This window comes from Gossypium hirsutum, chromosome A08, assembly GCF_007990345.1.
Source record: "Gossypium hirsutum isolate 1008001.06 chromosome A08, Gossypium_hirsutum_v2.1, whole genome shotgun sequence".
NCBI classification, from domain to species: domain Eukaryota; kingdom Viridiplantae; phylum Streptophyta; class Magnoliopsida; order Malvales; family Malvaceae; genus Gossypium; species Gossypium hirsutum.
Genome location: NC_053431.1, coordinates 102,804,928 through 102,877,016, shown reverse-complemented (window position 1 = coordinate 102,877,016; position 72,089 = coordinate 102,804,928). Strand labels below are relative to the sequence as shown.

Sequence of the window (72,089 nt, the reverse complement as noted above, 5' to 3'; positions counted from 1 at the left end):
CGACCATTTATCTCTCTTATGAAAACTCCAATTTTCCAATATTTCACAACATTAATATCTATTTTACAAACTTTACAAAATGGTCCTATTAGGGTTTTCATGAGAAGTCCCTTCACAAAAGTTGTTTATTTCACAACCATGATTCATTTTCTTCCATAAAATTTCAGAAAACAAAATAGTCCCCTTGTTAGAAAGCTCATGCTACAAGGGTTCTAAAAATGTAAAAATTTTCAAGAAAAGCCATTAAAGTTACTTACTTGCAAGAGTAGAGAGTGACTAAAATTTTTGAAGCTCTAAAACCCCTACAATGGCTGATTTTTTGGTGGAGAAGGAGATAGGGAAAAGGATGATATCTTTTCTCTTTATTTTATTTCATTTTGGTCAAATAAATTACCAAATTTCCACCTAATCTTGATTTTCTCTATCTTTTGTCTCCTATGGCTGGCCATCACTTATCCAAGGGTCTATTTGCTCATTAAAGGCCCCCAATTTTGGTTCTCTAGCTATTTAACACCCTTAGCTATCAAAATAGGACTTTTGCACTTTATGCGATTTAGTCCTTTTTCACAATTAAGCATGAAATCGCTAAAATTAGTTCACTAAAATTTTCATACTCTCATATAATCATGCCACAACACATAAAATAATATTAAAAATAATTTCTCTAACATCGGATTAGTGGTCCCGAAACTACTATTCCAACTGGGCCCGAAATCGAGTCGTTACAGTGATGATGTCTCTCGACGGTAATGGTATGGTTTACTTTTCTTCTTTCTTTTTTTTTTACATGAAATTTTCAATTTTTTCTTGGAATTGTCAGGGCTGTGCTAGTTCCAGATTTCCTCACGTATTCTGAGAGTATAATTTGGAGTACAAGCCATATATCATTAGTTTTCTTGAAACCAAAGTAAGTGGGATTAAAGCACATAAAATTATTGCGAAGTTGGGTTTTCAATAATCGCATCGTGTGGAGGCTATTGGTTACTCTGGGGGTATTTGGATTGGTTGGAAAAATTATGTTTGGGTTGAGGTGGTTCGTAATCACTTTCAATTTATTTTAACCCGGGTTTGGTCTAGTTCTTCTTCGATGCCGGTTGCTTTTCTTTTGTGTATGGGAGCCCAAATCGTCAGAAGCGCAATGACCTTTGGAAGGAACTAAGTTCATCACTTCCTGTAGGGCAAATTTCACGGGCAACTATTGGTGATTTCAATGTAATCCTGTAGGGCAAAATTATTTGAATAATTTTGATAATCATTTTGTAACTTTTCATAATTAGATAATTAAAAAGAAAATTTAATAATAATACAGTAACCATTTTGTAATTTCTTATAATTAGTTACTAGTTGGATAATTAGTAGTGTAGTTTAGCCTAAATCATTTTATATTTTCCAAATAAATGAAAAAATAATTTCATATTAATGTGGGGTTAACGTAGGAGCAGCAAAATTAGGAAGTATGAAACATCATTGATGCGATGATGGGTAAGAAATTAGCATCATAGAGAAATGATTATGGCGGTGGGTGGATATGATGGAATATATTTTCCTTTTCCATCCAGCTGGAATTGTTTTTTTTTTTTCTTTTTCAGAAAATATGAAAAAGAATCTCTCCACATATCCAATATCTTGGAGTGGAACTATCACATTATTACTGATGTCAACTACATAATGTGTAATTGTGGATTGGGTATTATTATAACTTACCACTCAATTTTGTTATTTCTATTAACTAATAGGATGATTGTTATGTTTATTTTTTTTTATTTGAGATATTAACATTTTATATTATATAAGTTTTATAATATTAATATTTTAATGGATTTACAGAAGATAGAAAATTAATTACTGACTTCATTCTAGTAAGAAATAAAAATATATAATATATATTAAAGCAAAATCCTTAAATAAGAAAACCTTGTTGATGTAGCATTGTTAAAGTAATACCAACTGTTACCATTCAATAAATCAATTTTAATTTTTTAATTAGGAGGTCTATTTAAATTAAAATTGTTCTGATTGTGCGTTTAACTTCTTTTCATTATATTATATTTAATATATGTATAGTTAATTCGTTTAAACATTGGAAAGTCTGAATTTAGCAAGAAAAAAATTAAATTTGAAATAACATAATTTATATTATATTAATTCCAAATATTTTATTAATATATATTAATACTGAAACTTCTAAAAGGATAACTCCATAATATTAAAAAAGCCCAAATTCTTCTATAAAAGGACTACTCAATTAGTTGGATCTCTGCTCTGACTAGACGAATCAAAAATTGCTACAACATAAAGAGTTTTACGTGGTTAAACACATTCCAAAGAAAACTAATCGTGTTGCTGATGGGATTGCTAAGATGGTCTCTGTGGATGTGGTGGGAGTTAATGTGATGACAATAACTCTTGTGGAATTATCACATGATATTGTTAGGGTTAAATTTAATGGTGTCTTTGTTATCGTTAGACTAATTTAATTGCTTATGTTTTCTATTTTACAAAAAAAATAAAATAAAATCTTAGTTGACATGATTATTTGAAATTTTTTAATTAATTATAATCAAATTATTCTATATTGAAAAATTAGTATTTAAAGTCAATTGAGTTTTAACTCGATTGACATGAATATTATTACCAATATAATAGAACATAAGTTCGAGTGTGTTGAAGTGCATTATGAAAACCCTTTAATTCTTTCTCCCTACCATGGTGATATTTCAAATTGAAATCCCTAAATTTTTTTTGTACAAAAATATTAAGTAGTAGAAGCATTTTTAATATCATAATTTTAATGATGGACACACCCTACATTTATCAGATTAAGGACGAATATTTTTTTGATAAATAAAAAAACTAAACTTAAAAAGATTATACTACACTGATATAATCAAAAGTAGTATTAGTTTTGTCACTTTTAAGAACTACTAGAAGATTTGTAGGAGCATATGTCCTTCGATCTTGGCAGATATCATCTTAACAATTCAATTTATGACTAAATTGACTTTCTTTAAAATATGTGTGATCTCCCAATGCTCGAAACTTCAAATTAAGTATGAATATTGATTTTATTGAAGGGTAGAAATAATTTAAGGAATATTTGCTTTGTTTATTTATTTGTTCTCAAAAATAAATTAACCTGCAAAAACAAATGTTTAATATTATTGTATACTTTTAATAAGTTTAAATATGATATAAAATAAAGTTTTAAAATAAACCCTATATCTATCGAATTATTTCCTTATTCATACATAATATATAAGTATAGGAACTAAATTTTAAAATTCATATAAATATAAGGATTATTAGCACATTTTAATCAAATATTTAAAATATTTTATATTTTAATTTTATTAATAGTAAAAGTTGATTTTTAAGATATTAAAAAATGTATTTAGGCCATTAGACGTCTAATTTTGTCGATGTACAACAAACTAAAATGATTTTTTGTTTATATTTTATGATAAATACTTTAAAAGAAGAAGAAGCAATTACACCACATAAACAATAAGCTCCAATAAAATACCAAAGTTAAAGTATTGTGGACTTCTCTAATAAGTTATTAACTTGAGAATTAATGATATAATCATATTATATCATATATTAATATAAAAATATAGTAAATACTGTATAAAATTTTTAAAAAATATGAATTTATAAACAATTATAAAATATTTTAATGTATTTTAATTGATTTATATAATTAATCTGTACGATGCACGCATGAGATAAAAACCTAGTTATAGAACTAAAAAAGAAACTAGATCTAAAGTATTTACGGGAAGGTTAGGCTCTTGGCTCCTCTCATGGGGGAGGTTTTTTTGCAAATTGGTGAGAGCTTGTGTTTTTTTAGTCATTGGTGACTTGATTTTCTTGAGTCTAAAGTGAATCGGTTTCTCTATTTTAAGTTGACTTATTTTTATTTACTCCTAATATGAAAGATTTAAGATTTTATAAGTTATTGAATTCAAAGTATTAATTATATAATCCATTTTAATTATTGAATACTCGATGGAATTTTGAATATGTGAAACTTCTATTTTTTCTAATTGCTTTGACTTAAATTTTTTTTATTCATACAGTATATGAAATTTGGGGAAGTATAGAATAGTGGCTCATAATATACAAAACACATTCATGAACTCAATGGAGATTTACATTTTAGTTTACTATATCTAGACCAGGAAGATAAGCAATCATGGCTACAATTACTTGCAACAAGCTTATCATACATTATATGGTACTTCTTATATAATATTGTTTAAGACCTCCCATGATTTCTTTATGCTTGCTCAGTGATCCAACTCAAGTTTTTATGCATTGAAAATGATTTCAAGCTTTCCTCGAAGATATGAAAGTCCATGGCCCGAAGCAGCTAAGATCCCATCTAGAAGTTCACCAGATCGGGCAGCTTTGACCTGCTAGGATAGGGTGTTGCACAAGTTTATTCCCAATTTGGATTACTATTTTACTGATGAATTTACTATAATTTCTTAACATTACATTACTTTTCAATTAACGAAAATGGAACTTTTGGGTCGCTCCAACTTGTGCCTGAATGGGTTTTTGGCAAAGGATATTAAAATTTTGGGTTATAAGGCTCCACACGAGTAATGGGGCACCTCTAAACCTTGTTGAAAATTTCATATAAATTTTGGTTGAAATAAAAGAAGGTTGCTTTGATTTTTAAGTGTTTGAGTTCACCTATTCTCTTTACTCTGGCCTAGGACATGGGTTTTTTTATTCTACCCAAATCCTAATTATTCAAAATAATTCGAACTCAATTTATATTTAATTTATCAAATACATTTTATATAAATTATATAAAAACTTACTTATTAAATACAAATTTTGGTGAGAAAATAAATAGATTAATTGTATAGAATGATAATTATATTAAATTTGAATTATTACACTTACATTTTTATATTAAATAAAAATGATAACGTAAATGCTTATTTCGTTACCTTGCAAATACGATATTAAAAAGATCATACAAAGTGAATATAAAATTTTAAAAATCATTAAAACAAAAAGAGAACTGTAAAATTAATATTGTAACATGGAATAAATAAAAAGATTATAATGTAACTAAAAAAGCGATGGCATCATTGTCTTGCTTTCATTCCCTACAATTTGTAAAATATAAATATTATTTATAATATTAAATTTAATATTCATATTTTATTAATTTATGAACATAACTTACATCTAGATAGAGTTGTCCATGGTCGGGATACCTGACAAAAATATAGGCCACAAAAATGGGCTTGAGCAAAAAATAAGACCCGTTTAAAAAATGGGCCGAGCCTCGAGTAACATTTTTTTACTCAAAGTTGGCCCGACAAGAATTTGCAATAAAAAAACCCTATTATTTTGCTGCTGTTTTTCCATAGTTTGCTATTGTTTTCCTACTTTTTATCATTGTTTTGCTACCATTTCACTATTATGTTCCTACTATTTTGTTGTTAATGTTTGGATATTGTATAACACTTATTTTATTGCTAATTTTGCGACTATTTTAGAAGTATCTGCTTATTAAGTTGCACTTATCTTAATGGTATTTAAGCATAAATATTTTTTTTTCAATTTGTTGGGAAACATTTTTTTAATATTTTTAACATATTTGGTGTATTATATTTTTTAAAAAAATTATATAAAATTAAAATTTTAAAAAATTAATGCGGGTGGGCCGAGTCAAGCCAAGCCCGGTTTTTAGCATTTTTATCTTAGTCGAGCTTAGAAAAAAATTTAGGCCCATTTTTCGGGTCGGAGCCAAGCCTATCAATTGGGTCTAAAATTTTGTTAAGGCTCGGCCAGGCCCAACCCATAGACAACTTTACATTTAGATCTATTCTTAGGTTAAGTTATCCGCCCAATCTCAAAGGTTTGCTTGAAATTTAGGAGGTTTCGACAAAAATATTAAGCCCAAAAAATAGGGTTGGGAAAAAATTAGACTCATTTAAAATATATTAAAATATAGGTCGAGCTCAGGCTCGAACATTCAAGCCCTAAGTCTGACACAACCCATTTTTTATGTTTTTATATTATATTATATTATTTTACTTTATATAATATATGATTTATAACACATAAACTAAATCTACAATAATGTATAATATTATAGTTGTAACACCTCTTACCCGACCCGATCGCCGGGGCTGAGCTACAAGATGCCTCAACCATTGCCGGAGCAACTATCATCAAATATACACTAATTATATCATTCAAACATATATTCATATCTTAAACAGATTCATAATATGATACAAAAATAAATCCAAGTCTTAATTGAGCTTACGAAAGATCTTTTGTTGACCCGAGCACGAAATAGGGCCAAATTGTAAAGTTTTTAAATTTTAGGGCTGACGTCGTGACCTCACCTCCTCCACGTTGTGAGGTTGCCAAATAGTTTGTCATGTTGCAATGCCCAGCCTCTCAATGCGACGTCAAAATAGGGCTTAAAGCTTTAACATATTCGATCCCTCAAATTGGTAAGATTTCAAGTCCTTTTCTTATAATTTTTATGCTTTTAGGTCGTAGGAGCTTGATTTAGCTAGCCTATGTACCAATTTGTAAAACTATTAAAGTGTTCAAAAGGTTTCATTGATGAATACTTGAAGAAATTAGTGTTAATTTGTTAGATTTTAAGCTTAGAAGTGAAAAATGACTAGTTTGTAAAATATAGCTGCTAGTTTTTGAACATAGGGATTAATGTGTATAAATTTTGAAATTGATGTTAAATTTCTATAATTATAGATAATATAGGGTTATAGAAAGATGTAATTTGGATTGGTTTCGAAATTGAAGCTTAAATTTAAAAGTTATGGCAATTTCGATTTTAGGAACTAAATTGAATAAAATGCAACAATTTAGGAGGCATTCAAATAATGAAATTGAATTGATATATGCATATTATAGGATGTTATAAAAGGGCTGGAATTTATAAATCGAATTGAATTATTATATAGATCACGAATTGAATCAAATTGAAGATAATCAGGGAAAAGGTAAAATTGTATGTTAGTCCTCAAAGATTCAATTGCTTGTTGTTTTGTCAGGTAAGTTCATATGGAAAGTACTTTTTTATTCATGTTATGAATTAATTGTATTTGATTTTATTTTTGGTATGCTTAAATGTGAATTGATTGATTTTAGCATCAATAGGAATAAATTGCAAGAATGAGAAATTAGGGTTATTAATAAATGATATAAAGTATTGAAGTGGATATGGAATGTTATGTGAAATGTGTAAATTGTGTATACTACTACGAGGTTTGAAATGATATGATAACGATAATGGTATGTTATGTGAAATGTGTAAATTGTGTATGCTACTACGGGGTTTGAAATGATATGATAACGGTAACGGTGCCCGTATGAACTTAGTAAACGATTAGAATACAAATGACATGTCATTAGGGTAAAAAAAGGAATGGGTTTGATCAGTGACTTTTATGATGGTTTGAGATCCAACATGTGTTGTGGATTATCTAAAGCTTGTGTGAGCATAAATCGAACTAAGCTTCTTTGAGCAACCCTGATCTGAAGCTTGAGTGAGCAACCCAAATACGAAGGCTTGTGTGAAAAATTTCATAAGCAAAAGCTTGTGTGAGCAACCCTGATATGAAGCTTGTGTGAGCAACCCAAATACAAAGGCTTGTGTGAGTCATTCATAAACAAAAGCTTATGTAAGCAAAATAGTCCCGAGTATCTGAGTTCAATTTACTAAAGATTTTTTTAGTGAGAAAATGGTAATTTAACGAGAAAATGAAATAGTTGAAATGATTGTACATGAATGGAAATATATATATGCTTGCATATGGTTTACAATTTGATTAGTACATGTTTAAAATGAATTGTTATATATGTATATGATTATGTTATAAGTTCATGCCTTGTAAATGAACTAACCTTTGAATGTATTTGTTGATATGCATATGAAAGTATAAGGATGCCTAAGGATTGTCATGCTTTATTCCAATATGCTTTAATTGCTTAATTATTGAATTGTGAAGGTAAGTTAAGTACATTTTCATATGGACTTACTAAGCATTCATTATGCTTACCCTTTGCCTCCATTTTTTCCTTGTAGATTGATGTGTTGGTGGAATCTGTGAAAAGTTTACACTATCCCGTGTTCGATTCGGTAGTCTTTTGATGTTTTAAAGTTCGATTATATGGCATGTACATAAGTGTTGTTATATTAAACTAAAATGTAGTTTTAGTTGAACCAGTGTTTGATCTTTGAAAGTTAATACCTATAAGTATGTGTTTGTTTTAACAACATTTTGTGACATTTTGAATGGCATTTAAATGGCATATTTAAACATGAAATGGAATGCTAGAAGGTTGGTTTTGAATAGCTAAAAGGCATGATTGTATATGTTGAATTTGATTAGATTGAATTGACATGTTTGGGTGCCAAATTATGACATATTAGGTTGAATGATTTGAAATGGTAAAATGCGATGTTTTGGTAAGTGATTTGGTATGTTTTGTGTAGGAAAAGTTTGGCAAATATGCACCAAAGGTGCAATTGATTAGGTTGTGTTTTTGGCAAAAACAAGAGAATTAGTGGACTATTTTTGGTATTGTGATACCACACCCTGAATATCACAATACCCATTTGTTGTATATTTTGAAAACTTTTCAATTTGATCTTCAGGTTGGGAAATCTGGTTATTGCCTTCGAGATCACAATATCAAGCACTGGTTATCGCGATACACACCTGATATATTTTGAAGTTTGGATACTGTCTTTGGTATCGCGATGCCTTCTTCTCACATTTTGAGTCTTTTTAGTTTAATATTGTTTTATGCTCGGGTCAACAAAAGAGCTTTCGTAGGCTCAATTGAGATTTGAAATTTATTGTGTATTATAATATGAATGTGTTTATGATAGGAATGTATGTTTGAATGATATAATTATAATATATTTGACAGTAACTGCTCCGACAACGAATGTGGCATCCTATAACTTGGACCCAATGATCGAGTCGAGTAAGGGGTGTTACATTCACATTTATTCATAAGGGAGCTCCTACTTTCTATTCCTACCAAAATTTTATAACAGTTTTGTATTTTATTCAATTTAATCCCTAATACATGAAACTAACTATTAAACTAACGATTAAACTTTACAATTTAATTCTTTTCATTAACTAAGTTTAATTTTTATCAATTTCACACCTAATTCTTCAAGAAATAAAAAATGACGACTTTCTAAAACTTCAACATTTTTACAAATTGGTACATGGGCTAGCTAAATAAAGCTCTCATGACCTCAAATATATAAAAATTACATGAAAAAGGCTTAAATTACCTTTGATTTTAGCTTGGCCGAATGTAAACTTCAACCTTTTTTTCTTTCTAATTTCCTCCTTTGTTATTTTATATATAAAATTAAAATTTTATTAATAAATTTAATTATGTTTTATTATAACATTTTATCTTTTAATTAAACCTAAATGAATTCCATTATTATCATCCACTAGTTATTATTTATTATTGGTTTATTTATTATTTTAGTCCATTGGATAATTGTTATCTAGGTCCCCAAGCCTTTTTCTAATTAAAAATCTATAGCGATTGAACTTTTATAATTTAATCCCTAATCCTTAATTAATTATTAATTCGACAAAATTGCTCAGTCAATTTTCAGAGACTGAGAGGAGATTCTTAGCTAAGAGTGATAAATAATATAACTGGTATAGGTTTATTAGCTTAGTTAGTGATTAACAAATCAATCCACTATCATTTTAATCATTTACATTATCTAAAATAGTAGGTACAAAGTTTAGCTTAATTTGTTTAATTGATAATTAAAATATAGTTTATAAATAATTTGCTGGAAAAAATAGATTTATTTTGGAAGCTTTGAGGCATATTCTCGATTAGTAAAGGTGGAGATTTGAATAATAAAATTATATTTTTATATTTTACCCCATGAGACCTTTATAACGGTATACCAGATGCTCAAAACGGTTGAGTGATGAATGATAAATTGATGCTCCAAGTAAGCCACTTGTGAATTATGTTGAGAAAAATGGAAAGCTTAGTTCCAAATTGGTTAGATATCAAGTGTTAAATATGTTTATATATATGAACCAACTTGGTGGTTATTGAATGACTAAACTAATGCTCTTCCTCACGCACTGTAGTAGCCTATTTTAGGGTCAAACCGGAACAGTGGTTTCGAAACCAAAATCTGAAGTAGAAATGCTAATTTTATTACTTCTTTAAGGTCTACAACATGATTGAATAATTGTATGAAAATTTTGTTAAGAAATTTTATCGATAGAGTGTCCAATTTGACTAATAGGACTAAATTGCAATTAGTGCAAAATGTTTGTTATAGATGCTAGAGGTGTCTAATTGAAATGAAATTTTAAATAGGAGGTCCTTAAATGGTACAGTTGGACAAAAATGGACATGGCTAGGTAAACTTTCAAAGTTTGGCATTAAGGGTATTTTGGTAAAACGGTAAATAAAGACAAATAAAATAAACAAAAATGTAAAAATCATTAAAAACAGGATAAAACGGACTTACAATCGAGCTTGGAAGCTTGGCCAAAACCCTAGCTATGATGACTCTTCAAATTCAGCACAAGGGACTAAATTGGAGAAGATGACATCTTTTTATTTGTTTTATTTGTCTTTATTTACCATTTTACCAAAATACCTTTAATGCCAAACTTTGAAATTTTACCTAGCCATGTCCATTTTTGTCCAACTATATAATGGTCTAATTACCATTTAAGGACCTCCAATTTAAAATTTCATTTCAATTAGACACCTCTAGCATCTAGAACAAACATTTATGAAAATTTCGTTAAGAAATTTTATCGATAGAGTGTCCAATTTGACTAATAGGACTAAATTGCAATAGTGCAAAATGTTTGCTCTAGATGCTAGAGGTGTCTAATTGAAATGAAATTTTAAATTGGAGGTCCTTAAATGGTAATTAGACCATTATACAGTTGGACAAAAATGGACATGGCTAGGTAAAATTTCAAAGTTTGGCATTAAGGGTATTTTGGTAAAATGGTAAATAAAGAAAAATAAAACAAATAAAAAGATGTCATCTTCTTCAATTTAGTCCCCTTGTGCCGAATTTGAAGAGTCACCATAGCTAGGGTTTTGGCCAAGCTTCCAAGCTCGATTGTAAGTCCGTTTTTGTCTTGTTTTTAATGATTTTTACGTTTTTGTGAATGATGTGACTTGATTTAGCTATTTCAAAGACTAATTTAAAAGAAAATTAAATTCTAAAATTTTACCAATGTTGAAAATTTGTGTATTTTGATGTTTAATGGTAGAAAATGTATGTTTGATGATAGATAAACAACATTTACCAAGTGATTTTTATGAAAATGTCAAATAGGGACCTATTTGTTAAATATGTAAAATGTGTGTAAAAATGTGAATAAATGAAAATTTTGGGATGTTATGAGCAAGAAATATGTTTGGCTAGGCTTGGGTGTGATGAAATTGAATGAAAATTATTTTACGAGCCCAGGGACTAAAATGTAAAAATTTGAAAAGTTAGAGGCAAAAATGTAATTTTTTCCATAAGGTTTTTTTGGGATTAAAATGAATAATGTGATAATTGAATGAGTTAAATTTGATATTATAGATCAAGAAAGATGAGGTTTTGACCTAGACCGGGGAAAGAACAAGGTTGTGAACTAAATCGAACAATTATCCATTTTGTACCGAGGTAAGTTCATATGTTAAAAATAAGCTTTAATATGATTGTATTTTATTGCTTTAATATTGCATGAATTGCATGTTTGATAAATGTGGATAAGCTTAATCCTATGAATGAGTCCGAAGACGAATTGACAAGCAGAAATCCCGTTTGAACCTTAAGAATAGGGTAGGATACAAGTGACATGTCACTAGGGTCATTATGTGTTATGTGATTGTGTGATCCAGGTGCTGGTCTTGTACGTTCTACCGGTGGCTGAGTATACCAGTATATGTTGCGGATACTTGACAACTTGTGTGAGCAGCACCGTATAGCTACGTTTTGATTGACAGCTTGTGTGAGCAGGCCCGTCGATAGCTCGGGAGTGAGCGATTATGTGATATGAGGATATGAGACTTAGGTAGCTTTGGCTACATAAATGGCACTTAGTGTGCAAATTTTCCCAAGTATCCGACATTATTATTCCGAGTGGTTCACGGGTATGTCAAAGATGAGAATATGTCTAAATTCATTTTGAGATGGCTTAGGTATGTACATAAAGCTCATGCTTATTAAATGTGTGACATGGTGAATATGAGGTAAGTTTTGTGATGGAATAAATTATGATCATGAAATATTTGTAGGTTTACGTTAATTATGTTATATTATTTAAATGTTATGTGCATGGTAAGGATTTCTTATTTCTTCCATACTAGCTTACTAAGCTATATAGCTTACTCCGTTTATTTTCCATGTTTTTATAGTGTTTCCAAGCTAACTTGAAATCGGAGATCGTCGGAGATTCGGATCACACTATCAGACTTTCATTTTGGGTATTAATGGTCTTAGCATATTGAATGTGTGGCATGTATAGGGACTTGGTCATTTTGTTATATGTGTCATTTGATTTTGCCAAATGTATTGGCTCATATTTGTTTAAGTTGATTTAGTATTTAGCCATGTAATTGGCTTATTTTGGCTCAAATGGTTGTAAGCCCATTTATTTATGTATATGTGCTAATGACTTTGGTGTTATGGTCATGGCATGCTTGGTGTATGATGGAGTGTGATTTTTAGCATGAATGTGAAATGTTTGGAAATGTGCTTTATTGGTGAGATGATAATCTTATGCACAAATAGGTGTTATGAAAGTAGTTTAATGATACCTTATATCTGTGAAATTAGCATGGTTAATTTGGGACATGATAAATGCTGTGAGTATGATATTGGATGGTATTGTATTGGTATGATTTAGTGATGATTGTGAATGTTTGGTTGTCTAAGTAAGCCATGTTTTGTGCTTTTGAATTGGTGTAAGTGCATGTGTGAATAACGGTGGCAAATGGATTGGTAAATAGCCTTTATTTTGTCCACATGGGTAGACACATGGGCTGTGTGACACACGATCTGCCTGTAACGCCCCTTACCCGTGTCTGTCGCTAGGACAAGGTATGAGGTATTACCGGACTAAAACATACACATATATGCAAAAACCAGGCCATAAAATTTCTTTTAATTCAAAACTTTTTAAACACATGCATGTCATCCCTTATTTGGGTCTACGAAGCCAAAAACACACATCGTGTAACAGCCTAAAATTTCAGTGATGTCGAAACAGTGATTCGAGATCACTAAATCCGACGACTGGGATTAGGAAATAAAAATAAAATAATATTTAGAAGTGAGAGAGATGTTAGAAATATTTTAAATAGGTGAAATTAAAATTTAAAGAGAAATTATTAAATAAATTAAGTTGAAAATGAGGTATCGAGACCTCAATCTCGTAAACCGAGTCGAAAATATTTTTATAAATATTTATGGAGGCTAACTGAAGCACATCGTTTGGGTGGTTAATTAAATAAAAAGGACTAAATTGTAAAGGTGTAAAACTTGTGAAAGTGATTAAATAGCTTAAATGTCTAATGACGAAGGACCTAAAGAGAAAATTTTCCCAAGTGAGATATTTTGGACGACAATAGCTGAGGAAAAGTCAGGAAATTAATGAAATAAGGGCAAAATTGGAATATTGCCAAGATTAACTAAATAAAGTTAGGACTAAATTGGAATTATCTAGGTTTTTCTTCATTTTTCTTCTTTCTCATCAGCTAAAAATGCCATAGGAGGCCTAGAATAAGCTGGTATTTCATATTTTTGAATCATGTGAGTTTAATTCTTGCTTTTTCTTTAAAATTTGTGTTTTTAAGACTTTCACAACTAGGTCCTACTATTAAATTCATTTATTTTTTATTCTATGAGTGAAATTGAAAGTTTCCATGAATAAGTTCTGTAATTTTATGATGATTTAGCATGGATTTGAAGTTTTAATCTTATTATATGATGATTTTATTAAGCAATTTTAGTGGAAATTGATTTTTAGGACCTAATTGTGAAAAAGTACTTGAATAAGTCCCTATTCATTTATAATACATGATTTAGGCCTCGAGGGTTCATGAAAGAGACTTAATGATTTAATTTTAATATGTTTGTTGTTTATTCATGAATTGCTTGTAAATTAACCAATATGTTCGGTAATGCCTTGTAACCCTATTTCGGCGATGGTTTGGGGTTAGGAGGTGTTACATTTATTAGTATCAGAGCTTCGGTTTAGCCAATTTTCAAAATGGACGTGCTGTGTAAAATATTTAGAAATACATGCCATATAAATCTATGATAGTGTGATGTGTATGATCCGATTTAACCCTTATTTTTTTTAATAGATTGTAAAGATGTCGGATAGACCTGAACATGCTGAACAGGAAGAAGCAAATAGTAGAGTACAGACATCTGAATAAGGGACAAGTAGTGATGTTCCAATTTCCTTGATACGAGAACAAGAACTTAGAAACATGATTATTGGAGTATTGAATCAATGGTATAATGAGAGAATGCAAGAAAGAATCAAACCCAGCAACCTTCTCCCTCTACAGTACTACCAGTAGTACCCTCGGTTGCTCCTCCACCTCCTCCTCCGATAACTGAATCAAGTAAGAAAACTCCAGTAGAAAAACTCAAAAAATTTGGGCTTGAAGAATTTTTGGGCAGGTCAGATGATAACCTAGTAAAAGCTGAGTATTGGTTGCAGAGCACGATAAGAGTTTTTAAAGAAATGGCTTGTTCTCCAGATGATTATTTAAGATGTGTTGTTTCCTTGTTAAAATAAGAAGCATATCACTGGTGGGGGACAATAAAAGCTGTGGTATCAGCCGAGAAACTTACTTGGGAATTTTTCCAGGCTGAGTTTAAAAAGAAATATGTTGGTAAAAGATATTTAGACAAGAAAAAGAGAGAATTTCTTGATCTTCGATAGGGAAATCGGACAGTAGCTGAGTATGAGAGGGAGTTTGTATACCTTAGCAGATATGCTCAAGAGATTGTTCCTACAGGAGAAGACATGCGTGTCCGATTTGAAGAAGGGTTGAATGATGAAATCAGAATGATGATAGGTGGTACGGAGATTCGAGAATTTGTGGTTTTATCAGATCAAGCTCAAAGGATGGAAGAAGTGTACAACAGAAAGATGCAACGGGAAAGAAGAAACAAAGAATCTTATAAGAGAAGCTTTTCCAAATCATTTTCAGCATTTTCGATTAAAAAGTTTAAGGAGGATTCTATTCGAGCTACATCGGTACCTGAACGATCGAAGACTAGAGTAACTCAACCTGATCGTGGAATATCAATTAGACCAGTTGCTAGTGAAACCAGTGTACAAAATACTCCCAGGTCTAAATGTCAACACTGTGGAAAATACCACTTGGGTGAATGCAGAGGTAAAGCAGGAGCTTGCTACAAATGTGGAGCCACTGATCATTTTATCTGGAATTGTCCTCTGTTACAAAAAGATAAAGAAGAACAGGAGGAGAAACAGATGGCTACTTCTCAGAGAAGTAAATGTGTAAGGCAAAGCAGTGCTGCAGGAGCTAGTCGTTTGAGTGCAAAAGATTCTGTTGCTCGATCAGAGGTTAGAGCACCAGCACGTACATACGCCATCTGAGCTAGAGAAGAAGCCACGACTCCAGACGTTATTGCTGGTACTTTCTATCTCTTTGATGTTATTGTATATGCATTAATTGACCCAGGGCCTACACATTCTTATATTTGTACAGTATTAGCATCAGAAAAGAAATTGTCTATTGAACCGACTGAATATGATGTTCAAGTTACTAATTCGTTAGGACAAAGTGTGATAGTAAATTTAGTTTGTCGAAATTGTCCGCAAAAAATAAAAGGCTGTGAGTTCCCTGCTGATTTAATGTTGCTACCCTTTCAGGAATTTGATGTTATACTGGGAATGGATTGGTTGACAAAACATGATGCTGTGGTAAATTGTCATAAAAAGCGGATCAGTCTGAAATGTCAGACAGGTGATATACTTTCTGTTGAGCCTGAGAATTCAAATGATGTTGTCAAAATTATTTCAGCTTTTTCGGCTTAGAGGTTAATGCGGAAGGGTAATGAGGTATTTCTATCTTACATCCTTGATACTCGAGGATCTGAACCAAAACTAGAACAGTTGTCAGTTGTTAATGAATTTCCTAATGTATTTCCTGAAGAATTACCGGGTTTACCACCAGATCGGGAAGTTAAATTTGTGATTGATGTAGTACTGGGGACAGCTCCTATATCAGTGACACCATACCATATAGCACTAGCTAAGTTAAAAGAGCTGAAGACACAGTTGCAGGAATTACTAGACAAAAGCTTTATTAGACCGAGTATGTTACCTTAAGGTGCACCAGTCTTGTTCCTGAAAAAGAAACATGGATCTCTAAAGCTGTGCATAGACTACAGGCAACTAAACAGAGTTACAATTAAAAATAAATATCCTTTGCCTCGCATTGATGATTTGTTTGATCAGTTGAAAGGTGTTGCTGTGTTTTCAAAGATAGATCTTCGATCCGGATATTATCAACTGAAAGTTAAAGAATGTGATGTGCCAAAAACTGCCTTCAGAACTCGGTATGGTCATTACGAGTTTCTGGTAATGCCTTTTGGTTCAACTAATGCTCCTGCTGCATTTATGGACTTAATGAATCAGATTTTTCAGCCTTATTTGGATAGATTTGTAGTTGTGTTTATTGATGATATACTGATCTATTCAAAGATAGAACCCGAGAATGCTTAACATTTAAGGATAGAGCTACAAACTTTGTGAGAAAAGCAATTATATGCAAAATTCAGCAAATGTGAATTTTGGCTTCATGAGGTTGGATTTCTGGGTCACCTTGTTTCAGCTGAAGGGATTCGAGTAGATCCGAGTAAAGTATCTACAGTGGTAAATTGGAAAAGTCCAAAGAATGTAATGGAAGTGCGAAGTTTCATAGGTTTAGTTGGATATTATCGCCGTTTTGTTAAAAATTTCTCAATGATTGCTTCGCCTATGACACGATTGCTACAGAAGAATGTTGAGTTTGTGTGGTCTGACGAATGCCAGCAAAGTTTTGATCAGTTGAAGAAGATGTTGACAAAAGCTCTAGTGTTGTCTCAACCAGAATCAGGTGTGCCATATGTTGTATACAGTGATGCATCTTTGAATGGTTTAGGTTATGTGTTGATGCATTCGGGAAAAGTGGTGGCCTATGCTTCTCGACAGTTAAAATCACACGAGAAGAATTATACTACGCATGATTTTGAGTTGGCTGCAATTGTTTTTGCTTTGAAAATTTGGAGACATTGTTTATATGGTGAAAATTTTTATGTGTATACAGATCATAAAAGTTTGAAGTATTTGATGATGCAGAAAGAGTTGAATTTGAGACAGAGAAGATGGCTTGAGTTATTAAAATATTATGACCTTGTTATTGATTACCATCCAGGGAAGGCTAATATAGTTGCTGACGCACTCAGTCGGAAATCATCTTTGTTTGCACTCAGGTCAATGAATGCCCATTTGTCTGTTAGTGAAGATGGATCTGTAATAGCGGAATTGAAAGCCAAGCCTGTATTTCTCCAACAAATTCGGGAGTTGCAAGATGAAGATTTGAAGTTGGTATTAAAGAAACAAATAGCTCGAAACAAGTAGGATTCAGAGTATAGTATTGATGAAAATGGTATGTTATACTATCATAAAAGAATTTGTGTTCGAAATAATTCAGACTTGAAAAACGATATTCTTTCTGAAGCTCACAGTAGCAGGTATTCTATTCACTCTGGAAGTACAAAAATGTATTGTGATTTGAAATAGATGTATTGGTGGTCTGGTATGAAAAGGAAAATTTGTGAGTTTGTAGCAAAGTGTCTAATATGTCAACAAGTGAAAGCAGAACATCAGGTACCAAAGGGGTTGTTACAACCTATTATGATTCCAGAGTGAAAGTGGGAATATGTTACAATGGATTTTGTATTCGAGTTACCTGTGACCCCAAAGAAGAAAGATTCAATCTGGGTAATTTCAATAGATTGACAAAATCAGCACATTTTATTCTAGTCAGAACAGATTTTCCACTGGAGAAGTTAGCAGAACTGTATATCTCTAAGATTGTGAGATTACATGGGGTTCCAACATCCATTATTTCGGATCGAGATCCAAGGTTTACATCGAGGTTTTGGAGCAAACTACAGGAAGCTTTAGGCACAAAGCTAAGTTTTAGTATCGTTTTTCATCCTCAGACTGATGGGCAATCAGAGCGGGTAATTCAGATTTTGGAAGACATGTTGAGATGCTGTATACTTGAGTCTGGTGGTAGTTGGGAAAAGTATTTACCACTGACCGAATTTTCTTACAACAACAACTATCAATCTAGCATAAAGATGGCGCCATTTGAAGCTTTATACGGAAGAAAATGTAAGACTCCATTACATTGGTTAGAATTGAGTGAATCCAAGTTAATGGGGGTCGATTTAATTCAGGAAACTGAAGAAAAGGTTTGGATTATCCAAGGTTGTCTGAAAGCTGCTTCGAATCATCAGAAATCATATGCTGACTTGAAAAGAAGAGAAATAGAGTTTAATGTAGGTGATCAAGTGCAGGTGTCGCCGTGGAAAAAAATATTACGATTTGGCAGAAAAGGAAAACTAAGTCCAAGATTTATTGGACCGTACGAGATTATTGAAAGAGTCGATCCTATAGCATATCGGTTAGCTTTACCTCCAGAGCTTGAGAAGATTCACAATGTGTTCCATGTGTCTATGCTGAGACGTTATAGATCAGACCCTTCACATGTGATTCCGCATACAGAAATTGAGCTTCAGTCAGATATGACTTATTTAGAAGAACCAGTGAAGATTTTGGCTCGTGAAATTAAAGAACTAGGGAATAAAAAGGTACCATTAGTTAAAGTGTTATGGCATCGACATGGTTTGGAGGAAGCAACCTGGGAAACAGAAGAGTCAATGAGAACACAGTGTCCAAATCTATTCTCAGGTAAAAAATTTCGAGGACGAAATTTCCTAAAGGGGGGAGAGTTGTAAAAGCCTAAATTTCAGTGGTGTTGGAACAGTGATTCGAGATCACTAAATCCGACGACTGGGATTAGGAAATTAAAATAAAATAATATTTAGAAGTGAGAGAGATGTGAGAAATATTTTAAATAGGTGAAATTAAAATTTAAAGAGAAATTATTAAATAAATTAAGTTGAAAATGAGGTATCGAGATCTCGATCTTGTAAAACCGAGTCAAAAATATTTTTATAAATATTTATGGAGTGTTAGTAATATGATGGTAAAATTTTGTCATAAAATTATATCGTTTGGGTGGTTAATTAAATAAAAGGACTAAATTGTAAAGGTGTAAAACTTGTGAAAGTGATTAAATAGCTTAAGTGTCTAATGAGGAAGGACCTAAAGAAAAAAATTTCCCAAGTGAGATATTTTGGACAGCAATAGCTGAGAAAAAGTCAGGAAATTAATGAAATAAGGGCAAAATTGGAATATTGCCAAGATTAACTAAATAAAGTTGGGACTAAATTGGAATTATCTAGGTTTTTCTTCATTTTTCTTCTTTCTCATCAGCTAAAAACACCATAGGAGGCCTGGAATAATCTGGTTTTTCATATTTTTGCATCATGTGATTTTAATTCTTGCTTTTTCTTTATAATTTTTGTGTTTTTAAGATTTTGACAACTAGGTCCTACTATTAAATTCATTTGTTTTTGAATCTATGAGTGAAATTGAAAGTTTCCATGAATAAGTTCTGTAATTTTATGATGATTTAGCATGGATTTGAAGTTTCAATCTTATTATATGATGATTTTATTAAGCAATTTTAGTGGAAATTGATTTTTAGGACCTAATTGTGAAAAAGTTTGGAATTAAGGTCTAATGCTGAAATGATGATTTAAAAAGGTTATGAAGTAGATTAAAGTAATAGAATAAAGTGTTAATTGAGAAAAATTAGTTCAATTGGAGGGTTAATTGAGTAGAGACTAAATTGTAAAAATTGTAAAATTTGGGGTAAAAGTGCAATTTTGAAAATTAAAGTGCATAAGCTGTAAATTAGAGTAGAATTTGAATAAATGCTAATGAATAAATGGAAAAATTTTATATTATAGATCAAGAAATCGAGGATAAACGAAGAAAAGAGAAAATTCCGGAATAGTTCCAGAAATCTCTACAACTACTGCAAATTGTTCCGAGTAAGTTCGTACGGTTAAATTATTAAATTTCAATATTATTTTATGAATGGTGATTAATATTTATGTATGTTAATTGTTGAAAATAAGTAAATTATGTACAAAAGTTACGAAATTGAACTGAGTATTTCGGAAGAACGGAACGCAGGAAATGAGTACGATTGTTCAGTGAAAAGGATGAATTGACGGTAAATTACCCAAGTAAACTGAGATTCAACATTTGTTGTGAATTCTCGTGCTTGCTTTCTGTTTAGCTCTTACGAGCTTCCGTTAACTCATATGAGTTTCAGTTAACCCTTTGGGGGTTTCAATTCAACTCTGATGAGCTTCAGTTAGCCTTCGGGCTTCCGTTTAGCAGTTGTGTGCTTCAGTTAGCCTTCGGGCTTCCGTTTAGCACTTGTGTGCTTCAGCTAGACTTCAGGCTTCAGATCACGATGTACTCAAATCCGTAAGTCATTCCTTGAATGGACAAGTTGGTAAGCCATAAATGTAACGTGTGGAAAAAGAAATGTAAGTAATGTTATCATTATTATTATTGAGCTCAATTGAATAAAATTTTTTTAAATGAAATTATGACTTACAGGATGAAAGTAACTTACTTAAAATGTTCATATGATTTGAATTTTGGAAAACTAATATTTGGTAAGATTTATAGTTAAAGCCGACGAACTTACTAAGCTATAGTCAGCTTACTTGTAATGTTTATTGCTCTTTATAGATTAACGGGAGGGTCAGAGGATCGGATCATCACGCTCAAGTCACACTATCTCGATTTTCCGGTAGATTTTGGTTTATATGGCATGTATAGTAGTTATATGACTATGTTTTGTATTAACTCATGAATATATTAGTTAAGTTAATATAAGTTGATATATGATATGAATGAAAATTAACTAAGATGTTTAAATACTACTTGAAAGTATGAATGGATACAATGTTAGATAAAATAAGGACTAGTGATATTGTCATGAAACGAATGTGATTTGGATGAAGGTTGTATTTATTGAATTGTTGATTGTGTTGAATTGGTTGCAAATTTGAAATTGCAGGGAATGTTAGATGTTTCTAAAGGGGTTATATTGAGTTTTTTTAATAATAATAATAAAATATAAAAAAGTAATTATATTACGAAAAATTTCCAGAGTACTTGAATAAGTCCCTATTCATTTATAATACGTGATTTAGGCCTCGAGGGTTCATAAAAGAGATTTAATGATTTAATTTTAATATGTTTGTTGTTTATTCATGAATTGTTTGTAAATTAACCAATATGTTCGGTAATGCCTTGTAACCCTATTTCAGCGACAGTTTGGGGTTAGGGGGTGTTACACATCGGGATTGATTCGGGACTAAACCAAGAACTTTGAGAAGTTTCAGGATAACTTAGAAAATTTTTCCATGAAACAGGGTCACACGCCCGTATGGACATAGGGACACGCCAGTGTGTCTTTGACACGCCCGTGTCCTCAGGCCGTGTAACTCTCTGCTTGTTACATCAACATGCAAATCAAAGTACACGGTTGGGCCACATACCCCGTGTGCTAGGCCGTGTCATCCACACGGCTGAGACACATGGCCGTGTCTCTACCCGTGTGGCTAACACTTAGGCTATTTTCCAAGCCTTTTGTTACCATTAATCCCTCACATCTTTACACACATTAAAGTTATACATCATGGCATCATTTGAATGATTTAGCATACTTCACTAAGGTGTATTCTCAACTTTAACGTGCTATCGTACACAAGTTTCACCTACTCATATAATATCAAGTCTAGACACAATAAATCCATATTCATTGACCTTGTCAAGTGACCTTATTTAAACATTAAGCATTCATGTTCAATTATCATCGTCTTGTTTCTATACCATACAATTACTTCATGGCTATAACCATTTTGATTGGTTATGGAACATTTATCATATGCACATGTCTTAACACCCAACATACAAGTCCCACAAGCGTAAAAACATCATCGCATCACAAGCATTAGAACTTATCATAGATAACTAGGCTTACAAGCCACAATCATTATAAGCCACATCTCATGGCTATATACAATGAGTCAATATAAGCCAATACATTTGGCTGATCATAATAACATCTATCATAAAAACTAAGTCCCTATACATGCCACTCACTTGAAGGTACTTAATACACATATGTCAATACTCCAAAGATGATGGCTTGATAGTGTGATGCTGCCTCCGACGATCTCCAACCCCAAGCTGACTTGAAAACACTAAAGAAATGGAGAGGAGGGAGTAAGCTTGAAGCTTAGTAAGACCGTATGAAAATAATAAGCAATTCGCCAACATGCTTCTCAAGGTAATACAACCATAATTACATTTTTACTTATATTCTGGTCATGTTATTTTCTCAAGTCATAGTTACCTAATCATTTATATCTAGAGCTACGGAACTCCAAATTAAGATCTTCTAATTTTACCAGAAACTATACTCATATATCTTCTTACCATAAATTTTTTAGAATTTTTGGTCTAGCCAATAAGTATATTTTATTCCTTAAAGTTACCCCCTTCTTTGTTGTCTGATAGTTCCGACCCCTCTTCACTAAAAATTAACTATTTCATAATACAGAACTTAGATGATGTTCCCATCTATTTCTCTTGAAAATAAACTCATTAAAAATTCTAAGAATATAAATTATAACCCATAACTATTTTTGTAGAATTTTCAATGAATTTCTCAAATCAGAACAAGGGATTTCGAAATCATTCTGACTCTATCTCACATCAATTTAAATATTTCATAGTATGAAACTCCTTTGCTTACATCGCTTCTTCTATGTGAAACTAGACTTATTGAACTTTAATTTCATATTTTATTCAGCCTCTAGCTCAATTTACACAATTTTTGGTGGATTTTCAAAGTCAAACTACTACTGCTGTCCAAAACTATTTTAGTGTAAATTAATAATACTAAGTTTATCACACCTTATTAATCATACAACATGAATTGAATTCACATCTCATGAATTTCATGTAAGTGCCTGTACCACTCACAACATAACCACAAGCTCTATCATTTAGATATAAACCATACATCTCTCGTTGAACCATTTGGAATACTATAGGATATTTAATAGCCCCAAACATGGGATAAGATGCTGACGCTCCATGTCCCATACATGGTCTTACGCTGGCTAGTACATCAAATTCAATGCCATGTCCCAGATAGGTCTTACACTGGCTCTCATCTATCGGTGTTGATACATTGTCCCAGATAGGTCTTACACTGACATTCAACAAGCTGACGCCATGTCCCAGACAAGTCTTACACTAGCTTGTATATCTCGAGGCCGATGCATGTCCTAGACATGTCTTACACTAGCATACATATCGCCCAATGTTATGGCATGAATATCCCAATCTATTCCTAAGGTTCAACCGGGAGTTATTACTACGTAAATTCTCATAATTTACATTCACAACGCAATTCAACAATTCAGACCATACTAATTGTACAATACATGGTAACATTATATTTGCATTTTTACGTACAACTTACTCGTTTCAATGGAATATCATATTCCATCAAATTTCTAATGTAATCATCACATGAGTGTTATTAACTTTTGGCATCACTTTCTCGTACATAACTCCATCAACATATAATTCAATACGATTATAGCAAAATAGATTTCAAGTATACTAACAATAATATAGATAAGATGCTTATTTAGTCACATGAACTTACCTCGAATGCAAATTTCGACCAATTATTCCATTTTAGTCCATAACCTCGTACTTTCTGATTTAAGCTTGAATCTCGGTTTTCTTGATCTATAATGATAAAATCCACAACTTTAATCATCATATTAACCAATACATTTCATAATTTATACTTTGGCAAAATAACCATTTTGCCCTTAGACTTTCATAAAAAATACAATTTTACCCCTAGGTTCGTAAATCGATTTTTATCGAATTTCCTCCCTTACCAAGCCTAGCCGAATTCTTTTTATAACTATATCAACTCACATTTTCAACCTATTTTAGAGACTTCACAAAATAGTCCCTTTAGGTGTTTTTCATGAACACCACTTCACAAAAGTTGTTTATTTAACAACCAAGACTCATTTTCTTCCATAAAATTTCAGCTAACAACAAAAATTCTCTCATGGAAAAACCCTATACTTTCATCCATTTTGTAAAATAGTCCCTCATTAGCTAGATTATGCTACAAGGGTCCCAAAAGTACAAAAATTATCAAAGAAAGATTATCAAAATCACTTACTTGCAAGGGTGAAGAGTGGCTAAAACTTTCAAGCTTTCAAAACCCCTATTTTTCTGGTATTTTTTGTGGAGAGAATGAAGGTGAAAAGATTATATCACTTTTTCTTTATTTTATTTTATTTCTAGTCAAACAAGTCACCAATTCCACCTATCCTTTGAAAATTTTCATTCCCTTGTCTCTATGGCAGGCCACCATTAATTTAAAGGCCTATTTGCACTTTAAAGACCCACAATTATGGTTCTCTAGCTATTTAACATATTTGGGTAGTAAAATAAAACTTTTGTCCTTTATGCGATTTAGTTTTTTTTTGCAATTAAGCTCACAAACGCTAAAATTAATTCACCAAAATTGTTATGCACTCATATAATCTTGTTATAATACCCAAAATAATATTAAAAATAATTTTTATGACCTCAGAATAGTGGTTTTGAAACCACTATTCTGACTAGGCCCAAAATCAGGCTATTACATTGCCCCATGGGCGTATGATCCAGTTGTGTATAATTTTGAGAAACAGAATGCTGAAAATTGAGCACACGGGTGTGTGCCCTGGCCGTGTGAAGTCTACACCTATTTTATGAAAATTAATTTTTCACACGGCCTGGCATACGGGCGTGTGACTTGGTTGTGTAACCATGATTTGTTCATGGGTTACAAGTCAGTGAGTTACACGGGGTTGGGACACGGGCATGTGTAGCCACACGGCTTGTCCACACGGGCGTGTCCCAAACCACATGGGCATGTGACTCCTGTTTAGGGAAAAAATTCTTTAAGTTTTGTAAAAATTTCCTAAGTACTCGGTTTAGTCCTAGACCACTTCCAAAGAATATTTTGGGCCTCGTAGGCTCGTGCTACGGACTTTATGATTAAATGTGAATAGTTTTAATTTGGACGCAAATTTATGACTCAGAATTGTATGATTGTTTGTGTGATAAGTCTAGTAATTCCTCATACCCTGTTCTGGTGTCAAATACGGGTAAGAGGTGTTACATTTAGTGGTATCAGAGCTATGATTTAGTCGATTCTCGACTAACGTAGCATATGAAAGAGTCTAGCTATACATGCCATATGTAAATTTTGATAGTGTGACGACTCTTGACAATTTAAATTGTTGTTTTCATATAGTAAATGGATCCCGACAGAGAAGTGGCTGATGACGTTGAGAGTAATACGTTGACTCCAGCCCAAGGGACCATGTCGTCTGAAAGTAGACCTGTGACGACTAGTCAAGGAAGAGAGGCTAGGGAAGCCTTCTTCCAAAAATTGAATGAGTTGCTTGCCGAGTTTATTCGAACAAATCCGGCTGACCAACATCTTCAACCCCTACCTAACCCTCAACTGGTTCCTGTAGCTCCCCAATGTGTGGAATTAGTTAGACTGAACAAGCCTTTAGTCTATAAGATTCGAAAGTAATGGGGCTGAAGAATTTAGAGCAAATATCGATGATGATCCCAAGAGGGCAAAATTTTGGCTTGAGAACTCTATTCGGGTATTTGATGAGCTCTCTTGCACACTAGATGAGTGCTTGAAATGTGTTATATCACTCTTGAGGGATTCGACATATCATTGGTAGAACACTTTAGTATCGGTAGTACCAAGGGAAAGAGTTTAGAAAGAAATATATCAGAGAACGATTTATTGATTAGAAACGTAAAGAGTTCTTGGAGCTGAAATAAGGTCGAATGATTGTGACCGAATACGAGTGGGAGTTTGTTAAACTCAGTAAGTATGCTTGGGAATGTGTTTCAACAGAGGCTATCATGTGTAAGAGATTCGAAGATGGATTGAACGAGGACATCCGACTGTTAGTTGGGATTTTTGAGCTGAAAGAATTTGTTCTACTAGTTGAACGAGCATGTAAAGCCGAAGAGTTGAGCAAAGAAAAGAGAAAAGTTGAGTTTGAAGCTAGGGACTCGAGAAAGAGACTGATGAATAATATATTTCAATCATCGTCAAAGAAATCAAGGGATATGCATACTCGTTCGAATGCTTAGATTGGGTATCCCAACAGAGATCGTGGGAAGTAATATTTGGTTGCTAAGGCCCAAACTACATCCATAGCGAGCGTTGGTAACGCTAGGTCTAATAAGCCTGAATGCCAACACTACGGTATACGACATCCCAGTGAATGTAGGATGAATAACCGGGCTTGCTTTAGATGTGGCTCCCAAGATCACTTCATTCAAGATTGCCCAAAAATGGTTGAAAAAGATAATTTTCAGAATGCAAGGTCGAGTAATACTGCTACTAGAGGGAGGCCAGTGAGAAATACGAGAAATGAGACTAGTAGCAAATGTGTATCCAAAGATTTAGCTGTGAGATCAGAAGCGAATGCACCTGCAACAGCTTATGCCATTCGTAATCGTGAGAATATGTCCTCCCCTGATGTGATCACTGGTACATTTTCTCTTTATGATACTAATGTAGTTACATTAATTAATCCTGGATCGACTTCCTATATTTGCCTGAATTTGGTATCTAGTAAGAATTTTCCTGTTGAGTCTACTGTTTTGTAATTAAGGTGTCGAACCCCTTAGGCAAATATGTTTTAGTTGATAAAGTTTGCAAGAGTTGTTCTTTAATTATTCGGGGTCACTATTTTCCAAATGACTTAATGCTTTTTCCATTTGATGAGTTTGATGTGATTCTTGGAATGGATTGGTTGACTCTGCATGATTTAGTAGTGAATTGCAGACAAGAGGTTATTAAATTGAAATGTCAAAACAATGAAACTCTTCAGGTTAAATCGGATGAATCGGGTGAATTGCCTATTGTAATTTCGTCGATGTAATCTTACAAGTATGTAAGAAAGGGTTGTGAAGCATGTGTCGCATATATACTGAATACTAAGGCGTCTGACTTGAAGATCGAATCTGTGTCAGTAGTTTATAAATATCCGGATGTGTTTCCAGAGGTTACCACCGGTCAGAGAGGTGGAGTTTGCCATTGATTTTATACTGAGGATTGCACCGATATCAATAGCTTCGTATAGAATGGCTCTGACTGAATTGAAGGAATTGAAGTCTCAGTTGCAAGAATTGACAGATAAGCGTTTTGCGAGACCGAGTTTTTCTCCCTAAGGTACACCGGTATTATTCGTCAAGAAGAAAGACGAATCCATGAGACTTTGTATTGATTATCGTCAGCTTAACAAGGTTACAATAAAGAACAAGTATCCCTTACTGAGGATTGACGATTTGTTGGATCAGTTAAAAGAGGCAACAATATTTTTGAAAATAGATTTGAGATCTGGCTACCATCAGCTAAGAGTTAAAGACTCGAATGTGCTGAAAATCGCGTTTAGAATGAGGTATGGGCATTATGAATTTCTTGTTATGCCTTTTGGATTAACTAATGCTCATGCCGTTTTTATGAATTTGATGAATCAAATCTTCTAACCTTATTTAGACAAGTTTGTGGTTGTATTTATTGATGACATTTTGATTTATTCACGAGATGAATCTGAGCATGCCGAACATTTAAGAATTGTGTTGAAGACTTTTAGAGATAAGAAGTTGTTTGCTAAATTCAGTAAAAGTGAATTTTGGCTCCGAAAAGTCAGATTTTTGGGGCATATTGTCTCAGTGGAAGGTATAAGAGTTTATCTGAGTAAGATTTCAACAATTTTTTTATTGGAAACCGTTGAGAAATGTATCCGAGGTTAGAAGCTTTTTGGGCTTAGCAGGGTATTATTGACGATTTGTCAAAGGATTTTTTATGATCGCAACACCTATCAGAAGATTTTTACAGAAAAATGTTAAGTTCGAGTGGTTAGAAAAATGCCAAAAGAGTTTTTAACAGCTGAAAGCATTGTTGACTGAGAAACTGATTTTAGTGCAACCTGAATCAAGAAAAAAGTTTGTAATTTTCAGCGACGTGTCACTGAACAGTCTTGGATGTGTGTTGATGCAAGAGGGCAAAGTGAAAGCTTATGCCTCGAGATAGTTGAAATCGCATGAAAAGAATTATCCAACGCACGACTTGGAATTGGCTGCCATTGTGTTTGCTTTAAAGATTTGGCGACATCATTTATTCGGTGAGAAGTGCCATATCTTTACCGAACACAAGAGTTTGAAGTATTTAATGACTTAGAAGGATTTGAATTTATGACAACAGAGATGACTCGAGTTATTAAAATATTATGAGCTGGTAATCGATTATCATCCGAGAAAGGCGAATGTAGTCGCTGATGCTTTAAATAGGAAATCTTTGTTTGCTTTTAGAGCAATGAATATGCGACTAACTTTATCTGATGGTGGTTCGATTGTAGCTGAGTTAAGAACTAGACCAATATTTCTTCAGCAAATTTGCGAAGCTCAGAAGTGTGATACAGAACTTCAAGCTAAGAGAGTTCAGTGCGAATCGACTAGTGATTCAGATTTTCAAATTTAGGCCGATGATTGTTTGATGTTTTGAGGTAGGATTTGTCTACCAAGAGATACTGAGATTATTTAGAAAATTCTTCACGAGGCACACAGTGGTTGTCTGTCTGTTCATCCGAAAAGTATGAAGATGTACAATGATTTGAAGAAATTGTATTGGTGGTCAAGTATGAAACAAGATATCTCTGAATTTGTATCGAAATGTTTGATTTGTCAACAAGTAAAGGCTGAACATCAAGTACTTTCAGGTTTGCTTCAGCCTGTGATGATTCCTGAGTGGAAATGGGACAGAATTAAGATGGATTTTATAACTGGATTACCTCTGACTCCGAAGAAGAAAGATGTCGCTTGGGTAGTTGTTGATAGATTGACGAAATTGGCTCACTTTATTCCGGTACGTACTGACTACTCACTTGATAAGCTAGCTGAATTGTACATTGCTAAAATTGTAAGATTGTACGGAGTGCTTATTTCTATTATATCGGATAGAGATCGGAGGTTTACGTCTCGATTTTGGAAAAAGTTACAAGAGGCTTTGGGCACAAAGTTGAATTTTAGTACCGTATTTCATTCGCAAACTGACGGTCAGTCTGAAAGAACGATTCAGGTACTCAAAGATATGCTTCGTTGTTATGTATTAGAGTTCGAAGTTAGTTGGGAATAATATCTACCTTTAGTAGAATTTGCTTATAACGTCAGTTTTCAGTCAAGTATAAAGATGACACCGTATGAGGCATTGTATGGCCGTAAGTGTCAAACTCCATTATACTAGACCGCAGTGAGAGACAGATTCACGAGGTTGATTTGGTTAGAGAAACCGAAGAAAGAGTAAAAGTAATTCGTAATTGTTTAAAAGCAGCTTCGAATAGACAAAAATCGTACACGGATTTAAAATGAAAGGAAATTGAGTTTCAAGTCGGTGATAAGGTATTTTTGAAAATGTCTCCATGGAAGAAAATCCTTAGATCTGGTCGCAAAGGTAAACTGAATCCGTGCTTTATTGGTCTATATGAGGTTATTGAGAGAATAGGGCCGGTGGCATATCAATTAGCTTTACAATCAAAGTTAAAAAGGATCCACAATGTGTTTCAATTATCGATGTTACGTCGTTACCAATTAGATCCTTCGCATATAATTTCACTGACAGAGGTCAAGATTCAACCCGATATGACTTAAGGTGAGGAATCGATTAGGATTTTGGCTCGGGAAGTTAAACAGCTGAGAAAGAAAAATATAGCCCTAGTGAAAGTGTTATGGCAAAGTTATGGGGTCAAAGAGGCTACGTGGGAACCAGAGGAAGCTATGAGAAATGTAACGACCCATATTTCACGGACATCGAAAAAGTGAGTTTAGGGCCTCCGTCTTAGGAAAACGAGTCCGTAAATATTTATTAAAAATATTTACGAAGTTAGTTATGGGTTGAATTAGATTTTGATTAGGTGAATTTAGCTTAATTAGAAATAATTATTAAAAAGGATTAAATTGAATAGAGTGTAAAAGATTAATTATAAAAAAGAGAAAAATGACAAAGGACTAAATTAGAAATTAAACCAAATTAGTGACATGTGTATGCTAGAGAATGAGTACATGTGTATTTAAATTATTAGTACAAGTGTATAATATATATATTTACTTATTTATTAAGTAAAAGATATTTACTTATTATTATTATTATTATTACCTATTAATTGAGATAATCACAAATGTATGGTGTGGGATTAATACATGTGTACATGTGTGTATGAATACACATGTAGTATTTTTATTTGTATTAATTAGATATTTTATTAATTATTAATTTAGTAAATGAAAGTAATAATAAACAAATAAAAAAATAGAATAGAAAAGTTACAGAGAAAGTCACGAAAATTGGGGAAAGAAAGAAGAAAAGAAAAGAAAAAGGAGAAATTAGGGTTTGAAAGCTTGGAAGTTAAATTGGTAAGTCAATTAAGTCCATTTCTTTGTGATTTTGATGTTTTTGGAGTCTTAGAGTAAAGTACTCTTGAATTTGTGTGGAAATATTGAAAGTTGATAGACTTTTGAGTAGGGTTTATGTTGAATAAATGATGAAATTAGGGATCAAATTGATAGAATTGTTGATTAAAATTGATTAAAGGACTAATTTGTAAACTAGCCTATAAGTTTTGAATTTTAGGGGTTAAATTGGAAAAAAATTGAAATTATGGTAAAATGATGAAAATTTGATGGTTATATTGAAGTTTTGGTGGAAATTGAATAAGAAAATGATGTGAATTGTAAAAAGGAAGAAGATGAAAATGGTTAGGACAAATTTGAGATTTAGGTAAAAGTTGTATGAAAAGTTATTATTTTATATAAAACATGTGTTATTAATTAATTGTACTTATGCTAATTCTCATAGCAAACAAGGAAATCGAGACGTCGAATATGAAGGGAAAGGAAAAAGTGATCGATGAGTAGTTCGAGAAAGTATTGGTTTGTATTATCATAATTCAAGTTATTTCTTATTAAATGTTTAATTTTAATATATGTGTATGGAATTTGAATGTGAGGTAAATATTGATATTTAAGTTGAATGTGAATTAGATTTATTTGATGAATAAATATATGTATGTGAAATTGAATTTTATGATTGAATTGAGTAATGTTGGTATGCATATGAATTTGAAATTAAGATTAAACTGTTAATATGATTGAATAGAATTTGAATGATTGTGATCAACTGAAAGTAGAAATGAAGTGAAAATATGTGATTATGTGAATTCGAAACAAATTATGATTGAATTGAAAAATATGTGAGAAAATGTGATCAAAGTGCAATTGATGTGAATTGACTGAAATAGAGGAAGTAATCTGTTACCCTATTAACTAGTCGGGCTTAGTGTATATAGTTGGCATGCCATAGGATTGGAAAGGTTCAGGGATACTTTGACCTCGAGTCGATGAGACACTTAGTGTGTCATTATTGCTTCAGATAGATTCGATGAGGCTTTGGTCGCCACTTTGCTTCGGCTTAGCCGATGAGACATTGGTCGTCACTTATTTGCTTCGAACTATCCGATGAGGCATTGGTCGCCATTCAGGTGTGTTTGGTTGGATCCGTGTATCCGCCAAAGTTCGAGTCATGTTAATAGGGAAAAATAAGTGAAATAATAAAATCAAATAAATTTGGTTAATTGAGCTATTGAATGAAATGAGAAGGTGATATTGTAAGATGGAATGTGAGATGAAATTTGTAAAGAGATTGAAGACATGAACCAAAGGTTCATGAAGTGTTTATATTTGAAATGTGAATTGAATAATTATATATGGTTGAGAGATGAATCAAAGGTTTATTAGTTATTTGAAATCTCATTAATGATTTATTGGATCTATCATTGGAAATGATATAATGGAAATATGATAGTTTTGTATGAATTTATATGTATGATTTGTATGTATGATTTACTAATTGTCTATGTATGTTATGATATTTTGTTGTTGTTATAATTTGAATTTTGATAATATCACTGAGTATTTCCAATACTCAGTGTACGGTTGTTTTCCGTGCGCAGGTTAGGTAAAGTTGAAGTATAGTCAAGCATCCGAGTCAATCCCGACCTCAGCTCAATTTTGGTGATGCATCTTTCTTTTAGAAATGTGGCATGTACTAGGTTTGGTGTTTGTCACTTGTAAATGTTTTATATTTTGAATGTAAATGTGGTGCATAATCCTTAAGAGGTAATGAAATGAATGAATGAAAATTTTCTAAGTTTGAAAGGTTTCATGAATGTTATTTGATCAACATTTATAAGTAAATGTTTTGGGCAAAAATTAGGTGTGTTTATTATGTGAAAATAGCTTAAAAATGGTGAAAAATCATGTTTTCACACGGCCAAGTCAGATGGGCGTGTGCCCAGGCCGTGTTGCAAAGTCAGACTTGCCCACAGGTTAGTCCTAGACCGTGTGAGTAAGCCAAATCTGCCCACGGGAAAGCCACACGGACATGTTCTAGGCCACACGGGCATGTCCCAGGCCACACGGGCGTGTGCCTCTATTTTTAAGGAAAAGTTTCCAAAGTTCCCGGTTTAATCCAAAAACACTTCCTAAGCATAGTTTGGGTCTCGTAGGTCCATATTAGGGTCTTAAAGGTGGAATTTGATAAATTTTAAATTGAAATATAGATTTATGACTCGGTGTTGTTCATTATTAGTGTTTAATTTCGGTAATGCCTCGTAACCCTGTTTCGGCAATGAGTTGGGGTTAAGGGGTGTTGCAAGAAAACTGTACCTAAACCTCTTTTCCGGTAAGATTTTTGGGGATGAAAATCTCAAAAGGGGGAGAGAGTTGTAACAGCTCGTTTTAGGGTCAAACAGGAACAGTGGTTTCAGGACCACAAATTTGAAGTAGAAATGTTAACTTTATTATTTCTTTAAGGTCTACAGCATGATTGAATGATTGTGTAAAAATTTCGTTAAGAAATTTTATCGATAGAGTGTCCAATTTGACTAATAGGACTAAATTGCAATATCTGCAAAATGTGTGTTGTAGATGCTAGAGGTGTCTAAATGAAATGAAATTTCAAATTGAAGGTCCTTAAATGGTAATTAGACCATTATATAGTTGGACAAAAATGGACATGGCCAGGTAAAATTTCAAAGTTTGGCATTAAGGCCATTTTGGTAAAATGGTATATAAAGACAAATAAAACAAATAAAAAGATGTTGTCTTCTCTAATTTAATCCCCTTGTGTCAAATTTGAAGAGTCATCATAGCTAGGGTTTTGGCCAAGCTTCCAAGCTCGATTGTAAGTCTGTTTTTGTCATATTTTTAATTATTTTTACGTTTTTGTGAATGTTGTGACTGAATTTAGCTATTTCAAGGACTAATTTGAAAGAAAATCGAAGTCTAAAATTTTACCTATGTTGAACATTTGTGTATTTTGATGTTTAATGGTAGAAAATGTATGTTTGATGATAGATAAACAACATTTACCAAGTGATTTTTAATGAAAATGTCAAATAGGCTATTGTGAGCAAGAAATATAGCAAGAAATAGTTCGGTTAGGCTTGGGTGTGATGAAATTGAATGAAAATCATTTTACGAGCCTAGGGACTAAAATGTAAAAAGTTAAAAGGTTAGGGGAAAAAATGTAATTTTTGCCATAAGGTTTTTTTAGGATTAAAATGAAAAATGTGATAATTGAATGAGTTAAATTTGATATTATAGATCAAGAAAGACGAGGTTTTGACCTAGACCGGGGAATGAACAAGGTTGTAGACTAAATCGAACAATTATCCCTTTTGTACTGAGGTAAGTTTGTATGTTAAAAATAAGCTTTAATATGATTGTATTTTATTGCTTTAATATTGCATGAATTGCATGTTTGGTAAATGTGGATGAGCTTAATCCTATGAACGAGTCCGAAGACGAATCAACAAGCAGAAATCCCGTTTGAACCTTAGGAATAGGGTAGGATACAAGTGACATGTCACTAGGGTCATTATATGTTATGTGATTGTGTGATCCGATTGCTGGTCTTATATATCCTACCGGTGGCTGAGTATACCGGCATATGTTGCGCATACTTGACAGCTTGTATAAGTAACACCGTGTAGCTACGTCTTAACTGACAGCTTGTGTGAGTAGGCCCGTCGATAGCTCAAGAGTGAGCGATTATATGATATGAGACTTAGGTAGCTTTGGCTACATATGTGGCACCCAGTGTGCAAATTTTCCCAAATATCCAACATTATTATTCCTAGTGGTTCATGGGTATGTTAAAGATGAGAATATGTGTAAATTCATTTCGAGATGGCTCAAGTATGTACATAAAGCTCATGCTTATTAAATGTATGACATGGTGAATATTAGGTAAGTTTTGTGATGGAATAGATTATGATCATGAAATTTTGGTAGGTTTACATTAATTATGTTATATTATTTGAATGTTATGTGCATGGTAAGGATTGTTTATTTCTTGCATACGAGCTTACTATGCTATATAGCTTACTCCGTTTATTTTTCATGTTTTTATGGTATCGCCAAGCTAACTTGGAATCGAAGATCGTCGGAGATTCGGATCACACTATCAAACTCTCATTTTGGGTATTAATGGTCTTAGCATTTTGAATGTATGGCATGTATAGGGACGTGGTCATTTTGTTATATGTGTCATTTGATTTGGCCAAATGTATTGGCCCTTATTTGTTTAAGTTGATTTGGTATTTAGCCATATAATTGGCTTAGTCTGGCTCAAATGGTTGTAAGCCTATTTATTTATATATATGTGCCAATGTCTTTAGTATTATGGTCATTGCAATGCTTGGTGTATGATGGAGAATGATTTTCAGCATGAATGTGAAATGTTTGGAAATGTGCTTTATTGGTGAGATGATAATCTTATGCACAAATAGGTGTTATGAAAGTAGCTTAATGATACCTTGTATATGTGAAATTAGCATGGTTAATTTGGGACATGACAAATGTTGTGAGTATGATAGTGGATGGTATTGTATTGATATGATTTAGCCATGATTGTGGATGTTTGGTTACCTAAGTATGCCATTTTTTGTGCCTTTGAATTGGTGTAAGTGCATGTGTGAATAAGGGTGACAAATGGTTTGGTAAATAGCCTTTATTTTGTCCACATGGGTAGACACACGATCTACCCTATGGGCGTGTGATCCGGCTGTGTGTCCCCTGCACCTTAATTTTAAGAAACAGAATGCTCAGAATTAAGCAAATGGGCAGAGACACGGGCGTGTGTCTCAGCTGTGTGGATGACACGACCTCGAACACGGGCGTGTGCCCTGGCCGTGTGAAGTCTGTACTTATTTTATGAAAATTAATTTTCCACATGGCCTAGCACACGGGCGTGTGACTTGGCCGTGTGACCACAAATTGTTCATGGGTTACAAGTTAATGAGTTACACGGGGTTGGGACACGAGCGTGTGTAGCCACACGGTTTGCCCACATGGGCGTGTGACCTTTGTTTAGGGCCAAAATTCTCTAAGTTTTGTAAAAAATTTCTAAGTGCTCGGTTTAGTCCCAGACCATTTCCAAAGCATGTTTCAGGCCTTGTAGGCTCGTGCTAGGGACTTTATGATTGAATGTGAGTGGTTTTAATTTGGACGCAAATTTATGACTCGGAATTGTATGATTGTTTGTGTGATAAGTCTGGTAATGCCTCGTACCCTATTCCAGCGTCGAATGCGGGTAAGGGGTGTTACATGCACAATTTTTATTTACAAACTTGTTTTTCATATTATATATATTGTTCTGGTTCAATCATGTGATTTAAATAAATATTTTACATTACTATTTATTTCACTAACGTGTAAGTAACATAATTTATATTGAAATATGCACTAATTATTTTTAACTCAGTTAGATCAATAATTACTAATTTTTATTTTTATTCGTACAATACCTTAATTTTAACTTTTTTCTTATTCCTAATAATCAAATTAATCTAAATCTCTAATTATAAACCTCTATAATTGAGATATAAGAAGTTTTAAACATGTAAACTTTGTTGGCTTAGATAGAGGCTTAAATAATTTGTTTATATACCAATAAATTTGTTACAATTGACAAATGTCAAAATTAAAATTAGGGTAAATTATAAAATAGCCACTTTTATTTGTCTTTAATTACATTTTAGTTATTTGTCTTTGAAATGTTACGTTTTAGTCACTTGCGTTATTATTTTGTTACAAAGTGGTCACTCTATTATTAAACTCCGTTACCTCTCTAACTGTAGTCGTACGTGGCAGTCCAAATAGGTTTTAAATTTCAACTTGAATGTCTAATTATTGGGATGAAAATAGGTTTGTAATTAAATAAATTTAATTTGGACTGTCATGTAGGACATCCAAGTTGGCATTTAAAACTCATTTAGACAGTCATGTAGGACTGTTATTAGGGAGACAACGGAGCTTAGTGGTAGAGTGACCATTTCATAACAAAATAATAATGTAAGTGACTAAAATGTAACATTTCAAATATAAGTGATTAAAATATAATCTGAGGCAAATAAAAGTAACTATTTTTTTAGTTACCCTTAAAAATAATCAAAGTTTTTGTTTTGTCCAAATGATTAAAATTTTATCATATCAATTCCGCTACATTAGCGTAAAATGGCAAGTGGTACTTTTTGTCAAAAGTCAAATAAACGAATATGGCTTATTTAACATTTTTTAAAAAAATATAAGGATTTATTTGAAAATATTACTAATTTATTATGCCCGAAAATTTACCTTTTAGTTAAAATTCTATTTCATATACTAACAAATTTGTGAAAATTTAAAAATAATAAGTTTTTTTATATATATTTTTCTCCAAATCATAGAAGTTTTATCTTATTTTTCTGCTACATTAGCAAAAAAATACCAATTGGTTTAAATATAAAAATATTATTACTTTTAGTTGAAATCATGATCTAACCAAAAAAAATCTCAAAACTATACATGAATTTTATTTTTGTGTAATTTTACATATAAAATTTTGAGTTTGATCTTCACTCTCACAAATTATTAACACAAGTATTGATATAACATTATTTTTTGTTTATATATTACATAAAAAATAATTATATTTATCGAATATAACAATAAATTGATGTATTTATTTTCTTTGAATGTGTATGATTAAATCAAAATTAAAGTTTCATGTATACATTTGAACCACAATCAAAGTTTTCATATGTATAATTACACTAAATTAAAATTCATATATTAAATTACACATTAAATCAAAATTTATGTATAAATTTAAGATTTATCTCTTTAAAAAAAATACTAATTTAAGTGCTTTCTTGATATATGAAACTTGTAATCTCAATCAAAGCTTGAGGACTTTTTCTTTTGTTTTCCATATAATAACGGGATAATCTCTTTAATTTGATCTTGATTTCTTTTTCTTTTCTTTTCCTTTATATTTCATGGCACGTTAATTTTTTGGATCTGAGCTGTTGCCACCAAACACTGAGAACTCTGACATGGCATGTAACAACTTGAAATTTACGGTTATTAGAAAGTGTATTTTCGGGTCTCTATTTTTGAAAAATGGATTTGTAAATATTTTTTAAAAATATTTACGAAATTAGTTATGTAGTTAATTAGGTTTTGATTAGGTTAATGTGTTTAAATTAAGAATAATTAAGTATAAGGATTAGATTGCATAAAGGGTAAAAGTTGAATTATAGACTAGAGAAAATTGAAGGGACTAAATTAGCAATTAAGCCATGAGTGACAAGTGTGTGGTAATACTAAAATACATGTCGTAAAATAAAATACATATATTTGAATAATAATAATCTATTATATTATTATATTATATTATTATAATATTATATTATTATATTGAATAAACTCAGGGATTGCAAGAAAGAAAGAGTTGTAGCAGGTATGCTATGCCAAAACTTAAACCCTTTCTCCATACGGGTTATTCAACAGGCACTGCCTTTTAGCTACAAGGCCTTAATTCAAGAGACTTAAGCAATCCACATCAATATAGGTATTGTTGATCAGAATTTCAATATTTCTGATGTGCAGGGTCCATTATATGGCAAGCATAGAGCATACTATACTGTAAATTCTTTGTAAACTCATCTAAAGTTTTCTAAGAAGAAGATGATTTAGAGAAAATGAAAGAGTTTTAAAAAGCCATAGGTAAATAACACACTAGGATTTTATTTAGGAAATTCTTCTCTGATTTTTAGAATGAGAATACATCCTCCTTTTATAGCTGAAGGCGATATAATACAACAAAATAGTAAACAGTACACAGGATAAGCATCAGACATTAAAGCATAAAGTAAACAATACATAAAGTAAAAGCAGGACTTATATTAGACATAAAGCAAAGTACTTTAATTATTAAAGCAAGATTCCCGACAAGTGATTTTCAACTGTTGGCATTTGAATGGGGAAGCTGAACACTATCCATGGAATCTTCACTGGAGCATGTCATTTCTTCATCTTTTTCTTTTTCATCATGTAATTCTATCTTGGCAAGACTATTTAACTGTACTTCCATGGGTAATCTTGAGACCATTCTGTAGGGTCAGGAATTCCTTCATGATATTCACGGAGAGCTTTTAGGACCTCTTCATAATAAGGTGTGTATGTCCTTGGCCAAGTGTCCTATGGTGCATCAATATCTGGCAGTGGCCATATCTCAAATGGAATAATCCTATTGAGCTGGTAGAGAAACTTTTGTAGCTCTCTATATTGAACATCATCTTTGAAGATTTCGTTTTGTAGAGATTTATGGATCTGGAGGTAGGGAAGGAATTGAGCTGGGTTGCTTTTCCACATTTGACAAAATATTGAGGCTTGTAGAAGATTATAATCATATAGCTTCCATAATTACCTCTTGTCTGATTGCAATGCTGCTCAATAATCTAAAGCCATTGTGGGAGAGGATGGAACCAACTAAGGAAAGTAAAGAAATTTTATTGTTCTGGTTTAATGTTTCCTCTGATGGCTTTTTTCAAGTAATAAAGGAGATTAGGGGTGTCAAACTGTATGGAAATATGGTAGAGATGGGTAACATACCATAAAAACCATTTTAATTCATTTGGTTGTTCAACAAATTTAAACCTTATTGGGTGTATGAAAGGATAATCTAGATGGATACCCCAAGGTTTAAGAATAAGTCCCCCAAAATTCTTGAAAACTTGAATTTAATATTCGAACATCATATCCCTAGCTTTCAGATGAAAACAATTCTCTTCCACAAGAGTAAAAACTTCTGGTGGATATTTAGGGTGGAGATTGGGTGACAGTGTAAGGGGTAGGAGAAGTGGATGATGAGGAATAAGGTCTATACATCATGATTGGTCCAGGCCAAAAAACTCTTTTGTAGGTGAAGACTTCTGGATTTTCTTTGGGTCTGGAAAGTAAATCAGCAAGAACATTTTACTTTCCTGATATATGTCTGACATCAAATTTAAATTCAGAAAACCATTCTGCCCATCTTAAGAGTTGTGGATGAGGAACAGTTTTTTGTTTAAACTTGAACATTTGTGGGAATGAAAACATATCCATTTCTACCAAAAAATGATAACCCAAAAGATGGAATTTGAATTTTGCCATACCTTTCTTGATTGCAAGAATTTTTTTGAATGTGGAGTGGTAATGAATTTCTGCTTCTGAAAATCTTCCACTCTTGTATCCACAAAGTTGTCTTTTGCCATTTCTTTTTTCAAGCAAGATTGCTCCCCAGTATTTATCACTGGCATCTGTTTGTAGAATTCTTTCTCCATCTGAGGGGATTTGAAGTGGAGGTAAATCCTGGGTAATTTCTTTCAATCTTTGGAGAGCTTTTGTTTAAGAAGAAGACCATGGAGGAGGGTCTTTTTTAAGCATCTTTTGCAGGGGGTTAATATACTTAGAAACTTTAGGAATAAAATCTCTAAAATAATTAACAATCCCAATGAATTGTTGGACCTATTTGAAAGACAAATCTTTTGAAGGAAATTTGAGAAGTTCTTGAGCAATGTGTGGTCTTGGAGAGTATTTTCCTTCTTTGATATCCATTCCTAAAAACTGAATTTTTGATTTGTTGATCTGTATTTTTCTTTTTGACAGCATTATCCCATATCTGAAAATAAGGGATTTAAATTCTTCAAGGAGTTGTGTATGATAATCCTTATCTTTGCTATAGAGTAGGATATCATCAATGTATACTAAAGCATTTTCCATCAAGGGATGAAAAATCTTTATCATTGCTTTCTGGAATAGGAAATGAGCAGTCTTTAATCCAAACGGCATGACTTTCCATTGAAAATGTCCATTAGGAATGCAAAATCCTGTTTTTGGTCTGTCATCAGGATGAATTCCTAATTGTCAAAAACCTACCTTAAGGTCAAATTTAGAGAAGACTCTTGCTTTGGCTAGACTTGAGAAGAGTAAATCTTTCTTTGGAAGAGGGAATTTTTCATCTTGCAGGAAATGATTAAAAGGTTGGTAATTAATTACTAATCTTAATTTTCCTCTGATCTGTTCAGATCTTTTATTTACATAAAAAGCTTCACATGCCCATTGAGAATCTAATGGTTCAATCAGATCTTGATGCTGTAATTCTTTACACTCCTTTGATGCTAGCATCAGATGGTCTGGATTCATTCCCTGGTGGCTGGCTTTTGTTGGGTTGATGTCTTCATTTTCTTGAAAGGTAGTTTAATGAAGAAATCTAGGTTTTTCCACAAAGGGTTTGGGCATTTATTCAGGAATTCAGAATGAGATTCTGCACAAGATTGGGCTTTTAATTCCTGGATAGTGTGAAGGATTTTTTTAGATTGAATGACAAAAAGTTTTGGGATTCTAACAAAGGGTTGGAAAAGATTATTGAATTTTACTCCTTCAGGGAGTATTCTGAGATGCTGGGCTTTTTTGTAGAGGTCAAAACCTACTACAATATCTTTTCTAGGGAGTTTTGATCTCAATACTGTAGTTTTTACACAACAGCCTGTGAAGAATTGAATAGTAATTGGTTTGCTAATCAAATGAGTAGCAAAAGGAACATCAGCAGCAGAATTAAAATACATTATATGGGGTTTCCACCATTCTGAGGGTAAAACATCTAGGTTCATGATGGTTTCTGCTACACCGGTGTCTATGAAGGCAATTATAGTAATGGGTTTACTATACTTGTTTAAATAGACCTTAACAGGTATATGAGGAACTGGGACTGTGTCAACGGCTCTGTCAACAGTCTGAGCTTTAGCTTGAGCTTTAGCTTGTATCATCTGTATATCAGAATAATCCGATTCAAGTTCTGAAGAATCACAAGCAGGGATAGCACAAATTGTTTTGTCGGATGGTTCATCTTCAATGGAGCAAACAGATTCAATATCATCATCTTCTTGAATCTTTACTCCTGATTATTTTACTATCTGTGCAATCTTTTTGGCTTGTTTTTTGTTCTTTGGACAATTTTTTGAAAAGTGTCCCTTTTGATTACAGATGTAACAGCGATAAGATTTTGTTGACTTTCTTTTCTTCTTAAGATATCTCCATCGAGGTCTAACTTTCTTCCTTCTTATTGAAGTTGGAAAAGAAAAATATTTTTTGAAGTGTTTCTTTTTTTTTTGTGCGGCAATCACATAAATGATCTTTTGGGCATTTGTACTTCAAGAAGGAATCATCACAAGCTCTGTCAATTCTTTTGTCACTGTAGAGATCATCTTTGAATATCATTCTGCTGTTGCAGATATCTTCCAGAGCAACAAAGACTTCTTGTTGGAGTTCTCCAACAATGATCTGGAGAATGTCTTTGTTCTGTGTTTGGAGGGCTTGATTAACTGCAACTTGAATTGGATTTGGAAGAGATGAGAGAATAACTGGCTTGAGATTTAGATTTAGGCCTAAAACACAAAATAACTTTGTCATTACTTTAAAATGCCTTTCCAAATCCTTTTTAACATACGAACAACATTTTCTTTTATAGAATTCCCTTCTTTTTAATTTCAGCAAATCTTCAGGGTTTCCCACAAAATATTGATGTATGATTCTAATTGGCTGAGACAGACCCTGTAGAACCAGAAACTGCATTTGATTATGTTGATCAATGGAATTCCACCAATCTCTCAACATTACTGTAAATCTAGAGACAAACTCCATAAGAATGTTGTAATTAATATCTTCAGTAAGCTTGCGAGTTTCTAGCCAAGAATAAAATTCTTGGATTTTGTCTGGCCATTTTGCTGGTGGCAAATCATCTAGAGTGAAAGTGGTTCTTCCTATGGAAGATTTTGGCACCTGTCTTTGATGTGCAGAAGATGATTCTGGCATATCTTGCATATCATCACTTGGTTCTTCAACTTTAGTTGTCTGAAATACTTTCTGCAATTCTTCATCTTCTGATTCTGTCTGTTCGTCTGATGAGAATTCAGACTTTTCTGATGATTTTGAACTTTCTCCTGAATCAGCTTTAGTGCTTGATTCTGGATTTTGTACAGTTGAGATTTTAGGAATCGTGGATTTTGTATAATCCTTTAAAAATTTTGTTAAAGGATTTTGATCTTCTTCCTGGATCATTAAAGATTTTGAAACTTGTTTTGGAGGAGGAGATCTTGGTGGAGATTCCTTTGAAACTAGTCTTTTTCCAAGTTTCTTCTCCATTTGATAGGCTTCACTTTCACTGTCTGTTTTGGCTTCTTCAGTGATTTTTTCTTCTTTTTCTCTGCTTCTTGTTTTTTGATTTCCAGAAAAATTTCATACGTACTTGGTTTGGTACGTTTTGGAACTTCTGGAAAGGTTATTCGTACTTCTTCTGCTGGGAGTGGATTCTTTTGTCTGATAGAGGGAAACAATTCAATTGTTTTTGCTCTATGAGTAGGCTCAGGAGTTTTTCCTGTTTCTTGAAGAGTCTTGATTTGATCTTTCAATTTTTGAATTTCTTTTTCTCTTTGTGCAAGATGAAAGAAGAAATCTTGTCCTGGTGCTGCTGGTCGCTTTGCAACTGCATCCAATCTTTTTTGTAAAAGTTGGATCAGATCTCTGACCATTTTGGTGTTGTCATCTATTTTGGTTTCCACGGTTGAGATCTTTGAATCAATTCTTTTCAGAACATGATTCAGAGCAATAGCATTTTCTGTCTGCCAATTGAGAGTAGCTTCTGCAGCACTTATTTTAGATGGTGCACCCGAAATATCAGTCTGAATTTTTGAAGGAATTTTTGGTATATGAGTATAACTCTTTTCAGAGTATTCTTCAAGAGGTGGGAAATCTTTGTCATATGATACTGTAGGTTGCATCATACACACAAGAGGAATTGGTTTTTGTGGAGCAAGGAAATCTGGGTTCTTCTTAACCCATTTATTTATTTTCTTGTAACAGGGCTAAGGAAAAGGTTTTGGTCTCTTGGGGGTGTTTGCAGGAGATTGAGTGGATGATTTTGGAGGAGGAGGAGAGGGAGGTTTACAAGGTTCAGGTAGAACCTGTGTATTTGGTAAAGACTTGTGAGATGAATAATCAACAAGATAAACGTATTTACCATTGTCTTGAGTTGAATTTTTCTTCTTCTTCTTTTTTTCCTAGCTTTGATGCAGTCATGTCCATGCTATCAATCCAGGCGGCCAATCTGTCATCTGTGCATAATTCACATGAACATTTTAAAGCCCAAGGACAATGTCTAGTTACAGGATCTTTAAACATGTATAAAGGTTTTCCATCTGCAGAAAAGCTTTCTATTAGGTTTCTTTCTGGGCCGGATTCACACAACGGGGCAACAACAATCTAGATCCTCTTAATCATGAAGTTGTGCTGGTTTTTCGTTTGGTTGCATCATTAACTGAGTCGGGAAAATATTGGGATTCTGGGGATTGTGAAGATGACTATGATCAAACTTGATCTCAGTCGTTCTATCTCCCTTCGATGTAATCTAACTTGAGGTTGACTGGATTGGTTGGCTATGCTCATGGAGTTTTTCATAGCTAGTGATCCATTTTTCTAGGAGAAGTTTGATTAATTCCTTTTTTGGAATTTGTCTTGGAATATGAATACAATGAGGCTGGTCATTTGTGTTTACTGAGACAAGTAAGGAGTCATCTGTCCCATGCCTTGAGAGATTAAAGGCATGATCCTGAATTCTGTAGATAAACTGATAATAGAGAGTAGCCGTAATAGCTGAAGCCACTTACGGTGCTCCTGCTATTTGGATCTGAACTTTTAGAGCTTTGGTCAGATTGGGATCTGCTAATGCCATCCTGAAATTTGGGAAAAGAGTGACCATAACCAGGCCAGAATTTAACGTGGCTTCAATTGTAGCAATACATGCATTTTGGTATTCTAAATATCTAGAATCCAAAAGTGCAATTCTTGTAACTACAGGCTTTCCAGCTGTGCCATGGTAGTTTAAAGCAAGACGTATAGCTCCAAAGTGAATATGAGTGTATCCTGCACGTTTCCATTCTACTGGAAAATCTGCTGAAATTTCGAGAGTAACAAACTGCTCTGGTGAAGCTGCATAAATGGGAAAACTATCAAATCGTGAGGCTTGGATATATTCCCTGACTTGCTTAGTGGAACCTTTAATCAAAGTTCTGATGGATTTTACAGGAGAAAAGGCGGACTTTCTGTAGGCGGCATAAGGATTTACTGTAGGAAGATCTGTAGGCTGAACTTTATCTTCTTCATTGAGATATTCTATTTCATACAAAGAGGAAATCTTTTTTGCAGAATGAGATTTCATAGGAAAATCTAGTAAAGAGATGGGTGTAGAAGAAGTAGAATGACGTGCTAACATATTTTCTGTCATGATTGAAAAGATTTTCTCATTTTCTCCAAATTTATCTATCATTTAGATTACTAAATATGAGTTTTCAATAAACTTGAAGGCTCTGATACCAAATACGGGTGTGGATAAACTCATGGATTGCAAGAAAGAATGAGTTGTAGCAGGTATGCTATGCTAAAACTTAAACCATTTCTCCACACGGGTTATTCAACAGGCATAATTAATTACCAATCTTAATTTTCCTCTGATCTGTTGGCATATCTTGCATTTTATCATCACTTGGTTATTTAAAAAGAAAGAAATAACAACAGAATAGAAAACGAAACAGGAAAGAAAAAGGAAAGAAAGAAAGAAAAAGAGAAAGAAAAAATGGAGAAAAACTTAGGGTTTTAAGGTTCAAACTCAGATTGGTAAATTAATTTAATCTATTTTCCTGTAATTTTGATGTTTTTAGAATTCTAGAACAAAATTCTACTTGATTTATGTTAAAATTTTAGAAGTTAGTGAATTTTTAGACGTTCATGTTGAACAAATTGAAGTTCTAAGGATTAAATTGATAGAATTTCAACTTAGAAATGAAAAAGGAATTGAATTGTAAAATAAATCATAAGTTTTTAGTAATAAGGACTAAATTGAGAGAATTTTGAAATTAGGGTTATTGGTGAAATTTGAAAGTTAAAATTAGTCTAAAGTGGGATTTGAATGAAAATATGAAATTAGTTTTAAATAAAATAAAGTTAGTTTTGATTAGGGACTAAATTGAAATGTGAGAAAAAAATTGAATAATAATTGAAATATTTAATGTAAAATTCTGTGTATTAATGATTCTAAATTGTTTTAATTTCCATAGCTAACGTTGAGCTGAATACCTCGACTAAGAAAGGAAAAGACAAGGTTAACGACGAGTAGCTCGGGAATTATGGTTTGTATTTCTATAATCCGAATTTAGTAATTTTTATTTGTTGTATTTTAAATTAATGTGTATGGTAAGTAATTAATGTGGGTGTTGATTATTATTATTTGGATAATGAGTTGAGATTATATGAATTTGTGATTGATGAAATTATTAATTGATAATTGAAATGTGAATATTGTGGGAATTGAATATTGAATATTGGATGTGTTGAAAAGTGAATTGAAAACCATATTAACTATATCGGGCTGAGTCGGATATAGTTGGCATGCCATAGGATTGGAAGAGTTCAGAGATACTTCGACCACAAGTCGATGAGACACTGAGTGTCAAATTAATACTTCGGATAAATTCGATGAGGTACTGGGTACCAATTTACTTCGGCAAGGCTCATGAGACACTGGGTGTCTACTTATTACTTCGAATTATCCGATGAGGCACTAATGCCAAACTGGTGTGTTTTGGTTGGACCTGTGCATCCGTCTGAGTCTGAGTCGTGTTAATAGGGAAAGACCTAAACTGAAAGTCTTAACCAACTAGCAATTCTAATTTCAAAACTAACTGCAATTAGTAAAAGACCTAAACTGAAATTTCTTCATTAAAACTTGTATTAGGTAGTACTAACCAAAACAAAAAGGTTTTCTCAAATCTATAATCTATAATAACAACAACATAAACACTAAAAAAAAGGAATACAACTTTAATTCCAAATCAAATTCACAACAAATTAAAACAACAAAAAGAATCAAAGAAGAATTAAAACAGATTAAGTGAGCCTTTCGAAGTGAACAACACCTAATTTAAGTCAAAATACAAAATCTAAACCAAGTTAAAATGAACCAAAAAAAAAAAGAGATTAAAACGATTTAAGATCATCACCTTGGTTGTCTAGGAGCAATTCAAATCAAAATTCTAGGGTTTAATTTTCAGTGAAATGGAAAAGATGGATGCAGATGGGGAGGGTGACTCCAAATATATATGCCGACTGGTGGTGCAGTGCAGATTTTGAAAAAAAAAACGAAGATGAGGAAAATCAAAGATGAATACCGACGTCTGATATTGAGAATCGCTGTTGGCTGACGGCAAGCAGAAGATCAGGGTGTCAAGGATGGGGGAAGGGGAAGGGAAGATCGGGGTGTTGAGAGTTGTTGGCTTCTTTTCTTGAAAATGTCTTACCGAAATAAAGAGGGTAAGACATTCCCAAATTAAAGGCTTCTTTTTTAAGACATTCCCAAATTAAAGGCTTCTTTTTTAAGACATTTTCCCAAATTAAAGGCTTCTTTTTTACCTTAGGAAATTATTTTCAGCCAAACAAACACGGGAAAAGATTGAAAAGCTTCTCTGGAAAATGTTTTAGTGGCAAACAAATGGAGCCTTAATGTGCCACCCATCACTATTATTTAAACAGACTCGTATATTTTATATATTTAATACAATTATATGTGTTATCCTGTCTTTAAATTGTCTTATTTTTTAAACAACCTAATAACAAATTTTCTATTCCCAATATATTATTTATTTAATTAATTTTGTGAATTAAATTATTTTTTTAACCCAAATTTTATTAAAGTCATGACAGCTTAACATATTAGAATCTACGAGTAAATAAATTTAATTGTCTCATTCTATAAAAGTACAATGACCACTTAATTTATTTGTTTTTACTTCAAATTCAATTATTTAATTACAGTCAATTAAATAATAGTTAAAAGAAATTAAATTAGTTCTTAAATCATCTCTTGTTCATTGCAAGAAACTGCATTTACTACGGATAGTAATACATGCAATCTATTTATTTTTTTTATTGTTTTCATTCATTTAATGTAACTGTTCTAAATGCAACCTGTAACTGATTGTGATAAGCTAGTAGATGGACCGATTGAACATATATAATTAAGGCTAAAATAAATTTAAAAAATTTCACTCTTCATCTATTAATTACAACATTATTTAGTTATCAATCCACTAAAAATATATTTAACTCTCCCTTATTATATGTAATTGTAAAAGTAACTTATAACTCGAATCAATTTGAAAAATTCATAATTTTTTTTAAATTTTGAGTTAACTGAATCAAGTTATTCGATTTTTTTTGAATTAACTTGAATAAGTAATTTGATTTTTTAAGTTTAAGTTGAATTGAATTTTACAACTAGAATAATTTGAATAGCTCAAATAACAAATTAATGTAAATACCCATTGGGTACTTGACAGTTTTGAAAATGTGCAACTTGGTCCCTTTCAAAAAAATTACAATAAATTCAAAATAATCTTCAAAGGTAAAAAAATATTTGTAAATTTTTTAATTTATAAATATATAAATTCAAAAATTCAAAAATATTAAAAATTCCTAATTTTATTTTTAGAAATTTTTAAAATGAAAAATGTAAAGCCTTAAACAAATAATTTATCAAAACAAGCTTGTTATACTAATTATCTTGTATTTTTCTCTTATTTTGTTTTTAAAAAGTTTTCAAATATATATGGTGGTTATGTTCTTCAACTTGAAAATTGATCGTATTGTCAACAAGATTTCAATATGGTCGGTTTAATTTTTTTAATTTAACTTGAATAAATTTATTCGACTCAACCCAATTCGAAATTTTTTTAAATCGTTTTAGGATGATAAAAGACTTATCGACTTGACAAACTCAAAAACTTTTCACTCGTTTCGGTCAACTGCTTACCCCTACATCAAATGATCTTGTCATTAGTGTATATCCCTAATCTTTTTAAATTGAATCCATTTACTCAATATAATCATATTTTATCTCATAATCACCATCACATTTTCCTCCATTAAAAAGGCTATAGAGTAAATAAAGGACTGCTTAACGTGGCAATGGCCAAATCTTAATCATAAACCAGACTACTAATTACTTCCCACGTAATTAAGCCCACCAACAATATAATGGAAGACTCAATCATTTAGCACCCTACTCATTTTCACAGTTTATCACACTTGTAGGTTCTCCAATATGTTTTGTTGGATGAAAATTAATGATCGCCAGCACACTTTGCACCACCATGACTGGCAGTAGGAGCCATGGATTTGCCTGCCTATATATATACGTAGCGTTAGTGTATAATGGTATGATCGAAATTTAGTTTCCATCCAGTAAGTTGATATGGGACGACAAAAAGGAAATCAAACTACTAGTCTTTTAGTTGTTTTAGACTTAGTACTTGCTATTGTTGTTTATCTTCCTCTTGCTTTTTTTCCGGCAGCCTCGGCCATACCCTATACGGAATATAGCTGTCCACCTTATACCGGATATAGACGTTGGATACCACGGTGCCAGTTCGGACCAAAACCCGAACCCAGACCTATACCAAGATCGCCGCCACCAGCACAGCTATGCACGCCACCTCCGCCCGTTGAATTGTCTCCTCCACCACCACCTAATCCAGAGCTTCAACCACCATCACCACCACCACATAAAAAGCTTCCACCACCATCACCATGCTGCCCGTGTCATCATTATCGTAGGGGATGTCGGCCATGCCATCATGATGACGATGACTATCTCATCTGCCATCGTAAGAACATAACTAATTAAGAAAACTTAAGAGGCATGGCAAATCAATAAGTTCGTCTCCCACTTGCATGGTTCATGCTATCTCTGCTACACGTCAGCTGTTTCTCCGTCCTGCTGGATCATACTTTGTATGCGGCAAATAGAAAAAAATGTTGGGGGCGTATCCTCTTTGGGTTTGTGTTTAATACATTGTTATTTGATACTTCAAAATCTATTAGATTATGACATAGCGTGAAAATTTTATGTAATTAATTTTAAAAATTAATATAATAATTAAATATGATTTAGTTTGTTATAAGGTTATAAAAAATCATACATGGCATAGCTTATAAACTATTATTTATCATTATAATAATTAATTACGTGTAATTATTGTTATATATATTTCAAGGTAAATAATTTATAATAATATAGCGATAATATAATAAAAAGTATTGGAATATATTTGATATAAGAATTGATTGTGGAAATAAAAAATTTTAAATTACAATTACAGTTTAATTTTATTAAAATGAAAAATTAAATAAATGAGTGCAAAATCAAAAAGTGAGTTAAAACTAAAAATGATGTTGAAAGCACTAATGACGGAGTTGTGGAATTATTCACAGAAGCAAAATCAAATTAGAAAGCGACACGCAGGATAATATTTTCTAAACAAAAAATCTGCCATCAGTCAAACTTGGCGAATCCAAGATAATTTCATTGTCCACCTAAGCACTCAAACATGACACCAGGAGAGACGTCCACGTGGAGTAAGTCTCCAGACGGTTCGCGGGAAAGAGAAAACACGAAACATCCGGAAACCAGAAGATTTTATTCCCAACCTGTACTAAGCTTTTCCCATATCTACTATAAATATCCCAAATCTTACACATTTTTAATCCAAATTCCAGTACGATAAAAAATCTGATCACGAGCACAAAGGTCTAGAACAAACCATTTCATTCTACTGGGTTGGTGGATAGATTAGAGCCGATAACTGAGTTCTGTGGAGTTGTGGAACCGGGTGGACTGATTCTTATTTGCTTTGTTCTTCAGTCTTTGTTTACCGATCAAATTTCAGCAGTAAGTATCTCTTTTTCCCTTCCCTTTGCTTTATTTTTTTATGCGTAATGAATTTTTGTATAAGATGAATATCTTTTCTGGGCTTCCTGTATGTTAAGTTTTTAAGGATGTTAGAATGTATGAACTTGTCTGGAGTCGGTGGATTGTTGGCAATGACATTTTCCTATGTTTAAGCCATATGTGTACATATGCGTATTTATGTCTCTCTTTTCTTTCTGCAATAGCCAGAAGTATGGTCTGGTAAATTAATTTAAGTTCTCAGGGGCTTGTATATATATATTTGTTTTTTTGGAGTCAGTATTATATGTTTTTTACATGTTCCGATACTATGCAGATATTTCATGTTTGAGATTTGAATATGGTTTCTGTTCATAGTGTGATATAATTTTTTATTTTTGTTCGGGTAATTGATTATCTCGGTGGATATAAATTTCCTTTGTGCAGTCTTTTAACATTTATTTTGTCGCTTGCTATTGTATCTGAGGATATCCACTGATTTTGCTTTTGTAGTGTTCCCTTGAGCAACCTATATTACCAGATCTTAATCTTTTCAACAAAAAATGATGCCTGTTTCTGGCTACATGGACTCAAATCCTCACCTGAGAAATCAAGCGCCTTATCCTCCACATTATTTCCCTGGTTTCGAGGCTGTTCCGCCTCATTTCAAGGCGGACCCGTCCAAGTCTCCCTTGATGTATGAATCTTGGCCTTGTAGCGGCAATTGCAGTAGGTACCCCCCTGTTCCTTACTATGGCTGCTGCAATCATGGCAATTTCCCTGGTTACTATAGTTTCAGACCTTCTTTCCCTCATTTTGCACCATCACCAGCATTTCACCATTATCCAAATTATCCTGTATTTCCTGAACCTTATCCTCTTGGTTATACCCCTCCACATTACTTAAACCAACAACCTCGATATGAATACGACAAGGATCCGCACACCAACTACCATTGCTGTGGCTGTCCTAACCATCTTCCCAACCAGAAAAATGATACAAGTTTAAAGATTGAAGAGCAGGAGAACGATACTGAGAAAAAGGAAGGTGATTCAGAGGCTCCAATTCAACCAAGTAGTTTCCCATATCCAATTATGTGGATTCCACCTGAGTACATGAAAAGTAAGGAGCATGGGAAACATAATGATAGGATGGAGGTGAGTGACTCGGATAAGGTGCCTTGTGCAAGGCCCTCAAAAAGCCTAAAATCGACTGAACAGGAGCAGAGAGTTCGGAATGGCTGGTTTCCACTTGACATGAATGGTTGGAAATCTTTGATGCAGGGAGAAGGGGAGAAACAATCTCGTAACCAACATAATCAAGACAACATGACGCAATTCCCAGTTCCTGTCTTTTGGTTACCAAATTCTGATAGGAAACAAGAGGATGAAAATCGAGATAAACAAAGGATGATAACTGCTTCAGATAATTCGAAACAAGCTCCAGTCAAAGTTGAGTTCATCCCAGGGGGATCTTCTGTCAGTGATGTTAAATTGGACAAGCCTGAATCAGACAAGGAGATTTCTCAGAATAAGAATGCTGCTGAGACAAGGGGGAAAACCACTAGTCAAAAATGTGTTCCTATTGAAGTGAAGGAAGGCAAGTCTGAAGGGACTGAAAAGAAAGGGAAGGATGTAAAGGATGTAAGTGTGAAGCATGCTGAAGACACAACAAAGAATGAACTCGGGACCGTTGCAAAAAGAAAATCTCCATCTCCTTCGAAAACATCAAAGTTTTCTCCTGTTTGTCTTAGAGTTGATCCCCTTCCAACGAAGAAAAATGGCAATGGCAATGGCAGTTCAAGGTCTCCTAGCCCTCGTAAAGGACAACCAGAAGACACATTGACAAAGGCCTCTGCGGCACCGGGCTGAAAAGAAGACTCTGCTGTAAATACACAGAATACCAGTGGTAGCCCTGACAGTGTGGAACTTATGGAAAAGAAGATAAAAGAAATTCCAGTAATCGCAGAAAGGCCCAAGGAGACCAAGGAAAACAAGGCTAGAGAAAATATCAGTATGAATCAAGCTCAAATTTTAGGAGAGACTCGAGAAGTGTCAGAGCAGCCTACAGTGGGAAAAACTAAAGAAGATAATCATGAGAATAAAACAGAGGAGGAAACAAAAACAAGTTTTGAGGAAGTCATGGGAGCTGAGAAAGAAGCTGACAGTGTTGAAGTGCCTTGCGATCAATGCAAAACAGAAGTAGGAAGAATGTCAGATGACAAAGCAGCGAAGCTCATCCAATCTGCCTTTCGAGGATTTGAGGTGAGAAAATGGGAACCATTGAAAAAACTGAAGCAAATAGGTGATGTTCGTGACCAAGTCAATGAGGTCAGAAATCATATCCAGTTTCTTGAGTCTTCCACTGATCACAACGAAGATGATAAGCTGAGACTGTTAGCAGGAGAAAAAATTATGACTCTTCTTCTAAGACTGGATTCTATTCAGGTATGTATATTGCGGATTAACTACATCTCAGAAACTTATCTTTTATGTTTCTCAGGGACACAAAACATATCTTTTGCCACTATTATCTACCTAATGTGATGTATTAGAAATGAATTTCTATTTGTTATTAGTAATTATTTGGTTATCAAGACATGCAGTTATTTAGAGATGACAGTCCCAGTGAGGATGCTTATTCAATCTTGGTTTATGTTAATGGTTCAGGGTTTGCACTCCAGTGTGCGAGATTTAAGGAAATCATTAGTCAAGGAGCTTGTGTCTCTACAAGAAAAGCTTGATTCTCTAACAAGAAGGTGGACTGAAGGAAAGGCCAAGGATTTGGGCACTACTGAATCTGCTGATTGTTCTAATGGTCAAGTGTCTGAAAATATCAGCATGGAAAAGGAGAGTGAAAATGCATCAGCTGATTTGGAGGAGTCGACGGAAAATGCAAACGACATTACACGCATGGTGGATGGCAAGGATGGTGAGATCGCAGAGCTTCCTTTTGTTGAACAAGGCATAGATGGGAAAACAGAGAATAATAGTATGGAAGCAAGTCATAGAACACCAAGAATAGAAGATGGAGGTAAATCACCGAACCTACCCAACCTTGGGCATGCGACTCCCTTGTCATCTATTCCCGAGCACAAGTTCAACGCCGATGATGTCTTGGAAGTGAATGGTCTAACTAAAGAGCAAAAACCAGGGGTGGTGGAAGTTAATGATCAGATTCTAGTGGATATTAACTCGGAAGATAAGAAACTGTGGTCATTGCCAAAAGCTGATCAAGTGGATGCCGTTGGTGAACTTGAAAAGGACATTGGAAATAGCAATGGTGAGAAAGAATCTGATCTGCCAATTGATACTTCTTCGCCAGATGAAGCAGAGAATTTGCAGTCCACAGAGAAAGACCAAGAGATTAACTTATTATTAGAAGTGTTGCCAGTTGGACTAATTGATGAGGAACTAGCCATTTCCAAAATTGATGAGCATTTACTTGAAGCAGAACCAAACAACAGTGTAGAGGATGAGAAAAAGATTGACTTGTTCAAAGAGTTGCCAGCTGGAGTAATTGATGAGCATTTACTTGAAGCAGAACCAAACAACGGTGTAGAGGATGAGAAAGAGATCGACTTGTTCAAAGAGTTGCCAGCTGGAGTAATTGATGAGCATTTACTTGAAGCAAAATCAAACAACGGTGCACGGGATGAGAAAGAAGTAGAGATCAGCCAAGAGGAGGTGGACGACAACAAATGCACAATGTTCTTTAAACCGGAGGAAATCCACTCAACAATAGGTGAAAAAAATAATGAGGGCCTGCAACGACATGAGGATGATTCAGGTGTGATTCCTGGTGATCATATGGCATCATCCGAATCAGAAGCAGGAAGCGAAGCAACTGAGGAGAAACTAGTATTGTTTGAGGAGATGAAAGATGCAGAGCAGCCAGTAGGAAGTGAAGAGAAGGAAGAAGCAAAGCTGGAAAAGGAAATGAACAAGCTGCTTCAAGCTGATGCTTCTTGGAAACCAAATGTAGCGAAGATTGGAGAAGATAATAAGGTGGTTGAAGAGAACAAGAAATTGAACGAGATGATGGAGAAACTTATGGAAGCTGGAAAAGATCAACTCACTGTCATATCCAACTTGACTGAAAGAGTGAAGGAGCTTGAAGAAAAGTTGGGTAAGACCAAAAAGTCAAGCAAAGCAGGTTATAGAAAAGTAAGATATGCACCTTCTTATTACAAGCTTGGGAAAATCAAAAGGAAGGCTAGTGAAGTTGCAATGTGAGGTTTAATGTTGATTGGGTCTAAGGGTGAGGTTTAATGTTGTGTTTATGTCGAAATAAAATCAATAATAAGGTTGCTTTTTCGCTTGTTCGTTGCTACTGGTGTTCGTTGAGATTTCACATTTTTCACGTAAATTTCAACCTATCCAAACAGCTTATTATTTTCTCGCATTTTCCCGGGCACAAGGCCCACAATAGGAATCATCTCCCTTTAATACTAAACTGGAGATTATAAATAAATGCTACTCATCTCTCTCTCTCTCTCTCTGCATGGCCTTGACCATTTCTTCTCAATTTATCTCCGTTGTTGGCTTATTCTTGCCGGCAATACCGCTACCCTCAAGATGTCTCTTAACCGAAAGGTTTCTTTTTTTCCTTCTTTTCTTGATCAAAATTGAAGCTCCTGAAACAAGAACAGAAAATAAAGAAAGAGAAAGGTAGACCTAGGCTGACATACTAGAAATAACCCTCATCTTCGCACAAGGGCTTAACAAAACAACGACCTTTTGTCACATGAAAACTTAGGGTGTCGCTTGGATTGATTCCTCTGTTAAGCTCTGTTCTTGCATTGATCATGGTGGCAATGAAAACCCAACTCTTTAAGGTTTCATCGAAGTTCTTTACTGCAAAATTTTTGCATTTCCATTGAGATATTCGCGATAGTATCTTTCGCGATACCTTTGCTGGAATTGTTAGATTGTTCGTTGGTAACTTTTTTCGAGATGGCTTATTTTACATCGCTATGAGGGTTCTTTCTTTCAATGCAATTAGGGGGAGTTCGACTCGAAAAAATTAAAAAAAATTTAAATTTCGAGTTAAATTAATTAAATTATTTGAGTCAACTTAATTTTTTTTGAATTTTGAGTTTAAATTGAGTTGAGTTTTTGAGTTTTTAAATTCGAATAACTCGAATAATTCGAATATCAAACTATACTATTTTACATTTTTACTCTAAACTCTCAAATTTTATTACTTTTCTATCAAAACTTTTACTCCTCCTCATTTTTCCTTTAAAACTTTTACACTCCTTTTATCTTAACTTTCTACTACCCAAAATCTATTTCTCACAAAAAATTTACTTTCCCATTTACTTTTCCTCCAAATTTTACACAAAACTCTCAAAATTTTTTTATTTTTTTTAAAATTTTTACTCTCATTTTCTCACTAAAACTTTTGCTGTCTTCTCATCCCACCCCCATCTATCCCAAATCTATCCCCCATCCCTAATTTTTTTAATATTTTCCCTTCAAAATTTTACTCCCCTTTATTATTTTTCCTCAAACTCTTACTCTTTAAAACTTTTTATTTTCTCCCTAGACTTTTACTTCCCACATTTACTCCTAAATAAAAAATCAAAATTATAAAAAAATCGCTAAAAGTAAATAGTAATAATTTTATTTATATCTATTATTTATATTATTAAATTAAATTTCACATTTTCTATTATTTATATTATTGAATTGTTTAGTCATTTTGAATATTTATATTAAAATTGAATTATTAATGATGTCATAAAATATTCGTGTTAAAATTTTATATTGGTATCAATTTCACATTTTATCTTTAAAATAACTTTTATTAAAAAATCACATTTTTTACATTTAATATATTTTTTAATTCTAAAATACATAGTGACAAGAATCTGAAGATAATTGAAATAATTAAGCAAGCAAAGAAGCTAACCCGTATATAAATGATTAATAAATAAATTATGAGGTGATGAAAGTTAATAAAAAATTTGATTACGGTAGACGGACTTTATTATAGTGGGTGACAGTGGTTACGAGGACCTAAAATTATTTTTTAAAATTTAACTCGAACAAATATATTCAATTCGATTCGAATTCCATCTCACTCGACTCAATTCGAATTCCGTCTCACTCGACTCGATTTGAAAATATTTCAAATCAAATTAAGATGATAAAATATAATTCGTCAACTCGAAATTTTTTAATTCGATTCGATTCAATCGAACACTCACCCTTAAATGCAACACAAGTCTGCCGACCTTTCGATAGGTTCCAAAGGGTTATAAACATTGACGCATTGGTTCTTTGGACTTCAAATGTCCCGGTTGTAACACCCCTAACCAGTATCCGTCGTCGGAACAGGGTTTTGAAGCATTACCAAAACTTTTAGAACATTTTATATTCATTAACCAAGATAATTCAAAACGTCCCTTAATTGAACCCTCGAGGCCCAATACGAGCATTAGAATCGAATCAGGACTAAATCGAGAACTTTAAGAATTTTTCGCGAAATTACAAAAATTTTCCAAGATGCAGGGCTCACACACCCGTGTGGTCTAAGGGACACGCCCGTGCTAGAGGCCATGTTCGATCCTGTGTAACTGACTTGTGCACACAGCCATGCCACATGCCCGTGTGCTAGGCCATGTGGTTAATTAATTTAATTCGAAATTAGGTGAAGGTTTCACACGGCCAAGACACACGCCCTTGTTCTAGGCCATGTAGCACACACAGTTGAGACACACGCCCGTGTCTCTGCCCTTATGCTCAATGTTGGGCATTTTGTTTCTCAAAATTAAGGTGTAGGGGACACGGCCTAACCATATGCCCATGTTACCAGATTGTGTGTCATACACGGTCTAGACACACGCCTGTGTCTGCCCTTTTGGACAAAATGAAACCATATCTAGCTTCATTTCTCACCCAAAATTTTACCTAAGACCTGCACTTGAAACACACATCCAATACCAATCAATCCAAGCATTCAAATTAAACAATTTCATCATTCATGATGGCATATCATTACATGCATATGTGTCTATAAACTTACCTTGGATTAACTTAGGCATTAACATCAGTTGATCACATATTCTTAACATATATTTAACCACCATAACATGACATTACAAGTAAATCAAAACAACCATTACTAGCCCTTCCAATGGCTAGATTACAAGCATCATTATCAAGCCAGTAATGGTCAAGTTATCCTGTACATGCCATTATACCAACATGATTATGCCATATATATACTTAAAATAACTAGCTGATAGTGTGATGATGCTCCAATGATCTCCAACCTTAGCGAGCTTCCGAGCACTATAAAACAGGGAAAATAAAACGGAGTAAGCATTACATGCTTAGTAAGTTCGTATAACGAAAACTAAACTTACCAATCCCGTTTATTAAATCTAAACATACAATATCATGTTTTCTATCTATTTGGCTAAATTGCCTAAACATATACATTCAATCAAACATGTTATTGACAAGGTTTTCATATACATCAAGTAAGGATATATGAGCTCATCATGCAATACTCTTTCAAGACATTATCATTTTATCTCATAATTCTCAAGCCGTGTCAAGAGTTTTATGTCCATTGAATCATTGAAATTTCGATAGATACTTAAGTAGTACACTCGGGGTGTACGATTCAATAATCCATCAATTTTTATTCGAGGGTACCCATTAAGGCATTTAATCAAGGAACAGACTCTCGAGCTACATATCGTATAACAGGATTACTAGTCCAGGCTAAATCATTTATATAACGTAAGCTCAAAAGAGCACAATTAGGATTACCAGTCCAGGCTAAACCCTAATCGTAACGTATACTCGAGAGGTATTATATCCGGATTACCCATCCGGGCTAAAACCTTTCTATAACAAGGTCAATAGGATTAGTCGTCCAAGCTAAATCCCGTCCGCAACAAATGCAGGACCTTATTCATTTCAGGAAAGCACATATATTCATCGGAATTCAATATTCAATCGGGACTTAACCCTTTTTCACCATATCAAGTATGTATTAAATTTCTCATTATAGCATTCAAGTAATATACATCAATATAAGTCACATTCCATACAACAAAACATTCAATTAAACATATTTACATGCTTGATTAAGTTACACGAACTTACCTCGACATTTGTTCGCGTATAAAATCTACTAATCCGACACCTTTTCTTTTTCTCGGTCTAACCTCGAATTTGTGTTCTCTGGATCTATATAAATAGCTTTAATCATCAATTTCACGTATTTCATATTTATTTGAACTCAATTTACGTCCTAGGAAAAATTACCATTTTGCCCCTAACTTTTCCATAAATTTCAATTTCGTCCCTAGGCTCAAAAAATGAAACTTGTGAAATTTACTCCCTATTCCAAGCCTAACCAAAATCCCATTATAAAATTTACAGCACATGTATTCATAAAAATTCAGAATTTTTCTTCAATTTTACAAGTTTACATTTTAGTCCCTAAATCATGTTTTTATCAAGAATTACTTTGTAAAAGTTGTTTATCTATCAACAACTTTTCATTTTCTACCATAAATTTATAATTTTCAGCATATACATCCATGACTCATTTTCCATACTTTGATAATTTTTCAAATTAATCCCCCAAATAGATAGTTTAAGCTATCCCAATTTCAAAAATATCAAAATTACTAAAAATGGGACAAGGAAACTTACCCAATTAGGCTATGAAAGTTTCTTCTCTCTTCCCAGGGTTTCCATATAATTTTAGGGTTGAATATGACAAAATAAGATGATATTTTCTTTTTATCATCTTTTAATTAATTAATTAATTATTTCAATTTCCAATTTAGTCCTTACTCTTTTCTAATTTTTTCATGGATGAGTCACCAAAAATATACATACTTTTCTTTAATGGTCTAATTACCATATAAGGACCTCAAGTTTTGAATTCCATAGCTATTTAATCCTTATAGCTACTAGAATTCAACTTTCGCATTTTATGCTATTTTTTCCTTCTCGTAATTAAACACGTAATCGATAAAATTTTCGTATCGAAATTTTCACACGACATGTCTATCATAAAACGGACCGTATAATAAAATAAAAAATAAATTTTATTTTTGGGTCGGATTTGTGGTCGCGAATCCACTATTTTGATTTCACTGAAAAATAGGCTATTATACCGACCATAAGTGGCATCTCCACTATGGGCTTCCATAATCTATTCCAAGAGAATCGTATACCAAAAAGCGTAAGGAGATCAGATTCTAGTATAGGTATATCCTACGAGAATCAATTCGTTTGTGGTTCTACGTACTCGTCATCCCCATTGACATCAACAGGTTTGAAGGAGTGGAAGAGGATGATTAAGGAAATGGAGAAAACGAAACATGTAAGGTTTTCATCAGATGGTGCTATATTGGGTGTCGGGACAGGTCGTTGCCTAAGAAAGCGGCTCATCTCCACCCCGTTACCCGTAATCAAAGTTTTCATGACCAAAAACCGACAATTGCCCGGTCAAGACTGGTATTTGGTTTGTGATTCGTTCAAAAGTTTTACGTAATGTTCAACATTTAAATTCAATCGTTAAAAAGAATCCTAAAGTAAACATTGTTTCTCACTTTCTATTTTTCATCTACATTGGAAAATTAGGTATTGTGTATTATATATGAGAGTTAATTGTAGTATTTTCAGAAGTTATATTTCAAATCTTGAAATTATTGATGTTATATAAATTCAATCCTTTTAAATATTATTATTCAAATCTTATGTTGAATATTTAAAATAAAAAATTTAAACAAAAGTATTACATTTAATTTATATTCGGATCAAATTGTAATATAATTTTTTTACAATGAAACACTTGGAAAGTATTCTAAGGATTGTACCCAATGGATTGTGGATTGAAAAAAATTGTTATTAAATAAATTACTAAAAATAATTTTAAATATAATTAAGTGACAAATTAGTAGTGTTGATGCATAATTAAAATATTAATTAAACTAATTAAATTGATTAACCTAAAATAATCTAATGAAATTTCCTTTTCCTAGTGTTAACGATGTGAGCTTTAACCTATGGCTGACTAATAGGTAAAAGATTAACTTGCTTTAGTGGTTGTAATTAGTAGGAGAACTCATGTTTTAATGATGAATTAATTGCTAACTAGACAGTATTACCTTTCGGCCTCTATTGCCTAACTAATCGATTAGTACACGCTTATCTTTCAACTTCACTTGCCTGACCAAGATAAATACACGATTTACTCGGTAACCTCGTTTTTCGATCCGTTTACATATATTACTTCCTAGGGTTGTAAATCTTAGGGTCTAAGAACACATGAAATTATACCAACTAATTCGTATGAGAAACCCTTGTGAATCTGCTAACTACACACACATCCACTCATTAAATTACTTAATAAATTATACATTTCCATAACCGAAACATGCTAGATATAAAATACACACAACTTATTCTAATATTCATATAAACATCAGTTGATCAGGCTAATGAAAATATAAATAAAAGAACAAGGAAAGTGGAAGAAACCTCTTGAATAAATATAGACGCGACTCTAGAGCAATCTCTGCTCTCGATCGTTTTCATATCGGAACATGAAAAATTTTGACTACACAAACATAAAAATAAAACTAAATAAAAACTAAGTAAAATAAAACTATCTAAGTCTAGGTCTAATGTCTAACCCCTTATTCCGATGACCCTAAGGTTGCTAACGAAAATATAAATAAAAGAACAAGGAAAGTGGAAGAAACCTCTTAAATAAATATAGACGCGACTTTGGAGCAATCTCTGCTCGCAATTGTTTTCATATCGGAACATGAAAAATTTTGACTACATGAACATGAAAATAAAACTAAATAAAAACTAAGTAAAATAAAACTATCTAAGTCTAGGTCTAATGTCTAACCCCTTATTCCGATAACCTTAAGGTTACTTATATAGACAACGGGCTACTTGGTGACCATTGATAAATGCTAGGGTCTAAATATCAAATATCCCAAGAGGGCCGTCCAAAAATTCAGTTCTATTGGCCTGCCATTGTTGCGTCTTCGTGATGTGAAAAGAATCCTTGTCATGATGTTGCCACCATGAATGTCTAACATATGAAGCTGTGATTTATGTTTTAGTTAATGTTTATAGAGTTACACTAGGGTTGTATTAAATTTTGGTGATGAAATTTTAATGCTTAATTAGTTAATTAATTAAGAAGGATCAAATTGTAAAAGATGTAAAACTAGCCACAATTGAATTATAGTGATTAGATGGTTTAATGATTATTTAAGGGAGGATTTATATGAACATTATGCCATAAAACAAGTTAATGAATGGTAATGGGTATTGTTTAAGCTTACATGAATGTTTTACAAAAGGGTAGTATGGTAATTAAAAAATTAAAAAAAAAAAAAAGATAACAATTTATGTTATCATCTTTATTGTTTCTTCATCACCGATTTTAAGAGGGGGAAACTCCATTTTTGGTGCTTGAAGGTTCGGTCCCCATAGCTCTTTGCGTGTCAGTAATTTCCAACATGTTTCTTGTAATTTTTATGTTTTTGAGATCGTTGTAACTAGGTCCTACTAACCCGAACCTTCGTTTTTGAAACTGTCAAACATTATAGATGTTCCCATTGATAAATTCTTGTTATTTTGGATGTTAAATGATGAAATGGAAATTTTAGTTGTTGATTATGATTAATATATAAAGTGATTTTTGTTAATTTTTTATTAAAGGATTGAATTGATTAAATGTTAGAATTGATAAGGGAATTTTGTGAAATTGGAATAAACGTGGGTTGAATATGGAAAGGTAAAAATTCAGTTGGCTTGATAAATTATAAAATTTTGTCAAATGTGGAATTTTGAGTTTAGGGACTAAATTGAGAGAAATTTAAAAGGTTAGGAAAAATGTCTGAATAATGAAAAGTTAAGGGTCATATGCCTTGAATTGAATGTGAAATGAATGTGAATTAAATATATTGTATTTAATTACTGTATAGACCAAGATTTGAATCAAAAACACAATAACCGAGAAAAAAGAAAAATTATGAAGTAGTCCATATGTTTAAATCGGAAGTGCTTTAGAGGTAAGTTCATAGTTATTTTCTATTTAATGTGTTTCACTTGTAATTTATATGGTTATTAATTTGTTAGTTGATTTCTTTGAATATACATGTAAGTATAATTGTTAGGAATACAAGTACACACACACACACACATATATATACATGAAATTGAAAAATAGTTATTAAAAGTGTTTCTTGGATGTGAAATGAATTGTATGAGATTGTAATGAGTTCTAATATGAATACGAATATGTAAAGTGATTTCATTGCACTTTGTGCCCCTATAAACACTTTAGTGTCCCTGTTTGCACAACTGTGCCCTTGTAAACACTTCGGTGTCCCTGTCTGTATATTCAAGCCCCTGCATGCACTCTAGTGCCTCTGATAGCATATTCATGCCCCTAACTGCACTCCGATGCCCCTAATTGCACTCTTGTGCTCCTGATTGCACTTTGGCGCCCTTGTTTTTGCATCTCTGATGCCCTTGAAAATGAATGAAGTTCGAGTACTTGAACCGGATAATGCTGAAATTGAATGAATAATATGAAGAATTACATTGAGTGGACATATTCAAGTTATGATGAGTTCTTGGAAATTTATAGACAAAACAATTAAAAATTTCAGTTATCATGTTATAATATTTAAGTGATTCATTTATTAAAAGCAAGTTAAGTAGAATTTATACTATGGTCTTGCTAAGCCATTTAAGCTTAACGATTTTTCTTAAGTTATTTTGTAGTTAATGGTTGCAAACAGCTCTAAGGATTGACATCAAAGCTCATACTATCCATTTGCTCTTGGTAGCTTTTATATCTCTTTTTGGGTTGTGGCATGTATATAGGTTTTGTTGTAAGAAAGTTAACATTAGAAGTTTGGAAGATATGAAAAGTTATTTAGTATTTGTGATTATGTTATATGATGTTGAATGGGAAACTTTATTAGTAGGAATAGAAGATAATAGTATGGTTGGTTATGAATGATGATTAAGGTGTGTTAATGGATAAAGTTTTGGTGTATTGTTGGGTTATAATTGAGGTACCTATGAATGGTACATTGGTTAGAAGTCTAGGTACTAATTTTGATATGTTTTAAGTGTAGGATTTTGTTTGTTTTGGTCATGGAATGGTTTGTGTTTTATGTGTACCTTGTTGGGCAAGTTTTGGCTTGATTTTAGCTTGTTTAAGAGGTCAATTCGGAAGCACATGGCCTAGGACACGGGCTGTCACATGGTCGAGTGCTACACACAGTTATCCCACACAGTCGTGTATGATCTGTTAGTTTTATTGTAGGTTTCACACGGTCTGAGACACAACCGTGTGTCTCAATTTAGTTAGTTATAAGGCTAGTAAATGGCCTGCAACACGGTTGTGTGAGCCAAGTCAATGAGTTACACAGTCTATGACACGAGCTGGGACACGGCCGTGTGTTCCCACTTCGAATGTTCACACGGTCTGACCTGTGTCACACGGCCGTTTGACCTATGATTTCCAACTTTTCAAAATTTTCCAAAAACTTATGTTTGGATATAATTTGATCCCTGAATACTTTCAATCTATTTTTAGGGCCCTGAAAACCTGAATAAGGCCTATGTAAATAATTATTCTAGGAGTTATTCTATGTTTTTATTTTAATTGAATTTTTTTCTGATTCAAGATAAATTGATCTATTTGATTTTGTAACACTCTAATCCTTAACCCAACAATGGAGATGGGATATGGGTGTTACATTTAGTGGTATCAGAGCTACAATTTAGTCAATTCTAGGACTAACGTAGCATGCATAGAGTCTAGTATATATGTACCCCATATACTCTATTATAGTGTATGCTTTTGATTCACACTAAAATTTTATTTTCTTATAGATTCAATATATCAGCTAAGTCGAATCAGGCCGTAGTTAACACAGCTGAAAGTAATATTCAAGCTTCGAATTATGAAACAAGTAATAGTGCATCAGTTCCACAGTCCTTTGGTGACGAAATGAGAAATGTGTTTTTCGGGATGATGAACCAGTGGTTCAATGAATTTAAGCAAACAAATCATGTAACTCCGTATCCTCTACCCCTTATTGTGCCTCCTCCGGCACCCCTGTGCCCTCCAAATTCTGTGTCTATGACAATTACTCGACTGTCTGTGGATAGAGTTCGTAAATGTAGAGCTAAAGAATTTAGAGGCAAAGTTAACGATGACCTTGCAAAAGCTGAGTACTAGTCAGTGAATACGAAGATTGTAACACCCCTAACCTGTAACCGACACGGGATTAGGGTTACGAGGCATTACCAGATAGACAAAACATTTCAAACCAATTCAGAGTCACAAATATCATATAACATTATTTCATAAGCAATCATCTCCTAAGATGGTCTACAAGACCTAAAATGTACTTTTAAGAGACATTCGGGACTAAACCGAACACATTCATAAAGTTCAGAACTTTTAAAAAAATTTTCAATTCTACAGAGGTCACACACCCGTGTGACCAGACCATGTGCCCCACACAAGCATTAGACATGCCCATGTGAACCAGCCGTGCCAAGACAGAGCTTATATACTGACTTGTTCCAATGGCCAACAGACACGCCCATGTGCTACAACCATGTGATTCTTAGCTAGCTACTGACTTAAGCCCACAGCCAACAAACACACCCGTGTGCTATGGCCGTGTGGCACAATGTAGGCTTGGTTTAAGCCAATTTGCCACCCCTTTTATAGGACATTCCTACAAGCCAAATTAAACAACACTCATACAAAATATTCAGCCAATTTCATGTTCAAAACATGCTTCATTTCAACTATTTCATCATCATTCAAAACTCATTCAAACCATACCAAAACTTAACACAAACATACCATTTGATAGCCAACTTTCATTGCATAACCTATATTTACAATTCAAAACTTAATACATAAACCTTCTAGCCTATACATACCATACTTTAAAATATTTACACTTTCAAGAGTACCAAAATGAGATCGATAGTGTGGTGACAATCCTTGACTATCCCCGAGCCTTTAGTAGCTACGATAACTGTAAAACAGACAGTAAACACACAGAGTAAGCTACAAAGAGCTTAGTAAGCCAAATACAATTGGTTTAACTACTAAAGCATATAAATACAATTCACCATATAAGTTCATAACCAATTCACAGAATAATTCATAAACTTAACCATACTCCTTTCTTTGCATATATGTCATGCATCATTTCCATACATATTTCATAGAGACAAAATTTTTGATATTCAGAAATTTAGTACGATACAAATGTACCTGCATAGGTTACACATTTCATATACTCAAACTCAGGTTTTTTATGCTATCATCAGACGGGTTAGAAACGATATAGATGCTCATAAACAAGTACAATGCCGACGTCCCGGACGTGGTCTTACATGTAATTCAATATCGATGCCTCTGTCCCAGACAGGGTCTTACACGAAATCAGATAATTGCCGATGTCCCAGACATGGTCTTATACATAAATCTCAATACACGATGTCTCAGACAGATGTCAAGTTTTCTTAGAAACATACAGAGCTTTTCAGATACTAGCATATTATCTTACTTTACTCCAAATATATACATTCAGCACTCAAGGCCATCCAATATAAATTACAGTTTATATGAGTAGAATTTATTTCAATTAACACGTAATTGTAATTTGACTTACCTCGTAGGGATTTCAGACGGAACGAGTCGACTATTCAACTATTTTGGACTTCCCTCGATCTAAGTCCGATTTTCTTTGTTCCTGATCTAATACAATTCAAATTCAACCATTCAATCATTCATTTCACTCAAACTAATCCATGAACACATATTTAGCGCACTTTTCATTTTAGCCCTTACATTTTCACACTTTGACAATTTAATCCATTTTTCACAAAATCACAAATATGCAAAATTCACCAAGACTTTAGCTTAGCCGAATATACATGGCTTCCATACAAGTCCAAATAACAAATTTAATTCACAATTTAGTCCCTCAAAACTCATTTTTACAATTTAGCCCAAATAGCTCATTTCATCAAAAATTCAAGAACAAAACACGATAATCTCACATATATCTTTCATAATCCATATAAGAACACTACAAAGCTCATATAATCATCAATGGCACATTTTATAATCTTCAACAAAAACAGAAATTTAGACATGGGTTTTGAAGAACACAAAGCAACGATCACCAAAACGTAGAAATTATAAAAAAAACCGAGCAAAATACTCACCTATTAAGACATGCACTAGCCGAACATCAAAATGCTTCAATGGCTTCTTCTTTCTCTAATTTTCGGCTGAACAAGTTGAAAATGCATGGCCATTTTATGTTTATTTTATTTTATTTTATTACACATTATAAGCCATATACCAACTTTACCCTTATTATTTACATGTAAAAATTCACCTACTAATGTCCAAGCCAATTAGGTGCTTTAATATTTAGCACCCAACTTTTATACTTTATGTGATTTAATCCTTTTTCATAATTAAGCACAGAAACAGACAAATTAAATCACAGAAATTTCACAGAAATAAATTCACATATCACAGACACAGAAAATAATATTAAAATATTTTTCAGACTCGAATTTGTGGTCTTGAAACCACTATTTTGTCTAGGGTCAAAACTGGATTGTTACAATTCTCCCCCTTAGGGATTTTCGTCCCTAAAAATCTGACCATTAAACAGATTCGGATATTGCTGTTTCATTGCATCCTCGGGCTCCCACGTAGCCTCTTCTACACTGTGACGATGCCACATCACTTTAACTAGAGGAATTTTCTTATTTCGTAACTCTTTAATCTCACGGGCTAAAATACGGATCGACTTTTCTTCGTAAGTCATATCAGACTAGATTTCAATCTCAGAAGAGGATATCACATGAGACGGATCAGATCTATACCGTCAAAGCATCAATACATGAAATACATTATGAATCTTTTCTAACTCAGATGGTAGCCTCAATCTATAAGCAACCAGCCCAATTTGCTCGGTGATTTCATATGGTCCAATGAACCTCGGACTCAACTTTCCCTTTTTACCAAATCGGAACAGTTTCTTCCATGGAGATACTTTCAGAAACACTTTATCACCGATCTCAAATTCAATATCTTTTCGTTTTAAATCTGCATAAGATTTCTGATGATCAAAGGCAGCTTTCAAACTATCTCGGATTACTTTCACTTTCTGTTCTATTTCTTTTATCAAATCAATACCGTAAATCTTATTCTCACTGAGCTCAAACCAGTATAATGGAGTCCTACACTTTCTACCATACAAGGCTTCGTACGATGCCATTTTGATGCTCGATTGAAAACTATTATTATATGTGAATTCAATCAAAGGTAGATATTGTTCCCACACACCTTCAAACTCGAGAATACAACATTTCAACATATCCTCGAGTATCAGAATAATTCGTTCTAATTGACCATCTCTTTGCGGATGAAAAGCGGTGCTAAAATGCAATTTATTACCCAGAGCATCTTGCAATTTATTCCAGAATCAAGATGTAAATCTCGGGTCTCTATCAGACATTATTAACAATGGCACACCATGCAATCTCACAATATCAGAATTATATAACTCAGCTAGCTTATCAAGCGAATAATCAAACCGAATCAGAATAAAATGAGCTGATTTCGTCAAACGATCAACTACAACCCAAATTGCATCTTTTTTTTTCAGAGACAGAGGCAAATCCAAAACAAAATCCATGGTTACTCGATCCCATTTCCATTCCAAAATCATAATCAGTTGTAATAACCCATATGGCACCTGATGCTTAGCTTTAACTTGTTGACAGATTCAACATCTCAAAACAAAGTCAGAAATATCTCTTTTCATTCCCGGCCACCAATATAGTTGTCTCAAATCGTTATACATTTTCGTACTTCCCGAGTGTACAAAAAATCTACTACTGTGAGCTTTACTCAAAGTCGTTTGAATCAAATCTGGATTTCTTGGAACACAAAGTCTATTTCTGAACCTCAGACAATCATCATCATCTATTCGAAATTCAGAATCAAAATCAGAATTACACTGAGTTTGTTTAGCCATAATCTCATTATCAATCTTCTGAGCTTCGATAATCTGTTGTAAAAACAAAGATCTCACTTTTAATTCAGCAAAAACTGAACCATCATCGGACAGAACTAAATGAGCATTCATTGCAAATAATGATTTTCGACTAAAAGCATCAGCAACCACATTTGCTTTTCCTGGGTGATAATCAATCACAAGTTCGTAGTCTTTTAGCAATTCTAACCATCTTCTCTGTCGTAAATTCAAATCTTTTTACGTCATTAAATATTTCAGACTTTTATGATCAGAAAACACGTGACATTTTTCACCAAACAGATAGTGAGGCCAGATTTTCAAAGCAAACACGATGGCAACTAACTCAAGGTCGTGTATCGGATAGTTCTTCTCATGCGGCTTCAACTGTCTCGAAGCATAAACAACAAATTTTCCTTCTTGCATGAAAACACAACCTAATCCATTCAACTAAGCATCGCTGTAAACAACAAGTTCTTTACCTGACTCAGGTTGTGCCAATACCGGAGTTTCAGTTAACATAGCTTTTAACCGATCAAAACTTTTCTGACATTTCTCAGACTATTCAAATTTCACATCTTTCTGAAGCAATTTTGTCAACGGAGTTACTATCATAGAGAAAGCTTTTACAAATAATCTGTAGTAACCGGCAAGTCCCAGAAAACTGCGGGCTTCAAATACATTCCTCGGAGGCTTCCAATCCAGAATAGCTGAAATTTTACTCGGATCAACTCGAATACCAGATGCTGATACAATATGACCTAGAAAACCAACTTCTCACAACTAGAATTCACATTTACTAAATTTTACATACAATTGTTTATCTCGCAGAGTCTGTAGCACTATTTTCAGATGTTCAGCATGCTCAGATTCATCACGTGAATAAATCAAAATATCATCAATGAATACAACAACAAATTGATCAAGATACGATCTAAAAATTTGATTCATTAAATCCATAAATACAACAGGTGCATTCGTTAAACCAAAAGGCATAAATAAAAATTCATAATGCCCATACCTTATTCTGAAAGCAGTTTTCGAAATGTCAGAGTCCTTTACCAGCAACTGATAGTAACTCGATCTCAAATCTATCTTAGAAAACACAGTAGCACCTTTCAACTGATCGAATAAGTCATCAATTCTAGGCAGAGGGTATTTGTTCTTTACAGTCACTTTATTAAGTTGACGGTAATCAATACACATTCTCATTGTGCCATCTTTCTTTTTCACAAGCAGAACAGGAGCACCCCATGGTGAAAAACTCGGTCTAGCAAACCCTCGATCGGTCAATTCTTGCAACTGAGATTTTAATTCTTTTAACTCGATTAGAGTCATTCTATACGGAGCTATTGAAATCGGAGTAGTATCAGGTACTAATTCAATGCCAAACTCGACTTATCGAATCGGAGGCAAACCAGGTAGTTTTTCCGGAAACACATCAGAGAAGTCACAAACAACAGACACTGATTCAACTTTCTTATCATTCACTTTCGAATCTAACACATAAGCTAAGTAGGCTTCACAACCTTTCTTCACATATTTCTGTATTTTCATTGCAGATACCACAGCTGGTGGTCCATTCAGATCACTAGACTCAATTCGGATTATTTCATCATTCTTACACCTTAAATCAATGACTTTTCATTTGCAATTCATAATAGCATCATGAAAAGTTAACCAATTCATTCCGAGTGATAATTGTGGCAAGAGGCCTTTTGGTAAATGTTGATCAAAGTTGGGAGCTTGCTTCCATTGTGGATCTACTAATCATTTTCTTCGTGATTGTTAGAAGCGAAAAAATTATTCGGGTAATCTGACAAGAAAGCCCGAAGCAACCTCACATAGAGGTAGATGACCTGGAAACAGTAACAATATTACTTCTAGTCGTGGGAAGATTAGTGATATGAATGAACGATCTGAAGCGAGGCACCAACTAGAGTATATGCAATTAGAGCTCATGAGTAAGCTACTGCCCCAGATGTTATTACTGGTACATTTTCTCTTTTTGATATTAATGTATTTGCATTAATTGATCCTGGATCAACTTGCTCTTATGTATGCATTGCTTTAGTAGACAAAAATAATTTTCCTGTTATGTCCACTAATCACACTGTTAAGGTAACGAATCCACTAGGTCATTGTGTTTTAGTTAATCAGATCTGTAAATCATGTCCACTGAAATTTTGGGGTTATGATTTTCTTTCTAATTTGATGTTGTTACCTTTTGATGATTTTGATCTCATTTTGGGAATGGATTGGTTGTTTGAGCATGATGTAGTAGTGAGTTTCCAAAGGAAGCAATTTAGTTTGTGGCATCTGAATGGTGAATTTCTTTGTGTTAGGGCAAATAAGACTGATTGTACTACAAATGTGATTTCAGTATTGTCAGCTTAAAAACTAATTAGAAAAGAATGTGAAGCTTATTTAGCTTACGTTCTTGATTCGAAAGTGGCAAAATAAAAAATCGATCAAGTACCGATAGTTAAAGAATATGCTGATTTTTTCTGAAGAACTGTCTGGGTTGCCACTGACTCGGGAAGTTGACTTTGTGATCGAATTTGTACCTGGAATAGCTTCAATTTCGATAGCACCATACAAATGGCTCCTATAGAATTGAAAGACAGTTTCAAGAGTTGTTAGATCGTGGATTTATTTGACTGAGTGTGTCACCTTGGGGTGCTCCAGTTTTGTTTTTGAAGAACGAAGATGCGCTGATAAGACTATGTATAGATTATTGATAGCTAAATCGAGTCACTATTAAGAATAAATACCCATTACCTCGTATTGATCATGTTCAATCAGTTAAAAGGGAGCTATAGTGTTTTCAAGGATTGTTTTGAGGTCCAGATATTACCAGTTGCAAGTTGCGAGTTAAAGAGCCAGATGTACTACAAACTTCTTTCAGAACCCTATATGGTCATTATGAATTTCTGGTAATGCCATTTGGTTTGATGTGGATTTGATGAATAGGGTCTTTGTTGTGGTATTCATTGATGATATCCTAATATACTCATTGAATGCGTTAGACCACGTTGAGCATTTGAGAATTGTGTTACAAACTTTATGTGACAAGCAACTTTATGTAAAATTCAGCAAATGTGAATTTCGGCTGCGAGAAGCCAATTTTTTGGGTCATATTATTTCAGCTGATGGTATCCGTGTTGATCTAAATAAAGTATCTGTAATCATTGATTTGAGAATTCCAAAGAATGTTTCTAAGGTTCGTAGTTTTCTAGGTTTAGCAGGATATTATCGGTGTTTTGTTAAAAAAATTCAATTATAGCCTTGTTGATGAGAAAAATATTGCAAAAAGATGTTACTTTTATCTGGATCAATAAATGTTAGAAAAGTTTCAAGC

At 33.2% G+C, this 72,089-nt stretch overlaps 3 protein-coding genes across 3 annotated transcripts; all 3 read left to right on the top strand.

Moving 5' to 3' along the window:
- The first annotated feature begins 49,143 nt into the window (after window positions 1-49,143).
- Window positions 49,144-49,575, top strand: LOC107887907 (pollen-specific leucine-rich repeat extensin-like protein 4). Its single transcript, XM_016812126.1, has one exon. It carries the CDS (start codon window positions 49,144-49,146, stop codon window positions 49,573-49,575), a length of 432 nt encoding a protein of 143 aa, XP_016667615.1.
- Window positions 49,576-50,401: 826 nt separating this feature from the next.
- On the top strand, window positions 50,402-54,932 carry LOC107887335 (BAG family molecular chaperone regulator 6). Its single transcript, XM_016811528.2, has 3 exons — window positions 50,402-50,619; window positions 51,130-53,063; window positions 53,286-54,932. Exons 2-3 carry the CDS (start codon window positions 52,548-52,550, stop codon window positions 54,849-54,851), a joined length of 2,082 nt encoding a protein of 693 aa, XP_016667017.2. The 5' UTR covers window positions 50,402-50,619; window positions 51,130-52,547; the 3' UTR covers window positions 54,852-54,932.
- Window positions 51,180-52,487, top strand: LOC121205047 (BAG family molecular chaperone regulator 6-like). Its single transcript, XM_041075975.1, has one exon. It carries the CDS (start codon window positions 51,180-51,182, stop codon window positions 52,485-52,487), a length of 1,308 nt encoding a protein of 435 aa, XP_040931909.1.
- Window positions 54,933-72,089: the final 17,157 nt, after the last annotated feature.

Excerpts from the sequence above, each read along its gene's own strand:
- LOC107887907 (XM_016812126.1), top strand. The coding sequence starts at position 49,144 with ATGGGACGACAAAAAGGAAATCAAACTACTAGTCTTTTAGTTGTTTTA.
- LOC107887335 (XM_016811528.2), top strand. The coding sequence starts at position 52,548 with ATGGAAAAGAAGATAAAAGAAATTCCAGTAATCGCAGAAAGGCCCAAG. Across the intron at positions 53,064-53,285 it reads TAAGACTGGATTCTATTCAG|GGTTTGCACTCCAGTGTGCG; the intron begins GTATGTATATTG and ends TTAATGGTTCAG.
- LOC121205047 (XM_041075975.1), top strand. The coding sequence starts at position 51,180 with ATGATGCCTGTTTCTGGCTACATGGACTCAAATCCTCACCTGAGAAAT.